The sequence below is a fragment of the Adiantum capillus-veneris genome, chromosome 30 (genome assembly GCF_014529385.1).
Source record: "Adiantum capillus-veneris isolate H3 chromosome 30, ASM1452938v2, whole genome shotgun sequence".
Taxonomy (NCBI): Eukaryota; Viridiplantae; Streptophyta; class Polypodiopsida; order Polypodiales; family Pteridaceae; genus Adiantum; species Adiantum capillus-veneris.
This window is the reverse complement of record NC_140960.1, coordinates 63412689-63484777: the sequence shown is the minus strand read 5'-3', so window position 1 is coordinate 63484777 and position 72089 is coordinate 63412689. Positions and strand designations below refer to the sequence as shown.

Here is a 72089-nt window from a genome sequence, read left to right as displayed (position 1 = left end):
AACTCTATCACACCATTGTATTCCCTTGCAACTGTTATTGTAATGTTGGATTGGAATTTAAGCCCACCCAAGTAGCATTATGGCTGTTGTCATAAAATTTCTGATCTTGTAAGAGCTCTCAAGCTTAACATGGTAATACTGACCTCGCTTGCACTTGAGATGGTGGCCATGAAGATAAAAATCCTTTAAGTTTTGTCTCTAGAAAACTTTTTCTAATCATTATGAATTGCAATGTTACAAGAGTTCCTCTAGAAGGGGGGGGAGAGAGAGAGAGAGAGAGAGAGAGAGAGAGAGAGAGAGAGAGAGAGAGAGAGAGAGAGAGAGAGAGAGAGAATCTCATTCTGTAGTAGCACTACTCAAGAGCATGCAAGAGAGAGAAAGGTTGCCAAGTGAGTCTTGGCAACCGAACAGGATAGAGGGAGTAGGAGTTTGATTTGCAAATTGGGATTGTGTGGGTGATAACGACATTCTGTGTGTGTGTGTGTGTGTGTTATGTTAGTGTGTGCGTTAGAGTTAGAGAGAGAGAAAATTGTCAAGTTGTTGCAAGAGCGCTAGTTCTATTGAGAGAGAAATAGAGAGATAGTAGGGAGTCGATAGCAAAGAGAGAAGTATTGATTGTGTGTCTTTGAATGATTGCTTGAGCTAGTGTGTATGAGAGAGAGAGAGAGAGAGAGAGAGAGAGAGAGAGAGAGAGAGAGAGAGAGAGAGAGAGAGAGGGAGAGAAGAGAATACATGCTGCAATAATAGCATGACCAAGAAGTAGAGAGAGAGAAAAATTGGTAGAGGAGAAAGAGAGCTTTAGTGTCTGTGGGTAGCATAATAATGTGTGTCTACATGAGTACAATTAAATGCTAGTGAGTGTGTGTATATATAAGTGAATAGTAATTTTCAGAGAGAGAATCGGATTTTTTTGTGTATTTAGGAGAGAAAGAAAGGAAACAGTAGATAAAGGAGGAAATAGAGGAAGAAATGTAATTTGAGAGTAAATGTGAGCAAAAAGGAGCATAATTGTGAGAGTGTACATGTTAGCCACAAAAATTAGAGAAAGAATCGTTCCACGACAAGAGCGAGAAAAATCTCAATTACTAAACGTGGTAGAAGTAAGAAAGAGGAGGAACATACAACTTATTACGGCTTTGTGAAAGACAACAAAAACATCAGTGTGTCAATGATTACTTCAGGTCTTTTTTGTGGTTAGTCAAAGTTATTTATCATCACTTATAATAAACATAAAATTGGTTTTATTAAAATCTTTCAATGAGCAAAGTAAAAACAATGTCTAGTTCTAAATTTGGTCATCAAAATCAAGCATACATATAGCAGCGGGAACTTGTGTTATTATCCACTTAGACACAAGTGTCTAATTAGCTGGAAATACTAATTGCAAAGGCAGTCCCAAGTCCTAAGGAGAACGTGAAGGAGAGGGGAATTATGGAAGGAGAGCCTAGTAAATCGGATATCATTGTGATAATTTATTAAGGGAATTCTTAGCTAGGATTTCCATATTGGAGATAGAGAGAGAACGGGGTTTGTTGTTAGAAGCGAGACATAATAGAGATTTAGAAATGTTAGCAAATAGCTTTCTCCCACAAGATGTGTTGTAGTTCAAAGAAGAAATAGAAGAAAGTTTGGGGATTCTAGATGAAGAACATACATCTCAGATCGAAAAAATAGTCGTCATGAGTGAGTGTATTAGAGCAATGAAAGACAATCTTGATAAGTATAAGCAACGTGTGTTAGGAGGCCAAGTCCTTTGCAATGAGATAGTGTATCTATTGAGAGTTCATGCTTGCAAGAAGATGGTGGAATAGAGTGGGAAGAGAATGTGGGGTAACTTTCTAAGCATAGTTATCGTCCTAAGTGTAGATTTTGTGGTGTAGTTGGGCTTATTATTAGATTATGTGAGAATAAGATAGCAAAAAATTAAGAAATGCATAAGTATAGGAGATTTAATGTTGCAATGTGCGTAGTGGATAGGGCATGGCATATGTGTAGGATATGTGTAAATTTTTATGGAAGTAGGTAACTCAAACACATATATAGGGGGTAATTGGTCTCTACCTCCATAGAGATGTGTCGACATGGAAGAGGGCTCTAGTCTAGAACGGCTCACGATTATTAGATTTAACTAATTACCGTTTTATTTACTTCTTAGTTACTATTGGCGAGGTTTGCGTTTTTGATTTGTAACTCTCTATAAATGTTTGTTAGTGAGAATATATACGCTTACTAATGTTACATTTTTTATATTACCATGTTTATAAGTGCTTATTGATTAATCATTGACTGAGTGACTTAATGAATTGTTGAAGAATAATGATGCCTTTCATGTTTTATAGCATGTTGGAATTGCAAGACTACAATGTTTTGTGTGACATGTCTTTCAGGAGACCTTGCTCACGAGAATGTTTGCATTTGAGGAGAGTAGGAAGTTATTTTTCAAAGTTGCAGTCAAATGTAGCTCCAAACCTGAGAGGGCTTGTATTATTTTACAAAGAACATGCTTGTTTATGAAACGGATGTGTTTGCTTTGTCGAGGGCAACTTTAGTTTTAAGGGAGTAAGGAATGTTAGCCCATAAATATTTTGAAAATTTGTTTTAAACTGGCTAGGGTTAACTTCGGGATATGCATGTGTACATTAGGAGCATTTGCATATAAATCATTGCACAATCATGTTTACTTAGCATGATTTTATGTCCCCTACACATGAATGATTGGATAGCATTTGAAGCATTTGTTGAAATTTACATTAAAATTTTAATAATTTGCCAGTTCTTTGAAGCCAAACTTAGGAGCTCACTAGAATTTTATGATTAGGGTTGGGCTCTTTTTTAAGCTTGGGGAGACATAGAATTCTCATTGCAAAGGAGATCTCAAGTTCAAGATTCCACCGAATTAGATCTTTGAGGTCTTGAGGGATTGTCCCTACGATGTTAAAATTTCTCTTCTTATGGGAATCACTGTGTGAATGGGACTCAAGAGACAAATAAATTCCAAAAAAATACTTATTTTGAATGCATGAAGCCGCCTGGAAGAAGATCGAAGGGGGTGCCATCTTAAGAAGGTGGTCCTAGGAAGCAAGAGAGGGAGCCGAGAAGGGCTACCCTGCATGTGCTCCCATGAGGAGTGGACTACCCTCACGCCGAAGGAGAAGAAGAGAGAGAGAGAGAGAGAGAGAGAGAGAGAGAGAGAGAGAGAGAGAGAGAGAGAGAGAGAGAGAGAGAGAGAGAGAGAGAAAGTGTAGCTTTAGAGAGAGAAGATGGATTTCTGTTGAAGGGTGATCACTAGGGAGAGAGAAAGTTTGTTGAAGAGGAGTGTATGTGTGTGCGCTTGCGACTCTATGTGTGTGTGTGTGTATGCTGAAGATATGTTGTGTGTGTGTGTGTGTGTGTGTGTGTGTGTGTGAGAGAGAGAGAGAGAGAGAGAGAGAGAGAGAGAGAGAGAGAGAGAGAGAGAGATAAATTCTTGTTCTATAGTAGCACTACTCAAGAGCACGCGCGAGAGAGAGAAAGGTTGCCAAGTGAGTCTTCGCAGAGACCAGGACAGAGGAAGTAGAAGATTGATTTCCAAATTGTGACTGTGTGTGTTTGTTATGTTAGTGTGTGTGTGTGTGTTAGAGTTATAGAGAGAAAGAAAATTGTCATGCTGCAGGAGTGCTAGTTCTATTTTGAGAGAAATAGAGAAATAGCGGGGAATCGTTAGCAAAGAGAGTAGTATTGATTGTGTGTGTCTAGATGATTGCTTGAGTTTGTGTGTGTGTGTGTGTGTGTGTGTGTGTGTGAGTGAGAGAGAGAGAGAGAGAGAGAATATTTTTTGCGGTAATAGCGTAATCAAGAAGTAGAGAGAGAGAGAGAGAGAGAGAGAGAGAGAGAGAGAGAGAGAGAGAGAGAGAGAGAGAGAGAGAGAAATTGTTAGTAGTATTGATTGTGTGTGTTTGAATGATTGCTTGAGTTAGTGTGTGTAAGAGAGAGAGAGAGAGAGAGAGAGAGAGAGAGAGAAAAGAGAATATCTGTTGTAGTAATAGTGTGATCAAGTAGAGAGAGAAAAGATTGCTAAAGAGAGAAAGAGAGTTTTAGTGTATGTGGGTAGCATAATAATGATTGTGTGCATGAGTATAATGAAATGCTAGTGACTATGTGTGTATGTAGTAGAGAGAGATAGAAGATTTTTAGAGAGAGAATCAGATTTTAGTGTGTATGTAGGAGAGAAAGAAAGGAAAGAGTAGAGAAAGGAGGAAATAGAGGAAGAAAGAGAGAGAAATGGAATCTGAGAGTAAATGTGGGCAAAAGGGAGCATAATTGTGAGAGAGTGTGTGTTAGCCACAAAAATTAGAGAGAGGATCATTCCATGACAAGAGCGAGAAATTTCAATTATTGAACGTGCTCAAAGTAAGAAAGAGGACGAAGAGAATACTTTCTGTGGCTTTGTGAATGATGACAAAAATGTCGTTGGGTCGAGATGACTTGGTGTGCTTTTTATGGTTTGTTGAAGTTATTTTTCAGCAATTATAATAAACTTAAAATCAGTTTCATTAAAATCTTTCAATGAGCAAAGTAAAAGCAATTTTTAGTTGTCAATTTGATCATCAAAATCAAGCATACATATGGTGAGTAAGCACTTGGGAAGGACTATAGAATTTTCATGACAAAATCTATATTTAAATGATCTGTGGTGTCATTGGGCAAGAGTGTGTGTGTTTGATGCTCTTCATAACTTTAAAAACATAAACATTGTTAAGACATAGTAAGTTTAATCATCTTTGTGTAGTTTATCGTTGAGTGTGAAAGATATAAAAGAGAAAGAATGTTTGTATAATATTTTGGACTTTTGAAGCTCTTCGTAACTTTAAAAACATAAACATTGTTAAGACATAGGAAGTTTAATCATCTTTATGTAGTTTATAGTAGATATAAAAGAGAACAAATGTTTGTATAATAATTTGGACATTTGAAGTATTATAAAACTGAGTTTAACAAGAAACAAAACTGTTTAAAGCTAGTTAGAAGGGTCTTGTTAGGGTTTGACCGATATATTGGACTATGTTGGCAAGACTTGGAAGGCGCATCAAGACACTAGAATATGTAATATGTGGATGATCCCAGGGATAAAAAAATTTGTTTGTTTGAGTTATGAGTTCCTATTTTGATACATGATATTTCTGACACATAATTCTAACCATTATTTTTGACAAGTATAATTTTCAAATTAATAACTTAGCAACTGAGGACAATTGCTTCATAACAGAGACATATGTAATGGAATTTGGTGCTTGGTTACTTACTACAATTGATAGATGGAAAAGGCACACTTGGTTTATGATCTTTGCAAAAGGATCAAAAGTTTCTTGATATTTTAATATTAAAAAACTCTTTAGGAGCTACAGTCACTTTATGGACAGTTCGTAATCATTTTGAGCATTCAAAACATCTATAAGTAAATACAAGCAAAACGAAAATGCTCAGCCTTGCACCGGGGAAGGTTGCACCTAGTGCTCTATGTCCTTCGCACCTCTCCTCTCTCCGTGCCTGTGTCTCTATGAGGTGCACGTGCTCTTCACCTCTCTCTTTCTCTCTTGACCTCTCAGATTGTGTATAGCTTCGATTATGTGCACATGTAATTCATCAAGTATGCAGATTCAATTTTATTGCTTGTAGAATGTTATTTTGTGTATTTCACAGGCACCTCATGCTCCGAAATCTAGCAAGAGGTAGGAAATCGTAATCGATGGGTGACTAATACACTAACATGTCACAAACCATTGATTTTTACATCCAAACAATAGGCCATTACATACCAAATTGCAAAACCTTTTGAGCGACGATTAAAGGATGTAACAAATATCCTCTTCAATTCCTTCATGTGCCTCATTAAAACTACTTACTACTTACAGGTCGATACACAATGCAAAAGCACATCCCAAAGATCTTGGTATTACAACTGGCCTTAAATTATTTCAAACCTATTCCAAAAACTGCACCATTTTGTGCTAGGCCCACAAAATGTCTGGCGATGTAGGTAGATTTAGTCTACAACCACATGCTATGTACTTAATTTGTGAATCAAAATCAAACTCTTGCAGAAGAAGCATCCACCTAGCAAGTTGACTAGTCAAGTTCTATTACCACACCAAATACAATAATGTTGCATGATCAACATGAAAATAGAACAACTGGCCCAAAAGATAGTGCCAAAATTTCTTCACTGAACTACTACACCATGTTGAGACATTTCCCTTTAGTAACAAAATACTTATTCTCTACTATTGTCAATCTATAAATAGCATAGTAAAGAGGACCAAACCATCGTATTGCGTTTTTTGCATGCACTTTGCCAATCATAATGTTGGAAGTATCAATACACATGAATATGTTTCCCCCAACCAAGTGGCAGCACCACTTTAGCCTCGTTCAAATAAATTTCCAACTCGTAGTAAGCCAAATGCAGTCTGAAGTCCATACAAAATCTTTCTTATCCAAGTGCGTCAACGAGATCAAAGGAACAACGATGCACCAAAAATTGCAAATTATGGCCATGCCGCCTCACTAGGCCCAATAGTTGCAACGTGGACTTTGACAAATTAGGAGGTGGAGCTTGCAATATGGTAGTTACTTTGGAGGGACCAATTGTAGTAACATCTTTTGGAAAGATATACCCCAACAACATCTCGCTACACCCCACAAGAATGATTTTCATTGGAGTTTTACTTAAAGGAGTCTCCCACTTCCCAAACCAGAATCGCAAATGATAAAGATGATTATGTTTTTTGATAAGAGAACTAAAACTATTCAACATAATCTGCTAAGTATGTAGCACCTCAATTACCATCTTGGTAAGACTCTTAGCATAGCTCTTTGGCCCAGAAAAACCTCAGCAAAACATACATATATGGATCCATCTGTTTTCCCTTGACCTTTGCACCTCCTTTTGCACTCGAGTGTGTACCCGTGGATCCACATACCTATGCTTTTCTCCTTTCCTAGAACCACCTCTCTTTGTGTGTACCACCATCTTCGTGATTGTGGCCACTCTTGCCTCTCTTCCGTGGTAAGAGGCCGTAAGGGCTATTTTTTTTTTTTAATTTAAAAAATGCATTTTTAAGAGGTGGCAATGTGGACACTCCTCCCCTTTCTCTGCTCATGCACCGATGACCAGTCAATGGGAAGGCCCCCCCCCCCCCCCCCGCTCTCTCTCTCTCTCTCTCTCTCTCTCCCAGCTTTGCAACCATGGTGACCCATGGAGGGGGGGGTCCACCCACACCCACCCTCTCTCCCTGTTCTCCTTCACAGTTAGCCCACCATCCCTCTCTCTACCAAAGTTGACTATGTGGAAGCGTAGAATGAGGGAGAGACTGCACAACAGAGAGAGTTTGTTTAACCAACCAACTGGGCAATGAATTTATGATCAATACAATGGGGTATCAAGTTGCACTTAGATATAAGCCAAGGGTCCTTAACTAGGCCCCTTAGAAAATTCCCTTACCTTGAATCATGTCAAATAAGTAAAATAAATACCTAAATGCAACTACTTAACTAGGCTATTCTGTCAAACAAGGACCAAAATAATCCGCATGAAATCTATCACATAAGGGCCAAACATTTGTCGCATATCCCATTGGAAAATATTCATCCATATTCAGCTCATCCATGTACACTTCCCACTGGATTCTCAGTAACAAGCTTCTTTGCATAAATAGACCACCAAGGATTGTCTAAATATTGCTTCTCAATGAATTGAACATCTACCAAACACATAGAAAAATAAATCTTGATGGGCTTGCAAAACATTCTCTTCTTCATCATCACTTACTCCTTCCATCATATTTAAACTTTCAATAATTAGAAGGCAAATTCTTTTCCGCAACAATTGTTTTCTATTGTAAGGGTACTGTAGGTTTGCACGTCCATAGTGGATGATTAACTTGTGTGCCACCCGATTATACTTTGCTTTAGCTCGACACAACTAGGGATGGCTAAACAAAAGCAGATAGTCCATTGTTGTGTATTGAAGGTCCATCATAAACAGAGACATTGTGAAAGACACCTTGGCCACTCCCAAGGTAATGGATGTAAAAATTCCTAAAGGCTGCTCTGTTAAGCCATGCAGACTAACAACTAAATTGATGTCAATTTCAACCACCCATACTTCTAACTTGTTTTTTGTAAGTTGCAAAATTGTCTCTCAATCCACAATCAACCAAAAAATTGGTGAGGGTTTGGCCATGGTACTGCACAATGATCATCAGAACCTTGTTAGGGATAATGTTGTTGAGGTTCATACTATTTATAGTTGCTGGAATTACTATGCTCCACTTGCTAGACATAATTGGATATTAGGGCGACAATAGTCAAAGATTATTGCTGATAAGGTAGCTACTGACCTTGATTATTGCCAAAAGTGTGTCAAAATTTTGTATTTGTTGTGATTATTCATGTGAAAAATATCACACCACAACTAATTTAGTGCATAGTCTTGCAATGGGAGACCCAGATGCAACATTGTGTTTGCCAGACTTTGGATAGAGGGGAGTTGGATGAGGTAGTTCCTATGATTGTAGTAGCTTCCTTGACTTTTCTTTACGGCTTTGTTGGCTTTAGGTGACTCTGCAGGCATACCTTTATCATCATCCGAATCTTCTTCATCATCCTCATTGAAATAAGCAGTGTTGTCTACATTTTTGAAACAACTAAGATTGAACAAACAAGTGATTGCAAATAAAGAGTGGACAAAGATTTTGTATGGGATCTTTCACACAATGAGGACGAATACCATAATTTGAGGAGCGATGATTTAGGAAATGATTGTAAAGACGAATTTTCAAGTGGTTATGGCATAACTCCCTTATTTGTGATAAAGGTATTGAAGGACCCTAATGAGGTTTGTTCATGTGAAAGCAAAAAAGATGAGAGAGATAGCTACATCGTGGAGCATGATGCCAAAGTGCAAACAAAGGAAGCAAAGTAACCACGAGAATATGTCATCATTGACATACCTAAAGAATCAACCAAAGTTGTTTCAAAAAAGACGACTCTAGAAAATGAAAAACTCAAAGCAGGTGAAGGAGCAAGGTTTCCAAGTTCACAAATGCTCAACAAACGCAAGAGCAAGAGAAGAATAAGGATAAGGAAGAAGATCAATTGTCTCCAACAATGATCAAATTCATCATATGTGGCAAAACAAGACTCAAGATCACATGTTCAGCTGTGATAGATCCAGCTGCGACAAACAATTTAATTTCTTATGGAACGTGGATAATGATGGGAAAGCCACCAATCAAAGAGATGGAAGAAACAGTGTACACAAGTACAAAAATACAAAGAGAGTTTCGTCCTTATAGAAAGCTGGAGGAACATCTTCTTTAAACCCCAAGTAAAAGCTTCAACAACAACATCAAAAGCCCCAGAAGAACCTCAAGCATATGTAAACAAGAAACAACCAACCCTCACGGAGAAAGATAAAGCTAAGCTAAACACTGAAATAGATTGACCTCGCAAGACAACTTTACCTTCAATGAGCCTCTACCCAACTTCCAAGGAAGCCTCTACGTCAAAATCCACGATCAACAATGCAATGGAGACCAAAGAAAAAAGTATATCAACCAAAGTTTCCATCACAAAAAAGCATCTAGAGGAAGCCGAAAAGAGTCAACCAAGTGTTAGTGTTGGAAATAGGGTTGCAAGGAAAACACACATAGCTTGGAGAAGACGAAGGAAGCTGAAGGCACACAATAGAGAGCGTGTTAATTAGCGTGCAATGGAAAGATAGATAGCCCTAGAGTGATGGGTGTATATACAATGCACGGGGGAAAAAAGCTCCTAAAGAGGGAAAAAATCCCCCGGTGGTCCTAGTGTGTTCACACACATCACTACCACATATATATGGTAACAAACCCCCCCATGGAGTGATGCGGTGAACGAGAGCTGGCACATGAGTAAAGGGAAGTGCCATGCCCTGAGGACATGATCAGTCCACAAAGGGGAGTAAGCCCAAAGCTTTGCAGAAAGCTTCGAGCTTCTCATGAGACAATGCCTTTGTGAAAAGATCTTCAAGGTTGTCGTGTGTTGGCACATAATCCATGATCTCTCCTACTGAGAGCCTCTCCCTGACATAGTGGTAATGCACCTCAATGTGCTTTGTGCGAGCATGAAAAACTGGGTTCCTCGCAACTGCCAATGCGCTCTGACTGTCAGTGTAGATAGCGTTGGTAGTGTCCTGTCCAACACCCAAATCAGCCATAAGGTGTCTGAGCCATACACACTCAACCATAGCTATGAAGACTGCCTTGTACTCAGCCTCACAACTCGAAGTGACCACAATAGGTTGCTTCTTGCTCAACCATGATATACATGAACTGCCAAGCATGAAACAAAAACCACTTGTGGACACTCTCGTGTCAAAACAACTAGCCCAATCTGAGTCTGAAAAAGCATGTAAATCTGGCGACAATGATCCCCCCTTGGGATAAAACAAGCCAAGATGTAAAGTGCCACTAAGGTAGCAAAAAATCCTCTTCACAGCCTGCCAATGCTTAGACCATGGGCTATGCATAAATCTGTTGACCTGTGAGACTGCAAACTGAATATTTGGCCTCGTGTTGCATACATAAATGAGGCATCCAACAACAGTTTGATAAAGAGTGACATCTGCAGGATCACCAACATCATGAAGACTCAATTTCCAACCTGTTTCCATGGGAGTGGCAATAGTTTTGCAATTCTCAAGTCCAAACTTACATAGCAATGCCTCTATGTAACTTTTTTGACACAAGGAAATACCACCATCACACTGCTTAAACTGTATACCCAAGTAATGATGCAACAACCCCAAATCTTTTATCTTGAAAGTAGCATTCAAATTAGCCTTAAATTCAGCAATATGTCTCTCATTTGGTCCAGTGATCAGCAAATCATCGACATAAAGAACCACAATGAGAAGTACATCACCCTCACGCTTTACATACAATGTGCTTTCCGTTGGACTGTTACAAAAAAAGCCTTGTTTGACCAAATGAGTGCAGCTTTCTCATACCAAGTAGGAGGAGATTGCTTCAACCCATACAAAGCCTTCTTACATCTGCACACTTTGTCCTCTTGTCCTTTCTTGACAAAACTGCGAGGCTGCGTTACATAAACTTCCTCAAATATGTAACCATTCAAGAAAGCAGTAACAATGTCTGATTGATGTACATTCCAACAAAAATGAGCTGCCAATGCACATAGAAAACGCACAGTAGTCATACAACAAGTGGGAGCAAAAGTCTCTTCATAATCTATGCCTTTTTGTTGTGCATAACCCTTCGCAACAAGTGGAGCCTTATGGCGATCGATCTCACCATCCGGTTTGCATTTTCAACTTGTAAACCCACTTCGTACCAATGGCCTCTTTTCCAGGAGGCAAATCACATAAAGTCCACGTGTCATTTTCTATAAGTGCATCATATTCTGATTGCATGGCAGCCATCCAATTTTTTGAATTCTGTGCTTCATCAAAAGACTGAGGCTCCTCAACATCATGTAAGTTAGACATAGCCAAAGCATAACAATCTGATGCATAAGATGCATGGCGAGAGCTTGAACGAGTACGACTAGACAAAGTTGCATCCAATTTACTATCATGCAAAGTATGCACCAGCCATTTTGGCATACCTCTAGACTGCTCATTTTCAGCCCTTTCCTCATCAAGTACATCATGTACATCTACATCTGTAATAGGCTGATTTGTAACATTTTCAGAAACCCCCATAGGATGTACATTTGCCTCATTGGAATTAAAATCCGTATTTCCACCACTGAAAAGAGGCAACAAAGTGTCATAAATGTTACCATATGCCTGTGGTAGTGATGTGTGTGAACACACTAGGACCGTCGGGGTATTTTTTCCCTCTTTAGGAGGTTTTTTCCCCCGTGCATTGTATATACGCCCATAACTCTAGGGATATCAATATTTCCATTGCACACTAAGTAATACACTCTCTATTATGTGCCTTGAGCCTCCTTCGTCTTCTCCAAGACGTGTGCGTTTCTCTGCAACCCTAATTCCAACAATTGGTATCAGAGCAGGTTGCATCCTCCCGGCTTAGTCGCCAGCTGCTCCAGTATGTGCCTGCTCACTTTCTCCGATTTCAGTGAGCTTTGGCACTAAAGGTAGTACTGCACAGGCTATTTCATCATTTTGTGCAAAATTATGTCAGTGCCTTTTTCTGCATAACAAGTGCCTTATAGTCTTCTACGGTTTGTGCTATATAGCACAGGTTGTTCCCGCTCCATTTCTCGTCTTTTCGGGCAGTTTTCAAATCAAGTGCAGCATTTACCATGGCTAACAACAACAACACAGATGTGTTCGAGATGTTTGCTGCTGAGGACAGGTTGGATGGGGACAATTACCCTATGTGGGCTTATATGATGCAACACATTCTTGTGTCAAAGGGCGTCTAGAATATTGTGCAGGGCATTGATGTACGTCCTGGTTCTGAGGATGTAGGCGATGTTGAGGATGTTGTAGGTCTTGCTGCAAGGATTGCTGCTGTTAGAGTTGTTTTGCCTACGGCAGAACAAGCTCGTTGGGATGTTAAGGATGCGCAGGCTCATGCATTGATTGCGTTGTCTGTGAAGCGCACCATTTTTCCTCACATCCGTTCAGCAAAATCTGCAAAACAGGCTTGGGATATTCTAGCAGGTCTATATGCAAGCCGCAATGAGGCTAAAATTGCTTTGCTGCATAAAGAGATGGAGTCGAAGATTATGCATGAGGAAGATGATATGGACACTTTCCTTGCTAGTGTCAAGGATATCAATGAGCAACTTATTTCTGTGGGTGAAGTCATTTCAAACAGTTCCCTTGTGCATACTATTCTTGATGCCTTACCAGATTCCTACCAGACTTTTTCTAGTACTTGGAGACAGATGACCCAAGGAAATCCTGAAGTTGTCAAGTTTGATGCATTATGCACATTGCAGTTGCAAGAGTCACTTTCTAGAAAAAACAGGACTAGGCAGCGGGTGCAGTTGAATAGACTTTTATTGCTTCTCAAAGAAAGGGTGGTAACAGTAATGCAGCCACTTCTTATGGTTCTGTTGCGAGTGGCAAAAATTATGTTCCTAATGCCTCTGCTGGCAGTAATTCGTCTGGAAATTCTGGTGATAAGGGAAAAAAGAAGATGCGTTGCCATTATTGTAAAGCTAATGATCACTTGATCAAGTCATGTCCTAAGTTGAAGGCCAAAGAGGCTAAGAAGAAAGAGGGTGGTTCCACTGCAAATGCTGGTTCCACTACAAATGCAGTCATTGTTGAGTCTTCTGTGAAAGGAGACTGTAACGCTGATGTTGATGCAGAATGGGCTTTTAGCGCAGAGTGCACTTACAATCCTGATGTCCATGATGCATGCTTGTCAGTTGCTGCAGATTCACATGTGTGGTATTTTGACAGTGGTGCTACAAAGCACATTACCTCACATCGTGAATTGTTTACCTCTCTCGAGTCTGTCCCTCATGGGAATTCAGTCACTTGTGCCAACAATGTCTCTTATCCGGTTCAAGGAGTCGGAAAGATTGTGCTTACTGCTGCAAATGGCAGCTCCTTCACACTTGTTAAAGCACTTTATGTACCTGGAATCAAGAAGAATCTCTTGTCTGTATCCGCACTTGCTAGACTTGGACTTGTAGTCAAATTTGTGGATGATAGATGTACAGTTCATGATCTCAGTTTTGGTGATGAAATTGTTGCATCTAGCCTTTTGTGCCGTGGGCTATATAAGCTCACTTTGTATGATAAGTGGGGACAAAATTTTGCAAATGATGTTGCAGATTCAAGGGCTATTTCAAATGCAAAACTTTGACATGCACGTTTTGGTCATCTGAATTTTACAAGTTTGCTGCGTTTGCAGAAATCTGATATGGTTGCTTCTTTGCCGCCTCTTGAAGCACCTGTCAAACATGTTTGTGAAGGCTGTATTTTGGGTAAAATGCAGCGTTCTAAGTTTCCAAAGGATGGTTCAGTTCGGGCCACATGCAGGTTGTAGCTTGTGCATAGTGATGTTTGTGGGCCCATGCAAACTCCGTCCTTGGGCGATTACCTGTACTTCGTGACTTTCATTGATGATTACTCCAGGCATGCATGGGTATTCCCACTTAAAGCGAAGTTCGAAGTTTTTATGTGCTTCAAACAATTTCTGGCTATGGCTGAAAATGTCTCGAAATGTACTATGGGCACCCTCCGTTCCGATCGAGGGGGGGAGTATATGTCTCATGAATTTAATGCATTTCTGGCTAGTCGTGGGATAAAACACCAATGTACAATGCCTTATACACCTCAGCAAAATGGTGTTGCTGAGAGGAAAAATAGGTCATTGACGGAAATCGCACGATGTATGGTCAAAAGTCAAGCTTTGTTGCATTCTTTTTGGCTTGAGGCCATCATGTGCGCCACTTATGTACTTACCAGGTGTCCTATAAAAGCTTTGCAGTCTATTACTCCATATGAAGCATGGCATGATAGAAAGCCTTCTATTGAGCACATGCGTGTTTTTGGTTGTTTGGCATATGCTTTGGTGCCACAAACCCAACGCAGAAAATTGGATGATAAGGCTGTCCATTGTATTTTTGTTGGTTATAGTGCTGAAAGAAAAGGTTATAGGTTGTATTATCTACAAACAAAGCGTATTCTGGTTTCACGGAATGTAGTGTTTGTGGAAGATTATGTTCAGTCCTTGCTGTCATGTACTAGAGACAATAATGTAAGCTCACATGACATTTATGACACTTTGTTGCCTCTTTTCAGTGGTGGAAATACGAATGTAATTTCCAATGAGGCAAACGTACAGCCTATGGGGTTTTCTAAAAATGTTATAGATCAGACTATTACTGATGCAAATGTACATGATGTACTTGATGAGGAAAGGGCTGAAAATGAGCAGGCTAGAGGTATGCCAAAATGGCTGGTGCACACTTTGCGTGACAGTAAATTGGATGTACCTTTGCCTAGCCGTACTCGTTCAGGCTCTCGCCATGCATCTTATGCATCAGATTGTTATGCTTTGGCTGTGTGTAGTTTACATGATGTTGAGGAGCCTCAGTCTTTTGATGAAGCACAGAATTCAGAAAATTGGATGGCTGCCATGCAATCAGAATATGATGCACTTATAGAAAATGACACATGGACTTTATGTGATTTGCCTCCTGGAAAAGAGGCCATTGGTACGAAGTGGGTTTACAAGTTGAAAACGCAAGCCGGATGGTGAGATTGATCGCCATAAGGCTCAGCTTGTTGCGAAGGGTAATGCACAACAAAAAGGCATAGATTATGAAGAGACTTTTGCTCCCACTTGTCGTATGACTACTGTGCGTTTTCTATGTGCATTGGTAGCTCATTTTGGTTGGGATGTACATCAATCAGACATTGTTACTGCTTTCTTGAATGGTGACATATGTAAGGAATTTTATGTAACGCAGCCTCGCGGTTTTGTCATAAAAGGACAAGAGGACAAAGTGTGAAAATGTAAGAAGGCTTTGTATGGGTTGAAGCAATCTCCTCGTGCTTGGTATGAGAAAGCTGACACTCATTTGGTTAAACAAGGCTTTTGTAACAGTCCAACAGAAAGCACATTGTATGTAAAGCGTGAGGGTGATGTACTTTTCATTGTGGTTCTTTATGTTGATGATTTGCTGATCACTAGACCAAATGAGAGACATATTGCTGAATTTAAGGCTGATTTGAATGCTACTTTCAAAATGAAATATTTGGGGCTGTTGCATCATTACTTGGATTTACAGTTTAAGCAGTGTGATGGTGGTATTGCCTTGTGTCAGAAAAGTTACATAGACACATTGCTATGTAAGTTTGGACTTGAGGATTGCAAACCTATTGCCACTCCCATGGAAACAGGTTTGAAGTTGAGTGGATCTTGCTGATGTCACTCTTTACCAAACTGCTGTTGGCTGCCTCATTTATGTATGCAACACAAGGCCAGATATTCAATTTGTAGTCTCACATGTCAGCAGATTCATGCATAGCCCAGGGTCTAAGCATTGACAGGCTGTGAAGAGGATTTTTCGCTACCTTAGTGGCACTTTACATCTTGGCTTGTTTTATCCCAAGGGGGGATCATTGCCGCCAGACTTACATGCTTTTTCGGACTCAGATTTGGCTGGTTGTTTTGACATGCAAGTGTCCACAAGTGGTTTTTGTTTCATGCTTGGCAGTTCATGTATATCATGGTTGATCAAGAAGCAACCTACTGTGGCCGCTTCGAGTTGTGAGGAGTACAGGGCAGTCTTCACAGCTACGATTGAGTGTGTATGGCTCAGACGCCTTATGGCTGATTTGGGTGTTGGACAGGACACTGCCAACACTATCTACACTGACAGTCAGAGCGCATTGGCGGTTGCGAGGAACCCAGTTTTTCATGCTCGCACAAAGCACATTGAGGTGCATTACCACTATGTCAGGGAGAGGCTCTCAGTAGGAGAGATCAGCTTGGCTTATGTGCCAACACAGGACAACCTTGCAGATCTTTTCACAAAGGCATTGTCTCGTGAGAAGCTTGAAGCTTTCCGCAAAGCTTTGGGCTTACTCCCCTTTGTGGACTGATCATGTCCTTAGGGCATGGCACTTCCCTTTACTCATGTGCCAGCTCTCGTTCACCGCATCACTCCAGGGGGGGATTTGTTACCATATACATGTGGTAGTGATGTGTGTGAACACACTAGGACCGTCGGGGCATTTTTTCCCTCTTTAGGAGCTTTTTTCCCCCGTGCATTGTATATACGTCCATCACTCTAGGGCTATCAATCTTTCCATTGCACACTAAGTAATACACTCTCTATTGTGTGCCTTGAGCCTCCTTCGTCTTCTCCAAGCTGTGTGCGTTTCTCTGCAACCCTAATTCCAACAATAAATGTCCTGTGAGCTTACATTACTGTCTCTAGTACATGACAGCAAGGGCTGAACAGAATCTTCCACAAACACTACATTCCGTGAAACCAGAATACGCTTTGTTTTCAGATAATACAACCTATAACCTTTTCTTTCAGCACTATAACCAACAAAAATACATTTGACAGCCTTATCGTCCAATTTTCTGCATTGTGTTTGTGGCACCAAAGCATATGCCAAACAACCAAAAACACGCATGTGCTCAATAGAAGGCTTTCTATCATGCCATGCTTCATATGGAGTAATAGACTGCAAAGCTTTCGTAGGACACATGTATAGTACATAAGTGGCACACATGATGGCCTCAAGCCAAAAAGAATGCAACAAAGCTTGACTTTTGACCATACATCGTGCCATGTTCATAAGTGACTTGTTTTTCCTCTCAGCAACACCATTTTTCTGAGGTGTATAAGGCACTGTACATTGGTGTTTTATCCCACGACTAGCCAGAAATGCATTAAATTCATGAGACATATACTCCCCCCCTCGATCGGAACGGAGGGTGCCCATAGTACATTTCGAGATATTTTCAGCCATAGCCATAAATTGTTTGAGGCACATAAAAACTTTGAACTTTGCTTTAAGCGGGAATACCCATGCATGCCTGGAGTAATCATCAATGAAAGTAAAGATGTACAGGTAATTGCCCAAGGACGAAGTTTGCATGGGCCCACAATCATCACTATGCACAAGCTGCAACCTGCATGTGGCCCTAATTGAACCATCCTTTGGAAACTTCGAACGCTGCATCTTACCCAAAATACAGCCTTCACAAACATGTTTGACAGGTGCTTCAAGAGGCGGCAAAGAAGCAACCATATCAGATTTCTGCAAACGTAGCAAACTGGAAAAATTCAGATGACCAAAACATGCATGCCAAAGTTTTGCACCTGAAATAGCCTTTGAATCCGCAACTGCATTTGAAAAATTTTGTCCACACTTGTCATACAAAGTGAGCTTATACAGCCCACGGCACAAAAGGCCAGATGCAACAATTTCATCACCAAAACTGAGATCATGGACTGTACATATGTCATCCACAAATTTGACTACAAGTCCAAGTCTAGCAAGTGCAGATATAGACAAAATATTCTTCTTGATCCCAGGTATATAAAGTGCATCAACAAGTGTGAAAGAATTGCCCATTCTGCATCAACATCAACAACACAATCTCCTTTCATAGAAGACTTAACAATGGCTGCATTTGTAGTGGAACCAGCATTTGCATTGAACCACCCTCTTTCTTCTTAGCCTCTTTGGCCTTCAACTTAGGACATTGCTTGATCAAGCGATCATTAGCTTTACAATAATGGCAACGCATGCCCTTATCACCAGAATTTTCAGACGAATTGCTGCCAACAGAAGCATTAGGAACAGAAGTTTTGCCAGTCTCGCAGCAGAACCATAAGAAGTGGCTACATTGTTGTTACCACCCTTTCTTTGAGAAGCAATAAAAGCCTATTCAATTGCACGCTGCCTAGTCCTATTTTTTCTGGAAAGTGACTCTTGCAACAACGATGTGCATAATGCATCAAACTTGACAACTTCAAGATTTCCTTGGGTCATAAGTCTAGAATCTGGTAAGGCATCAAGAACAGTCTGTACAAGGGAATTGTTTGAAATGACTTCACTTGCAGAAATAAGTTGCTCATTGATATCCCTGACACTAGCAAGGAAAGTGTACATATCATCATCCTCATGCATAATCTTCGACTCCAGCTCTTTACGCAACAAAGCAATTTTAGCCTCATTGCAACTTGCATAAAGACCTCCTAGAATATCCCAAGCCTGTTTTGCAGATTTTGCTGAATGAATGTGAGGAACAATGGTGCGCTTCACAGACAACGCAATCAATGCATGAGCCTGCGCATCCTTGACATCCCAATGAGATTGTTCTACCGTAGGCAAAACCACTCTAATAGCAACAATCCTTGCAACAAGACCTGCCACATCCTCAACATCGCTTACATCCTCAGAACCAGGACGTACATCAATGCCCTACACAATATTCCAGACGCCCTTTGACCCAAGAACATGTTGCATCATGTAAGCCCACTAGGGTAATTGTCCCCATCCAATCTGTCCTCAATAGCAAATATCTTGAACACATCTGTGTTGTTGTCAGCCATGGTAAATGCTGCACCTGATGTGAAAACTGCCCGAAAAGAGGAGAAACGAAGTGGGAACAACACGTGCTATATAGCACAAACCGTAGAAGACTATAAGGCACCTGTTATGCAGAAAATAGCACTGACACAAATTCTGCACAAAATGACAAAATAGCCTGTGCAGTACTTGCCTGTAGTGGAAACGTAGGCCGAAATGAGCCTAAATAAAAAATCTGAGCAGACGTGTAGCTCACAGAAATCAAAGAAAGTGAGCAGGCGTGTGCTGGAGCTGCCGACGACTGAGCTCGGGAGGACGCAACCTGCAGTGATACCAATTGTTGGAATTAGGGTTGCAAGGAAACGCACACAGCTTGGAGAAGACGAAGGAAGCTCAAGGCACACAATAGAGAGTGTGTTACATAGTGTGCAATGGAAAGATAGATAGCCCTAGAGTGATTGGCGTATATACAATGCACATGGGGAAAACCTCCTAAAGAGGGAAAAAATGCCACGGCGGTCCTAGATGTTCACACACATCACTACCACATGTATATGGTAATAGTTAGTGTCCAAAAAGCACATCAAAGTTAACAACCCTGTTTGGATACATCAAGCACGGATTCAACCTCAACAACAAAAGGTGACAGGTTGGGTAGCATCAAATGAGTCAATCACGGCTCAAGGCTACTTCCAAGGAAGTTGGTGTTTGGGCCAAAAAGCCTAAAGTAATAGCCTGGATCTACTTACTAGTGCTTCCAAGGAAGCACTAGTGTTTGGGCCAAAAAGCCTAAAGTAACACCCTTGATCTACTCATCTCAAGAAAGAATTTGTACAAGGAGCAAGCCGAGCCATCAATGAAAGGCCAACAACTCAAGAAAGAGTAAAAACAACTGCAAAAGGCATCAAAAGAGGCTTTCAAGGCGACAAGCAATGCGACAAGTGTGGTTATCGAAGCAAGAAGTCAACCGAGTTACCCAACAAACACAGGTGAAGCAGCGGATGATTTCAGTCAAGCTACTCGAAGCATAAGGATTTTATGAAGGTAGCACTCAAATATAGTATTCAAAAGTCTTAGCTCAACTTGGAACACCGACGATCAATCAGGGAACAAAGGGCTCCATCCAAAGGAAAAAAGTCAAAACTAAGTGCCAACAAAAGCCAGTCAAAACTGACAATGATACAACCTCTAGATGGATACCTTGTCTTCAACTACAAAAGCAACACTTCTACAATGGAAATCATAAGGTCTAGATACCAAAGCCTAGTGTCCATCCAGTTAGAGAAGAAGGTAAAATACCAAAGACGGTCACACAAGGACCAAAACAAGATGGGTTTCAAAATTGCTAGTGGGAATTCAATCACAGTGAACTCACAAACATCGACAGCCGTGTCTCATGGGAGATAAAGCAAAAGCTACATCAGTCCCTACAATAGCCGAAGAACTTGCTTCACAAAGTAGCATCAACATACGACAACCAAGTCAAGAGAACCCAAAGTATGCCAACCTACTGGAATAAATGGTGGCATCCATAGACCAACACAATGAAATAGGCCTAAATTTCTAAGAACTTAAGGAATTGAGTTTTTGGCCTTGAACAGGTACGTCCAAGTCGCCATTGAAAATACATGGCATGAGAGTCAGAGTCGGTTAGCTAAGCCACTAAATGAGCAAGGCGTTAGTCCCAAATCTTCAAGTAATACGTTCTATGGTTTAAGAGTCTTAACTATTCTAGGTACTGCTCAAGCTGGAAAGAGTTGAGCATATTAATGTTGTGTCGCTCATGCTGGTATAGATGGACATAAGAGTCGAAGTCTATGTATTTGAAGGTGGACATAAGAGTCGAATTCTATGTATTTGAAGTCTAGTGAAGTGAAGGACAAAGTCCAAAAGACACTCACGCATTGAGCACAATGAGGTACGAGTGGAGAAGCTTCTAGATCAAAAACATGGAAGCTATTGCGACATCCTTTGATGTCACATGTACTACATTTGTTCCTTGAAGCACCTATCAACTCCATCTTTCACACTGCATGGTTTTGTTTGAAAAATTTCTTATACGCATATAGAGTGTCCCATGATTGGCACTTGCATTAGACACTCTTACTTTGTTTCTCCCAAGCACTCACCTTGCATGATAGGTACTTCAAGTGGAATTTCTGAACTCCCTTCTTGAAAACATGGAAGCTATTGCGACATCCTTTGATGTCACATGTACTACATTTGTTCCTTGAAGCACCTATCAACTCCATCTTTCACATTGCATGGTTTTGTTTGAAAATTTTCTTATACGCATATAGAGTGTCCCATGATTGGCACCTGCATTAGACACTCTTACTTTGTTTCTCCCAAGCACTCACCTTGCATGATAGGTACTTCAAGTGGAATTTGTGAACTCCAATAAGAGCATATAGCAAAGGCACTTGTTTCCCACCGGCTTTTTCCCCTTTGATCATCCAGGTTTTAGACCCTAATCTAGAAACCTTCATCATCATCTTCTTGTATATTTTTCTTCTACATCAGCAATAAGGAAATGGCTACCCACATCAACCAACAATGACTTGGAGCTATAGCTACAGATCACAACATACTTATGAAGAGCATCTCTTATCTTCGAGGACGACAACAATGCTCCATGAAAAAATGGAACAACAACAAAGCTTCATCTCACATGGGCAAAACAAAGAATGTCATACAAAGACAACAAACAATGACAATGTCAGCAATAGATCTTTCAACAAACAAAGCAGAAGGAGATCAACAGTGGTGAAGCTGGTGAAGTATTGCATGCCAATGACAAAGGTAGACACATCAAAAGGTGTGTTTTCTTTTGAGATTGACAACCTCAAAGAGTCTCCGTGCCCCATTTGAGTCACTTCCATGAGTATAAATATTATGTTAGTGCCAGATAGCTATGCTACAAACGTCCGTTGCGACAACCCGCTAACCCATAACATTTTCAGAAAACCCCATAGATGATAGGATGTACATTTGCCTCATTGAAATTCAAATTTAGGTTTCCACCACTGAAAAGAGGCAACAAATTGTCATAAATGTCATGTGAGCTTACACGACTATCTCTAGTACATGACAATAAGGCCTGAACAGAATCTTTCACAAACACAACATCTTGTGACACCAAGATATGTTTTGTTTGTGGATGGTATAATGTGTAACCTTTTCTCTCGTTACTATAACAAAAAAAATTGCATTTGATAGCCTTATGATCCAATTTTTCTACATTGTGTTTGTGGCACCAAATCATAAGCCCAACAACCATTAATGGGCATGAGATCAATAGGGGGCTTCTTATCATGCCATGCTTCATAAGGAGTCATAGACTGCAAAGCTTTTGTAGGACACCTGTCAAGTATATAAGTAGCACACATGATGGCCTCAAGCCAAAACAAATGTGGCAAAGCTTGACTTTTGACCATACATCGTGCCATCTTCGTAAGTGACCTGTTTTTCTTTTTAGTAACACCATTTTGCTAAGGTGTATACAACACTCTACATTGGTGTTTTATCCCACGATTAGCCAAAAATGCATCAAACTCAAGAGACATATACTTCCCCCCTCCATCTGAACAAAGGGTGCCCATGGTACATTTAGAGACATTTTCAGCCATAGCCAAAAATTGCTTGAAGCACATAAACACTTCGGACTTAGCTTTAAGCGGATACACCCATGCATGCCTCGAGTAAATGTCAATGAAATCCACGAAGTAAAGATAATTTCCCAAGGATGGAGTTTGCATGGGCTGACAAACATCAATATGCACAGGTTGCAATCTATATGTAGCCCTAACTTAACCATCCTTTGGAAACTTTGAGCGCGCCATCTTACTCAAAATACAGCCTTCACAAACATGCTTCATAGGTGCTTCAAGAGGTGGCAAAGAAGCAACCATATTAGATTTGTGCAAACACAACAAACTAGCAAAACTCAGATGCCCAAAACGCCATGCCAAAGTCTTGCATTTGAAACAACCTTTGAATCCACAACTACATTTGCAAAAAAATTCCCACACTTGTTATACAAAGTGAGATTATATAGCCCACGACACAAAATATAGCCTTTGAATCCAAAACTGCATTTGCATAATTTTGCCCACACTTGTCATAGAAAGTGAGCTTATATAGCCCATGACACAAAAAACCAGATGCAACAATATCATCACCAAAATTGAGATCATGAACTGTACATCTATCATCCACAAATTTCACAACAAGACCAAGTCTAGCAAGTGAAAATACAGACAAAAGGTTCTTTTTTTATCCCATGTACATAAAGTGTATCAACAAGTGTGAAAGAACTGCCATTCGCAGCAGTCAACACAATGCTTCCAACTCTCTTGACCGGATAAGAGGAATTGTTAGCAGAAGTGACTGTATTCCCATGAGGAACGACGTCGAGAGAGGTAAACAAGTCATGATGAGAGGTGATGTGCTTTGTAGAACCACTATCAAAGTACCACACATGTGATTCTGCAGCAACTGACATACATGCATCATGGACAGAAGCATCATAAGTGCACTCTGCACTATATGCCCACTCTGCATCTACATCAGCATCTACATCACTATATGCCCACTCTGCACTATATGCCCACTCTGCATCTACATCAGCATCACAATCTTGTTTCATAGAAGATTCTACAATTGTTGCACTTGTAGTGGAACCAACCTCTTTCTTCTTAGTCTCTTTTGCCTTGAATTTTGGACACTGCTTGATCAAGTGATCATTAGCTTTACAATAATGGAAATGCATCTTCTTCTTGCCTTTTTTCACAAGAATTCCCCAGATGAAGTGTTGTAAGCAGAAGCATTAGGAACATGTGATTTACCACTCGCAGAAGAACCATGAGAAGTGACTATGTTGCTGTTACCACTTTTTCTTTGAGCAGCAATAAAGGCCTGTTCAAATGCACATTGTCTAGCCCTGTTTTTCCTTGAATGTAACTCTTGCAACAATAATGTTCATAATGCATCAAACTTGACAACATGAGGATTTCCTTGAGTCATAAGTCTACAAGTACTAGCAAAGTTTGGTAAGAATCTGGCAAAGCATCAAGAACAATTTGCACAATGGAACTACCAAAAACCAAAATTAGAGAAAATGAGTAGGCGTGCACTGGAGATGCTTATGACTAAGCCCGAAAAAGTCTCCTTATTTCTCTTCTCTCTCTCTCTCTCTCAGCCTTGCGTTTGTTGATCTTGTTCTATCAAATCTACTCCTTGAGCTTACCCATCCGCTCCTTGTTTTTTTTAAAATCTCCCACTGCTTTGGTTGAGTTGCCCAAAGAGGGGTTTTTGAGACTAACTTTGATTGAGGACATGTGTGCAGAAGAGGTAGCGCTAGCCTTCAAAAGCTTGTTCGATTATGCTCCTTAATATCGGCGACTACTACTATGTGAGAGTGAGCAACGAGAGGGAGAGAGTCCACGCGTGTCGAAACGCTCGAGGGAGAAAGAGAGAGAGTGAAAATGCTAGAGAGCCACAAATGCTACAAGCAATGCATTCAAACCACAATGTCTGAATACAAAACCCCAAGCACTCCTTTTATAGGATGTTGGGTTGAGGTAGGGCAAAAATGTGTGACCGCGTGAAAAGTATAAAAGCCCATAAAGTGGCTAAAATATGTGTGTGCCCAACTTGGCTCAAAAAATGACCGGCCGTACACATGCTAAAGTGCCTACTCGTGCAACCTACGTGATGTGAAATTGTTGGGAGAAGAGGGGGAGATCGACTTCTTAAGCTATTCAACACATGCTCCAAAACATCACCATCAACCTGTCCACCTCTTTTCCACACACACACACGTGTACACACACACACACAGAACATAGAATTGACATAGACATGCTTGTAAGAGAGTGTAAGAGATGTGTAAGAGATGGAGACTAGATTAGAGAGTACACAGCAAATAGAACATAGCATAAGAGAGTAGAGAAGAGAATCTACAAGAGAAAGGCCTAAATCTAGCCCCAAACTCCACGGCACCTCTCTTGTGGAGTTGGTATTTAATATATTATTTTTGACTTTAAGGTGCCAAAAATTGAGGCCCTTCTTTTTACAACCACTTCACTTTTGTAAATGAGTGAAGCTCATTAGTTCTTGCATGACCCATAAGGGGAGTTCCCACTACAACTATTTACAGAGCCATAGTGGCTTATTGAAATGATATTGTAAAATACTGTGCAAATATAAAATGGCCAAGAGTAATTGCCGGCGTCTCTTCATCAACTCCCCGTATTCCACTCTACAAAATCATCATCAATTCAATTAGAAAATAAATAGACAACACATAATTAACCATTACGCCAGCTATCCCAATTGTAGCTAACCACTACAACAGGAGGGTGCCCAGTCTCGTAACATCCCTCCCACCAGGGATGGCAACTGTCCTCAGTTGCTCAATAGAGAAATCAACTGGACCGTGAGTGATGGAAAGTGTGGAGAAGGCCGGGGAAGTTACGAAAAAACTCTTTAGACATCCATTTGGCATCCTCTCTAGGGTGGCCCTTGAAAGTCAAAAGGTGACGGTTATAAACCATGCCAGTGCGTGTAGTGGTGGTCTTGTGATCAACTATTTTGTGAGGGATGAGTTGCTCTTCTTGGTCTACAAGTGAAGGTGGGTCTTCATAAATGTGGTGTATAGGTAGGGGTCCTTTGAATGGGCGTAAAAGACTAACGTGAAAGGCATTGTGAATGTGCCATTGTGAAGGTAATTAACTATTAAAATACATTACAAGGGGAGATTTCTTGTTGAAATAAACACCATGATCCAAAATATAGTGAGTATCCAAGCATGACCTGAGGACACAGAGAATGCACAAGATCTTAAGAATCCTCATGCTGAGCATATTCTGCATTACAACCATAAAAGGTGGCACATAAGGTGGCCACAAGTGTAATTATGTGAAAAGAAAACTTTACCAAGAATTTAGTACTTGCTAGGGCTAGTAAGCCCAAAGCTACAAGATATGCAATACCATAACAACTTGTTAAACTTTACTTTTCTATCACATAAGTAAATGCTATTAGGAAGAAATTGGTGTATTTTGTTATACAGACATGTTTCTATGTAGAAATACAAACGTGTGCTTAGTGGATTCTTCCACTATCTTCTCAGTGCCATCTCTGCAACTTAGAAATAGAGAAAACTCCATGGAGAGTTAATAGTACAATGTTCATCAGATAAAACTTGTTTAAACACATGTTTCAGGAAAATTCAAGAAAATATACTAAATTTAAATTAATTTACCTGGGTGTCAAATCTAGTAGGCTTCTTTGCAAGCCCTTTTGATATTTTCTATCCACCTCGAGAGCTTTTCAACATCATCAGCATTAGCGGTATTCAATTTGTACAATGAGCTTGACAATGGTATTGGTCCTAGATAATCATCAGAACACAAGCTACTACTTCCAAGTTCTTTTAGAATGATGATGTCAATGTTGCAAATGATTTGCAAGTTAGTTATTCTGTTTGGTTGTCTAGTGAAATTGGAATTTGAAATTGGGTCCTTGCTCTTATGAATCGGGATGCATCGCCTTGGGAGGCCAACTTCACAGGCCTTGGTGGGAATAGGGCCGGCTTCTCATAAAGTAGACTATCGAAGGTCAAAATTTAAGGTCACAATGTCATTTTTAATAAAATAGTGCAAGATTATCATGGGAGAGTAGTAAGCAAGAGTTAGATGGCAAGGAATTGCATCTTAAATGACCAGGCATGCAATGGGCGGCCAAAAGTGATAAGGGCGGACAAAAATAACGAAGGTTAGGTGGTCAAAATGACCAAGAGAATTTCTAAATGGGACAACTGGTCAAGGGTGTAATAGGGTGGACATGCCCTTGAGGATTTGACCCTTGAGTACCAAGTGGCTGGTCAATAGTGTTCGAGAAAAATCATTTTTTTGTAAACATACAAAATTCCTTTTCTTGAATTTGCCAAGAGGAAATTTAGAAAATTATGTTTTATTTTTTGATTTTATACACTATTTTTGGGTGGAAATTTACCCTCAACCGACATTTTCAAAATTAAAAACGAAATGATATTAAGGTGAGACACGTTTTTCTCGAACACAAGTGGTTGACCATGAATTCGAGGCGAGTGGGGGGTGATTGCACCCCGAGGAAAGGTTGAAATTGAATGGCCAAAGTTGGCATGCAACTTGGGTGGCCAATCGAGTAGGTAACTTAATTAATTTTTACTTAAAAGTGTGTGAACACTACTGAAGTAGGAGGTTGCGAGCTGACAGGCAGAGGGCGACAGCGCGAGTCATAGAGATCAGCAGCTAGCATCTTGTATAGGCCGTTTCGGCAACTTGAGAAGAAGAGGAGGACAAGAAGTAGAAACCCCTCGGGCTCTGTACTACTTGCAAAATTGGGGTTGGTGTCTCCATGATCATCAACAAACTCTGAAGGTCATCGTAGCAACTGATAGGTTTGGGGAGCCATTATTGAAGGTACTGGTGGTGCGTGTGCATGAAGGGGCCGGCCAACCTCAAAGGGATTTGGAGGGTGTTGTAGAAAAGCGAGGATATGGGATGCGCCACCTTCTAGTAAGGAAGGGAACTAGTGAAAATCGAAGGACCTGCAGAGGGCTTGTAGGGATGAGAATCGGTTGTTGGGCTTAAGGAGTTGCTTAATACAAGCAAGGGAAGCTCCAGACGAGAGGGACACCATATGATGGGAGCACAATACTAAGGAGAAAAAGAAAAAAAAACGAGAACACTACCTTCAAGGGCTAGTTCTTAGCTGGTCGTAATAGAAAAGCAACCTAAAGGGCACGACCTTCATGTAAGGAAATCACCTTGGGGATGTAGCGAGGAGGAAGAAAGGCTCCAATTCCCAGGGCACTTAATCCGATGAAATTTCTGTAGAATTTGATGGTAGTCGACAGACTTGGTCGGGAGGATATAAGGGGGTGATCAACGGTTGCTCGGGAATTTCAGAGTTCTTGATTGTTGTGAAGTTCCTCTTAAGCCATAGGGATACCACTATTGAATCAGTAGCTACAAATATTATCCATGATACTTCTCCTCAAGTGATTGCCACTGCAATCTTTATCCCTTGCTTTTCTTCACTTTAACCTAGACCGCTTCTTTCTAACGCCTTCTAAGCTCTCCAAGGTTGAGCCCAAACCACCAATTTTATTTTTATTAATTCAATGTCTTCTCAAATCCTTCTTCAAAAACCCTCGGACTTCCTTCTCACAAGCCACATCTTTTTTTTTTTCGATTTCTTTGAATCAAGTGCTACACATACCTGGTTTTGACCTTAGATAAATAAAAATTGCTAAGTAGTTCGATTAGTTGTCGATTAATCTTTTCAACCTCGATGCCCAATCCAAAATCTCTTGCTTCTTCAATTCTTGAATGCTTCACCATCCACAAGAGTTAATCCCTTAATTGAAATTTAAAACTCGTCTTACCGACTCTTGATCTTCATTGAGCATGACTAGTTATCCACTGATTTGCGTCGTTTGGCGGATTCGACGTGGCCCGCTTTGAAAATTTTTCTTCGAACTTGAAATTAGTTGCCGATCAATTTATGGGTTGCATATTTGATGTTGCCAATTAGGAAATTTTGAAAATTGATCACCAATTTCATCGAACATGAGGCTCTGATACCACTATTGGGAGAAGAGGGGGAGATCGACTTCTTAGGCTATTCAACACATGCTCCAAAACATCACCATCAACTTGTCCACCTCTTTTCCCAATTTCCAAGCGCACGCACACACAGAACATAGAATTGCCATAGACATGCTTGTAAGAGAGTGTAAGAGATGGAGACTAGATTAGAGAGTAGACAACAAATAGAACATAGCATAAGAGAGTAAAGAAGAGAATCTGCAAGAGAAAGGCTTAAATCTAGCCCCCAACTCCAAGCACCTTTCTTGTGGAGTTGGTATTTAATAAATTATTTTTGAGTTTAAGGTGCCAAAAATTAAGGCCCCTCTTTTTACAACCACTTCACTTTTGTAAATGAGTCAAGCTTATTAGTTCTTGCATGACCCATAAGGGGAGTTCCCACTACAATGATTTACAGAGCCATAGTGGCTTATTGAAATGATATTGTAAAATACTGTGCAAATATAAAATGGCCGAGAGTAATTGCTAGCGTCTCTTCATCCACTCTCCGCATTCCACTCTACAAAATCATCATCAACTCAATTAGAAAATAAATAGACAGCACATAATTAACCACTACGCCAGCTATCCCAATTGCAACTAACCACTACAACAAGAGGGTACCCAGTCTCATAACAGCAATGGGTGGCCAGCCTGGGACAATCATTAGCCGTACAAAATGGTGAAGCAACAGTGGTGTAACTCTAACATCATTTGTTGCCACATGGCAACCTACTCCTCTCATTTTTATATGTATAAAGATATACACAAAAAACCACACACATAAGAATGTACACCTCTCTCTCTTTTTCTATAAGGCATGGTTCAACATGCCAAAAAAAAAACAAACCTTGACGAGGTTAGTGAATTGGAAAGCAAAGGTTACAAATTATTGGGAGCTAGTTGGCCCCATAAGACATATTGAGACATAGCTTTTCCAATTCGGATTTACTTTCTTTTGTAGGCAAGACCTTTAAGGCAGAGACTATGTCGTGCTTTTAATGCCCATGTTTACAAGGGGTTCTTCACTTAAAAAGTGGCATGTGAAGCCTTTGTGGAGTGCATGCGTACATCTACTATTAATTTTTTTTGCTAGTCTGGCTTGTGCCAACTAGTTTTACAGGATTGCGTCCACACACCCACACCTCATGTGTACAACTACTATTTTAAGGAGTAGTAAGCGTGTGGTCATGTGGGTGTCTACTTCTTTAGTGTGCGTTGTGGGTGACTGCTTGCAAGCTTGCGAGTGTGAAAAAATAGAAAAAGAATGTGAGCTATGTCGATGTGGGTGATTTTCTGCGTGTGTGTGTGTGTGTGTGTGTGTGAGAGAGAGAGAGAGAGAGAGAGAGAGAGAGAGAGAGAGAGAGAGATTACTTAATAAAAAAGAGTGACTTCGGACAATCTATCTATACTATTATAATGGAAAAAGGGATTCCTTCTCAATAGAAAAAGAATGTGAGCTATGTCGATGTGGGCCGTGCCCAATGAGAGAGAGAGAGAGAGAGAGAGAGAGAGAGAGATTACTTAATCAAAAGGAGTGCCTTCGAACAATCTATCTAGACTTTTATAATGGAGGAAGTGATTCCAACCCCTCCCTCGGACATGTCACAAGCATCGAGCCAGTGTGGCCTGCAATCCGATGGCTCAGGCCACCAACACGCTCTGTGTGTGTGTGTGTGAGAGAGAGAGAGAGAGAGCGCCAAAGGGTTGGCAAAGAGCCACGAGCAATGGCCCACGAGGATTTTTAACAAGTAATTTCAGAAGATTTCAGAAGAGGTAGCTGCCACGTGTAGAAAAGTGAAGAAAAGGCGAGCTTTTTCTATAGGCAAGCAAGCTCGGAAAAGGACTCGAGTCTCGCAGGGGCCAGTGATCGCAGCCCCGCTCTCTCTCTCTCTCTCTCTCTCAACAACAAACACACGCACGCGCGCGCGCGCGCGCGCACACACACACACACACACACACACACACACACACACGCAGAGCCCACTTCATCAGACATTAACAATTGGAGTAAGAGCTCTCTTTCCCTGGTTCTTTACTGTGGGTGTGCTGGAACGGCCATTCTTTGTGTTCATTGAAATGGGTTTTCGGTAACTGCTTTGATATGGGCACTTTTCCGATTATGTTAAAGGGTTTTTTATTGCTGTTTTAATTGAAATGGGTATTTTTTGTTTCCGTCTCTCCTGTTTGTTAGAGATAGTATGGATAAGCAAAGGGGAAGGAAGAAGAAGGAAGATTTACAAGCAAGAACTGCAAGAATCTGTAAATAGAGAATTCCTTCAGTGATGGATTTTTTCAGTGGCGACAAGGTCGGATTTGTTCAATAGATCAGTATTGCCAGAACTGTTTCTTTGACACAGGGACGCACTTTACACTGTGGCCACATGGCTTACTATGGTTTGTGAAATCAAAGTGGGCTTTGCTTCTTTTCCGTGGAAAGGACTGTCACTTTGTATTTATTTGTGACAATGAAGAAAATTGGACTAGGACTTGCAATTGTCTCAGCAGCTGCTGCATGCGCAGCAGCAGCATATGTGGTCAGCAGGCGCATTCGCAGCCGCAAAAATTGGAATCGAACTCTCACCATCTTACAAGAGTTCCAGAATGAGTCGTTTACATCTCTCTTTCGTCTCCGCCAGATTTTGGATGCCATGGCTGTGGAAATGCATGCTGGTCTAGCATCAGAAGGTGGCAGCAAGCTGAGAATGCTGCTTAGTTATGTCGATAATCTGCCTACCGGGTATTTGATGCATCTGATTTTATACAAGATTTATCCTTCCCTTTTATTGGTGTCTGTTGTCTTGATATTTTAAGAAAGAAATGTAGCATTTCTGTATCAATTAGTAAGCCTATGTAGGTGTAAGTGTGTCAGTCGTCTCATATGGACTAGTATTTTTCCATATAGCAAGCATAGTCTTAAACTGTTTGTTCCTGCTACTAATACATTTTAATGGAACTTTTTGATTCCAGAAATGAAGAAGGCTTGTACTATGCTCTTGATTTGGGGGGCACCAACTTTAGAGTACTAAGAGTACAGTTAGGTGGAAAAGAAGGCCGTGTTTTAAGGCAAGAGTATGAAGAGGTGCCGATTCCATCACAGCTCATGGTTGGCACTAATGAGGTAATGCAACAATGCTGTAGAATCAATGCCCATCAGTTGAGAAGAGAAGAAGATGACCTCATGGATGCTCTTAATATTCTCCTTTTTATAGTCTGGTTTTACCAGTTTCTATTACATTGCTTGCTTTTTCAGGAGCTGTTTGATTACATTGCTCTTGAATTGTCACGTTTTGTGGCGACAGAGGGTGAAGGCTATCACCCCAAGCCTGGTCGAAAGAGAGAACTCGGATTTACCTTTTCCTTTCCTGTGAAGCAATTGTCGATTGATTCAGGATCCCTTATCAAGTGGACCAAGGGTTTTGCTATCTCAGATGGGGTTAGTTGCTTGCAAACGCCCAACCAAGTTTATCTTTTTTGTTAGGATTGGAAATTTTTGACAAGCTTTTTGTGCAGATTGGAAAGGATGTGGTGCAGTCTTTGCAGGATTCCATGACGAGGCAAGGGTTGGACATGAGAGTTGCAGCTTTGGTAAAGTCTATTTTTTGTGCTTTCCCAAAAGTATTCTGTTAGAGGTCGTACTTTCACTGACGTGCCTGGCAGGTCAATGATACTGTTGGGACCTTGGCTGGAGCTCGTTATTGGAATGAAGATGTGATGATGGCTGTGATTTTGGGAACAGGGACAAATGCTTGCTATGTTGAGCGTGCAGAGGCCATAACAAAATATCAAGGGGAGTTACCAAGATCAGGCTCCATGGTATTCATGCAAATGCACATTGACTCCAGAGGTCAAAGGGCTCTTTGCTTGTAGGAATCTCAGTTGTTCTTTGAATTCTCATAGGTTATCAACATGGAATGGGGAAATTTTTGGTCATCTCATTTACCAAAAACAGTCTACGATGAGGACCTTGACGGAGAGACGTTGAATGCTGGAGAACAGGTGTGCCATCTTCGTATGTTTTGATTTTTGTTGTCAACGGCTCAATTCTCATTGGTTGTCCGTCACGTTTTCCCAGGGTTTTGAGAAGTTGATATCTGGGATGTATTTGGGCGACATTGTGCGTAGAGTTTTACTAAGAATGGCCTACGAAAGTTTCTTGTTTGGTGCAGAAGTTCCTGCCAGCTTGTTCAAACCTTTTGTCCTACGGCAAGTGTTTCTCTTTCCTGTTCTTTAAATAATAGATGCAAGATCTTCATTTTAGTGAAGCTGGAGAATCACAACATGCTGATGTTGGCATTGAGGTTTTGCAACTAAGTTGTCTCTAAGGAGTCTGTGTGGGTGTGTAGTCTTTGCATCTTGATCCTAAGTGCATCGTCTAAAAGAAATTCATCTCAACAAAATTGCAGCTCGTCATGTTTTTCGTTAGGGTTTAGCTCATCATGTTGAACTAAGGCTGCAATAGTTTAGTGCATCAAGTTTAGCTGAGAGTTCAAGCTTTTGAATTTTAGGTTTTAGGCCCCTCGGCTGGTGCTCCATAAGTTGGTAGAGGTTAGAATTAAAAACTCTAAACCCCTCCCTTTGTATTAGGCCCCTCGGTCACACTTTCTGGGTTTAGTTTGTCTGGGTTCTTGAAACCCTTGTGCGCTTGGCCAGTTCGTTCCAGTTGGGCACGCCATGTCATCGCATTGTGACATTCCCCCTCTTGAAAGAATTGTAATGGCCATTGATTATGCGTGCAAAATAGCCAAAGGACATAAACTTACTTCGATAGACAGTGACTCTATGTACCCATGCTCTAGACTCCACCAACCTAGCACTTTGACAAAGACATTAGTCACTGATCAATCACATTTTTCTCGAGGGTCTGAGATACAAATCATGATCATTGTAACCTATTTAGCAATCACATCTAGACCGTGCTGATCTTTTCATGGATGTCTTGATTTACTAAATCTTGTTGCTATCAGATTTATATCCTCTCTTTTCACATTTCAATCAAGCAAGCCATGCCCATGACCATCCCCACAAGACAATACATTCACATAGCATGCGATTTTACAAAAATCACACACCTTAGTTCACACTGAACATCGTGTTTCAATCATTCAATGTAGCCATCTCATCCTATTCGGAACTATTGGTGCACCCAGATCACTGTTCAACCATCTCATCCTTTTGGAACTCTTGATGCACTCACAACAGTATCCAGTCATCTCAGCCAGATAGAAATCTTGATGCACTAGAATCACATTCAGTTCTCATTCACTTAGCCATCACATTCGGATCTTGCTGATCTCTAAGAGATGTCTAGATACACGAAGTTCAAATTATTCATTAGACAAAATGTTGTAAACATTTTATCTTTCTCTACATATCTCTAAGAATACACACATGAAAGAGCATATGTCTTCAGTTCAATCAAGGAAATTTTCAATTCAATGTTCATAAAGTTTTTCCGCATTATACTGTCAGCCTGCCTGTCAATATCACTAAAATCTCAAAGAGAAATTAGTGACTTTATTCAATTTAGGCAATCCGTGACAAAGGTGTGGAGTGGCTCCCCTCTCGTGCAGTCCGTAAGTCCAAACTGCTGATTCATCGGTAACTTTTGGCATAGACATTGCTAATATTCCAAAAGCTTCAAGGTACAGCTCAAAACTGAAGAGAATTTGCGATTTTATCCTCCATCTACTATGCATCAAGGGTCAAAAATTGCCCTTGATCAAATTATCCGATGGACCTTACTGTCACAAACTGCTGATGTGTCAAGCCACTGAAGAACGGAGCTAACATACAGACCCCGACCGAGCAGCCTAAAACCTAGAAGAAGTAGCAGAAGAAGCAGAAGCATCAAAAGTTCTACCAACTTGCAAAGCCTTGCCGAGTGGCCTATTTTGAAGAAGAAGTCTTACCAATTTATGGGTAGAAGATGATGACGTGGCAGTTGTATGGATGCCTATGATTTGCGCTAGCATTGCCACGTGACGTGGCAGCCTGAATGGATTTCCGCAATTTGTGTTGACATGTTGACGTGGCAGGTGTACGGATTTCCGTGATTTACGTTGGGCAGCTTTGGGCGGCATCTTTTGGGACCAAATGCTTTTGAGTTTGAAGCTTTTATGTGAACTGTTTTTCATAGGCCAAGGGCCTTTAAATATGTGCAAAGGGCTCAGTCTTTGGATGCTTTTACGTGAAGGTGCACAGCTTGGAGTATCGGCATTGTATTGAGTTCAAGCAATATAAAGAAATACCGAAAGGGGCGCCAAGGTTTGGGGCGAGTGCTCGGGGTGGAACTCCGCCACTCTCGTCTCATGTCCTGCATCTCTTTCAGTTCAGTTGTTATTTGAAGTGCTTAAAGTTTCTCAGTTTATTCTTTTCCTTTGGCACGTGGTGCCCGTCTCTGTGACAGTGGTATCGGAGCTTCAGGCGTGTGCTTTTCTGAAAGCATATTGGTCCTACCAAAGAGCAGACGGAGCAAGAATCTTTGTGCTCGCAATTTTATTAAAGAACCTTTGTGTCCCGACCCCGGGCTTATTAGCCGCTCCCACCCTTACTTCATCGTGCACCGGGCGGGCTCCCGTCTTCATCGCTCTTTCTTACAGGACATAGGTCATAAAGATCACTTGCAAGAGAAGGATCAAAGATTTTTCAAGCCACTGTTTTTCTCAGAGACAATGCCATGCACTGGTGGAAGTCTATAGCTACCAAGCCGCACACTCCAAGGACTTGGCAAGCTTTCAAGAAAATTTTTGCCTGAAGTTATATGCCTTTCATACATTTTTCTTCGAAGTGTAGCTTCTGGCAAAGCGGGGTATTCTGAAATGCTTGCCACAGAAATCCTAGCAGATTACAACTTGAAATTTCTTGACATCTTTTGGCAGGTGTCTCTTCTCAAACCGATAACCTCGGAGGTCGAGTGTGATTGCACCATCACCTCCAATAGGAACACTGCCGATTGGTGTTGGCAGACGACACGAGGTCCTTGATTTTACATCAGATAGTTTTGGGTGCGGATTTCAAGATGGAAAGTCAGATGACTTTTCGAGCTCGACTGATCTTGAGATTGCTTTTTAAGTTTCTTGTATTGGTGCCGATTTGAATTGCTTGACTATGGTTTAATATTGTTTTCAATGATTGGTGATTTACTCCCGGGTGGAGTAGTGAGAAATGTTGTTTGGTATTGTTTGAACATCGGAAGGACACAGACGGTATGTCAGGGGAGCGTTTCGTTGTATGCTGGAAAACCTTTGAACGATGCAGACTGGATATCTGGGGAGCGTTTGGTTGTATGCTTGAACCTCCAAACGATGCAGGTTGCGGACTGGGGGAGGTTTGGTTGTAAAAGGCCTTTATATCTCTCGGCCTGAATCTTGTTAAGTTATGCGGGAGGAGTTATGAGGGAGTCATTGTCACAAATTGCAGACGTGTCAAGCTTGCCACTGAAGAACGGAGCTAACCTGTAGATCCCGGCTGAGAGGCCTAAACCCTAGAAGCAGCAGAAGCCGCACAAGAAGTTTTACCAACTTGCAAAGTCTTTCTGAGTGGCCTATCTTTAATGAAGAGTTCCTACCAACTTATGGGACCTCGTCTGATGGGGCTCAAGTGACTTAAATAGATTAAACAAAGCAGGACCCACTTGCGAAGAGCTGATGACGTGGTATGCCACTTTGTTTGTGATCATATGCACTCTCTCACTAAAGGAACGGAAGGCTCTCCCTTCTGTAAGTAAAAGGAACCCTTGAGCACATTTCCGAGCACTGATCTTGAGCAAAGTTCAACATTCACTTCCGCTGCACCTTACATTGGTATCAGAGCTTTGGTAGTGTTGTGTATCACTCAAGGAAAGAACCACATAAGTTTTTTTGCTTGTTGCGGTCGCACGTAACCCAAGATCACTTGGGCGTGTTGATTTCTAATTGTGTTTTTGAAGAGTGACAGGAAACCCAAGAAAGAAGGGCTGGACCTTCTTCTCACTCATTGAGAGCGGACCGTGCACTTAGCGGCCGGCCAATCGACGTGAGGTGAGAAAAAGCAACCTTGGTGTGAGCGCAAGGCCGCCAAGGGGTGCGCCCGTAGGGAAGAGTATAGCTCGGGTAAGAGAAGATCCTTCTCTAACACAGATTGCAAGCTAAAGAAGAACCTCAAGAATTGAAGAACTCAAGGACTCAAGAACCTCAAGAACTCAAGAACCACAAGAACCCAAGTTCCTCGTGAACTTAAGAACTCAAGATCTCAGTGTATGGTCATCACCCGAAGCGGAATGGATCCTTCGCATGGAGGTGATGAGCATGGAAGTGGCGAAGAAGAATTTTCTCCACCAGGAGGTTTTTCCGACTCTCCCCCTTCCCCAGCTACGCCAAGGATTGCACCAAATCCTATGGAGGCTTTGGTCAAGATGATGATGGACATGATGTTACAACAAGAAGCGCAACGCGCCACCTTAGAGGGCACGTGCGAAGAAAGAAAGGCATAATTGGATCGCGAGCACAAAGAAAGAAAGGCAGAATTGGAACGCGAGCGCGACGAAAGACTGTTAGCCTTGGAGCGTGAGCGCTTGGTAGTCGAAGACAGAAGGGTAGCCTTGGAGCGTGAGCGTGAGCAAGCGCGCTTGGCGGCCGAAGATAGACGAGTGGCCTTGGAGTTAGAGCGTGAGGCGCAGAGAGACCAACGCATGCAAGAGTTGGTCCTACCGATACTTACCTCGAAGCCCGAGCCGGTCAAAGATGTTGGTAGTTCATCACGTAGAGATTCGGACTCCAACAACCCCGTCACATAGAAGTTGACTTTTAGTAAGCATGACGGTAAGATGGATGCTAATGCTATTCATTCTTGGTTGCATCAATTTAATGCTTATTTTGCGACAAATAGTCGGTGATGCCATTAACTGGTATCAAGCGTGGCAAGAGGAGCAATTTGCCGCGCACCTAGAGGCAGCCGGGGAAGACGTGCCCCTTTCTTTTAGTTGGGCCGACTTCCAAGACAAGCATGGTTAAAAGAAGATTGGCGCAATCTCAAGAAAAATGATACCTCAGTCATAACTTTTTCTAACCGTGTTTTGCAGCTTGGCACCCAATTACGCGAATTGGATGCGAAGCGCAAAGAGGCTTTCATTTTCGGGTTGGACGACTATATTAGGTTTGATGTGGAAGTCTTCGATCTTGTTGATCTCAACAAGGCGGTAGCGATTTCTCTCGCACAAGAGATGAAGCACAATAAAGGAAAACAAGACTTCTCAAAGTACCAGTCAGACTTCTCAAAACCCTCAGAACGGTGAGAATGGTAAGAACAATAAGAATGGTAACTCTTCTAACCAATCTTCCTATAGTCTCTCGGAAAAGAACTCACACAATGAATCTAAGGGTAAAGCTACCACAATTGCTAAACCTAAGCTCACTCCAGATGAAAAAGAAGCACAAGGAATTTTAGGAGGATACATCACGTCAGAAGAACAAAGCATTTATTCTAAGGAAGGTCGATGTTATCATTGTCACATCAAGGGTCACATAAAAAGAACATGTCTTAAGATTGAATCTAACAAATTTAAAGAACCCATAGAACCCACATCCTCTGTTAATGCCATAAATGAGAACGCGAGTGTGATCAAAGTTTCTCATGATCCTCCCATTGATGAGTCTCTCATTAAGTGTTATGGTCATGTGAAGGGTCAGTGTTTTGTCATATTGTTTGATCGAGGCAGTATGCATGATGTGATAAGTGACTCTCTTGTCGAAAGAGCCTGCCTAGAGGTTAGCAAGACATCTCCTTTTGAGGTGTTGGGCTTCGCTCCCGATATGGACTCTCTCATCACACAAGAGTGCCTTGATGTGTTGTTCACTGTTCAACAAGCGACCTTTCGTAGAAAATTTGTAGTTAGTATCTCCTCTCTCAAGATGTGATATGCTTTTAGGCATTCGATGGTTTCGTGAGCATAACCCTCTCATTGATTAGGCAGCTAATACTTTCACTTTCAATGCCAAAAGTGACTCTCCCATTGTCATTCGTGGGGAGGAAGTTGTGCATTCTTCATCTCTCATTTCTAATGTGCAGGAGAAGATTGAAAAGAATCAGGAGAAGGAGACTCTCTCAGTCTTGTCTTCTCCAAAGCAACGACACACATGATTTGCATGATCAAAGATGTGATTATTCAAAAGCATGATGAAGATGTGATTGTTCACAAGGATGATGGTTTAGTTGATGCTTGTTCCAGTGAAGCTAACCTCATTGCAGATACGATCAATCACGAAGAACCGACCTTGGCTCTTGAGTCGAGATCTAAGGAACCTCACAGGAAGTATTGTGTATGCGCATGATTCGTCAGTACGCATTGTTCGAGTATTTCATTCGTGACGGTTTCCTGTATTTTAGTCATCGTCTTTATGTGTTTTCTTTTCATAGGCATGCCATATTGTACGATGAACATGATTCACTCATGAATGAGCACGGATGTATGCGGATTACTCATGAAAAGATGAAATGTTTGCATTCAAGGAATTCACATTCCATGTCTCTTCCTTGGCATGACACATTATCCGAAAGAGCACAACAAGGATTGAGCATCAAGCATTGGCATTTCCATTGTGATTTGCCACAATTGATAGATTTAGATCAGAAAGACAAGTTTTGATTCCAATTTTTGCGTGTGTTTGATGAACAGTTTGGCACTCCGTCTCTTTGTTCACCTACATTGCATGCATAATCTTTAAAGAAGACTAGAATTTTTCCAGTCACTTTACATGGAATGGGTATGTTCATGTTTTTGTGTTGGAAGTGGTTTCATGAATTTTACCCTCGGAGATTCTTGAAGAAGGTAGATCCACGACTATAGCCGAAGTTGGAGCTTTGACGCAGCCACAAATGATTTCGTGTCGCTTTCGGTGTGGCCCAAAGAAGCAAGCGTTGCAGACCTTTATGACGTTCAAGTATCGCACGACCCACACATCAGAGTGGGCCGGCGAAGAGTCCTTCCCAGGATTCATCCAGACGCTGTTGGCGATCTCCCTCGACACCATACAGTTTGGTACCAGTACCTCACTTTAAAAAGGAGGGGATGTCACGTGCACATCTAACCCTATGTGCATGTGGACAAGCTACTTCATGACAAGGGTTTAGTTAGCTTAGGAAGTATTCTGGCACCTTTGTGAGTCTGTTCGCAGACCGTGCATATCCAGACAGTTAGAGTAGTTGCATTTCCTCTAGTTGCACACAATATGAGCATCAGATTACAGTCAGTACCCCATCAAGAGCATTTTACAGTGCATAGAACCCATTTTCCCTATTTTAGCCATTTTTCACTTGTTATTATTAAGTGACTTTGTTGGGAAACTGGGTAGGGCAAATTTCGTAAGTTAATATATAAGAAACCTAGTGCTAGCACTTTCTGGCAGTGCACCTTCTCAGCAAGACCGGCAGGAGGACTTAGCGTTTTTCAGCCATCAAGATCAGCCTAGCGTTTTCAACAATTGCAAATCAACCTGGCGTTAGCAGGTTCCAGCCGATTGCCTTGCCGTTTTTGCAGATTGTAGCCCAAGCTAGCGTTTTGGAGATTCCCGGCGATAGATCAACCTTCCTGCAACAGATCCTCGCCACACGGTCAGATCAGCCAGACTTTGCAAATTTAGCCCGCTATTCGCAGATTTCAGCATCTGCGTCGTCGTCATCGCCGTCGTCATTGACATAGAGTCAGAATTCAGCAGATACAAGATTTGCAGATTTCAGCCCGTCTCGTCGTTGTCATCATCGTCGTCGACATGTCGGCAAGACCATTGTAGAGATTTGTGCAATCAATAGTAGACCTCTCTCGCTATAGAGAGTGGGGCCCTTGGAGGAGGTTTTCTGGTGTCGTATTCTTCTCTCTCTATCTCTCGGTCTCAGCACCTTCATTCACAGTGTTTATCCACTTCATTTGTGATCATATGCACTCTCTCACTAAAGGAACGGAAGGCTCTCCCTTTCGTAAGTAAAAGGAACCCTTGAGCACAGTTCGGAGCACTCATCTTGAGCAAAGTTAACATTCACTTTTGCTGCACCTTACAGAAAGGGGTGCCAAGATTTGGGGCCAGTGCTCTCTTGGGGTGGAATCCCGCCACTCCCCGTCTTGTGTGTCGTGTATCTCTTTCAATTCAGTTGTTATTTGAAGTGCTTAAAGTTGTTCAGTCTGTTCTTTTCTGTTGGCATGTGGTGCCGATCTTGTGACAATGGTATCAGAGCTTCGGGCGTGTGCTTTTCTGAAAGCATACCGGTCCTACCAAAGAGCAGAGAGAGCAAGATGGGGCTTCTATGTTTTTCAAGGAATTTTATTTGAAGTATCTTCGTGTCCCGATCGCGGAGCTATTAGCCACTCCCCATCGCGCATCGGGCGTGCACCTGTCTTCATCGCTCTGTCTTACAGGGCACAAGCCATAAAGATCAGTTGCAAGAGAAGGATCAAGGATTTTTTTTCAAGCCGTTGTTTTTCTCAATAGCAGTGCCATGCAGTGATGGATGTTTATAGCTACCAAGCCGCACACTCCAAGGACTTAGCAAGCTTTCAAGAAATTTTTTTCCTGAAGTTACATGCCTTTAGACATCTTTCTTTGGAGTGCAGCTTCTGGCAGAGTGGGGTATCTCGGAATGCTTGCCACAAAAACCTAACAGATGACAACTTGCAGTCTTGGGACATCTTTCAACAGGTGTCTCTTCCCGAGCTGATAACCTTAGAGGTTTGATGTGATTGCTATGTCTTGGGACTATTATCACCGCCTCAGGAACATTGTTTGTCCAAAAGCTTACGGATTATACTACGGTTGGCTTACAACCTTATGGAAGAAATTTGACCCTAATTTTGGTGCAAGTTTTGGGGTGAAAAACGAGTCGTCTTTTCAAGCTCGACTGATGTCGAGATAGCTTTTTAAGTTTGAACTTGGTTTGAGAAATTGTTTGATGCTCCTATTTGGAATTTTGTTTAAAATGGATAATATCTGTTTTAAACCTGGCTTGGTGCCGATTTGAATTGTTGACTCTAGTTTTCATACTGGTTTTGGTGATTTACTCTCGGGTGGGGTAGTGAGAAATGAATGTTTGAGAATGCTTGCTCATACTCGTGGCCCAGACCCTCGTGGTTATTTACGGGGGAGTATCGAATGTTTGAAAAATTGTTGTTTATACTGATGGCCCGGACCCATGTGGTTATTTGTGGGGGGAGTGATGGTTATTTAGAGGGGGAGTATTAACAAGTCAAAGTAGTGGTTACTCTCAGCATCTCCAAATGACGCAAGCCACGGTCTGGGGAGGCGTTTGGTTGTAAAAGGCCTCTATATCTCATCGTCCGGACCTTTTTAGGTTATTTGCGGGAGGAGTGATGAGGGAGTTGTTGAAAAGCTCATGGCCCGGACCAAGATGGTTATTTGTGGGGTGAGTGTTAATCGGCAACTTTATGTTTCTATGTCTTGTAACATGCATATGTGAGCATGTGTGTTACATTGTGAAGCCAATGACCCAAGATATCAAGAGCTCCAATTTGGTATGAGAAATCTGATTGTCCTTTGGATTGTCCCTCGGAATGACCCTCGGAAATTTTTGAGCTAACTTGAGTTGTTTTGCAGATACGTTGTAATCGCGGACGATTACTTTTTTCTCAAGAAGGGAGGATATCACAAACTGCTGATGTGTCAAGCCACTGAAGAACGGAGCCAACATACAGATTCTGATCGAGGAGCCTAAACCCTAGAAGAAGCAGCATAAGAAGCAGAAGCAGCAAAAGAAGTTCTACCAACTTACAAAGTTTTGTTGAGTGGCTTATTTTAAAGAAGAAGTCTTACAAACTTATCGGACCCCGTCCGATGGGGCCCAAGGGACCTAAAGAGATTAAAATAAAGCAGGACGACACCACACTCTTTTGCGTAGAAGATGATGACGTAGCAGCTATACGGATGCCCGTGGTTTGCGCTGATAGCCGGCCGCTCTAGCTCTACCTATGCCCTCCACAGCTCACGACCAAGGCGGGCGACCAAGGCAAACTCGACCGGCAACTCTATGGCACTGAGGCTCCGTTGGCTGCGCGCATAGGAAGGCCCTCTAAACCCTTGCATGAAGGAGAGTTGAACCCACCCCATGAGGGTAAGAGGCCAACACTCTTACCATCCAAGCTATTGAGCCTTGTTGTGTATAATAAGGAAAGATAACATACTTGTGTTGATAAGAAAGCTAGAAGGAAAAGGAAAGCTTCAAACTTCAAGGAAGTAGTTTTACCCTTCCTTTTTACTTCTTGGAGGAAGGTAAGTTTTCCTCCAAAATTCCTTTTTCTTCAAGCAGGAAGCTTCACACGTGAAGAAAAGCCTTCACAAAAACGACGAGTTTTTGTGAAGAATCAACGAAAGTATTCTTACAACGAACGCGACGTGAAGCACTACAATTTTCCCAAGGCGAGGTTCGCATGCAACGTAAATCGCCGAGCATAAACGGGGTTTTAATAGGGGTCTTGACAAAGACTATCGTCTTCATGTCAAGACCTAACATCCAAAATCTTTGGAAGAAGTCATTGGTCATGCCCAAAGATATGATGATGACCAAGAGAGGAAGAGAAATGTTCCCTAATAATTTTGCTAAGAGCAATGTGACTAAGAGCCAATGGCGAGGTAGATCTCTCACATTCCAAGAGGAATAAGAGACAATCTACCTCTCCACGCCCACAAGAGGCTAAGAAGCCTAAACAATCACGAGATACTCTACGTGGGTCTCTCAGCACTGCTGATTTCAAGCGTGCAAGGAAACACAATTTGTGTTTCAAATGTCTTTCGGACCAACATAACAAGAAGGATTGTCCTCTTTTGCAAGGCAAAGAAAAGGCCATGCACATGGTGCAACGCCTCACATTAGATTCATCTCCTAAATATTGTGTCGTAGAGGTTCTTCATATGGAAGAAAAGCACAAGTGTTGTGTGTCTGCTTCAATGTGGCAGCCCACCTTTGGCCCCCATGATTTGATTCGCATGCATGGCACTATTAACAGACAACGTGTTCATATTTTAGTGGATGATGGTGTAACTCATAACTTCCTGAACTATAAGCTAGTCAAGAAATTGAAGCTTACACAGACTCCCTGCTCCCACATGTAGTAGAGTAGATGTCTGGGAATGATAAACAAGTATGGGACACGATAGTTCAAGGAGTTGAGCTTATTGTTCAAGATCATACGATGACCCTTGACGTTCAAGTTATGAACGTGGACCGTGCTAATGTAGTTTTAGGACGGGAGTGGTTGCATGGTTTAGGAAACACATTGCACACTAGTTATGAATACAACTCCTTATCCTTTATGGCCAATGGTAAACATGTGCTTTTGCTTGGTGAGAAAAATATATCATCTGCACCTCTTATATGTACAACCGAGCTTTCTATTTTATAGAAAGCAGATTTAATAGATGAAATCTTTTTGTGTTACCGCTTATCTCCAAGTCTTGTGAATTCTCAAGAGCAAAGTGCTGTGAATTCTAGTAATGGTATGCAAAGTGCAATGAATTCTAATGATAAGCAAAGTGTTAACAATTCTAAAGAGCAAAGTGCTCTCAATTTTAATTCTATTGAGCAACGTGCAACTATTGTAAAACAAACATTACAGGAATTACAAGATTGCTAAAGAAGCCAAGGAAGTTGAGAGTCAGTTGGCTGACTACCTCGCCTGTGGTTTCATTAGACCTAGCACTTCGCCTTGGGCATCACCAATTCTATTGGCAAAAAAGAAAGATGGTACTATGTGCATGTGCGTCGATTATCACGGATTAAACGCCATAACCATCAAGAACAGTATCCTCTGTCTCGAGTAGATGAGTTGTTTGATCAACTCTATGGGGCAAGATACTATACAAAGATAGATCTTCGTTTAGGATACCATCATGTGCATATCCTTTTGCAAGGTATCTCTAAAACTGCCTTTAGAACACGGTTCGGGCATTTTGAATTTTTGGTTATACCTTTTGGATTAACCAATGCTCCAGCTACATTTATGACACTCATGGATAGTGTCTTACGTCCCTATCTTGGAAAATTTATTGTGGTTTTCCTTGATGACATTCTCATTTACAGTAAGACTGAAGATGAACACATAGAACACTTACGATTAGTGTTTGAACAGCTACGAATTCACGCTCTGTATGCTAAGCAAAGCAAGTGTGATTTCTTTAAAACAGAGATACATCACTCGGTAATGTGATCTCTTATTCTGGCATCAAGATGGACACTGACAAGGTCGCTTTCATTCTTCGGGCAGCCTTTGTGGATTTGGGCAATTCGTGCTGACATGTTGACATGGCAGGTGTACAAATTTTTGTGATTTACGCTAGGCAGCTTTGGGCGGCATCTTTTGGGACCAGATGCTTTTAAGTTTGGAGCTTTTCGTGTGACCTGTTTTTCATAGGCCAAGGGCCTTTAAATATGTGCAAAGGGCTCAGTCTCTGGCACGCTTCTACATGAAGGTGCAGAGCTTGGAGTACTGGAATTGTATTGAGTCCAAGCAATATAAAGAAATACTGAAAGGGACGCCAAGGTTTGGGGCGAGTGCTCTCTCGGGGTGGAACTTCGCCACTCCCCGTCTCGTGTCGTGCATCTCTTTCAGTTCAGTTGTTATTTGAAGTGCTTAAAGTTGCTCAGTCTGTTCTTTTCCGTTGGCACGTGGTGCCCGTCCCTGTGACACTTACTTACCTTTTTGTTCTTTCTTAGGCCTTATGACCTGTTGGTACCTCTCCTGTCACGAGCACCTCAATCTGAATCGTCGGAATTTTGTAATGAACCATTAGTTGATTCCCTTGCTTCCTCAAATGCACTTTCAACCGATTCCCTTACTTCTTCAGAATCCTCTGATGGACTTTCATCGGGTGACCTTGGTTCTTTCTCTTCCTTGGGAATACTCTTCCAGGGGTGAGGTGGACATTGGCTTGCCCGTAGGATAGGTCAATGAATCAGCATGCGTACGAAAATCTTGCTTGGCATAAGTCTTTGAATGAAGTCGGACTTCTGTTGCGAAAAATACCGTCGAATCTCTTTTGGCAATCCACAGCAAAACCGCCCAATTTGGTCATTCTTTGAAATGAGGACACTTGTAGATAGGTATCGCAAAACCTTTGGCAATAGTCATCCATAGTGTCTTTCTTAGTCGTTCTCAGATGATGCCAAGCCATGATGACATCTTCTTCATATTATTCCGTTATCGAGGTAGAAGTGAAATTTTTCTTGAATTTTATCTACTTGGTTGAAAAACAGACAGAGAAACATGTAAAGTGTTTGAGGTTGGATGGACGGGGAGAATACCTTTTAAATGAGTCCAATAGTTTTGTGAAAAAACATGAAATTCAAAGGTTGTTTTTATGTAGGTATATTTCGTAGCAAAAGGGTGTTGCAAAGCAAAAGAACAAGCACAAAGTAGAAGTCAATAGATGTTTGTGGCAGTATTTCCCAGACAGGTGCTGACGTGGCAGCATGATGACGTGGCAGCATGCTGTATGGACATGCCCGAAATGTGCACCGATGGGCTGACGTGGTAGACAATACAGATTTCTGTGATCTGCACTGACATCATGATGACGTGGCCAACTGTTTGGAATTCCATAGTTTGCGTTGAGTGCTTTTTTCTGGAAGGTTTTGAAACCAGATGCTCTTTGGCCAGTGAGAGCAAAAGTCCGAGTCTATACAACAATTGATGGGACATGCTAAGCGCGATTTACTATGCATTCGGGTAACTTGACTTATCCACCAGATGAACCTTCAACAATTCAAAACACAAGCAGACGACAGAGAGTGACACGATCTCGACTGACAGAAGAACTGAAACACGAATATTTTAAAGCGGGAAAATGTTTCGAATGTTTCGAATGTGGAGAACAAGGACATATCTGTGCACGGTGCCCCCAAAAGGCACAAGAATGAAAATGGCTGACAGATTGAAAATAGAACGAGGCGAGGAGATACTCGTTCCAAAATAGATATTACATAGAAAATTATGGATGAACTAGCATTATTTTGCTTTATAAATAAAATAGGTCTTTTTGAAGATGATTTTGATTTATGTATGAAACTAATGCTTTATGAAAGAACCTGCTATTTGTGAATAGATAACAAGATAGAGAATGAGATGATGATGAATTTGGAGCAATGACAACTTCATAATGAACCTAATAACGAAAAGAATCATGAATTTTAAATCATAAGGAATGATTCAATGGAACTGTTGTGAGCCCATCAAGAGTTCCCGTGGGATGAGATGGCCACACAACTAGAATTGAATGATTGAAACACTGTGTTCAGTATGAACTCAGTGTGTCTGATTGATGGATTGGGATCCCTGGAAATGATTACTCGCACATGACCGTGCTTGAGTGCAGATGGAATGATTGACAAAATGACTGCAGCATTTCGGTTTAAATCTATGGACATGATCGCAATATGGGATTAGTTAATTTGACAGTAGTGAGGTTCGGGATGGAGTTAGATGCGATTACTAAATACGTTGCTAGGAATCATGGTCCTAGATCATTAAAAAATCTATGGACATGATCGCAATATGGGATTAGTTAATCCGACATCAATGAGATCCGTTGTGGATCTAGATGCGATTGCCAAATACGTTGCTAGGAATCATGGTCCTAGATTCCATGTGATGTGATTTGAATGTGATGTGATGTAACTGTCGTCTTTGTACAAGTGCTGGATTTGTGTTGTCTAGTGTGTCGATACTTAAGAGTGTCTACTGAACTGGTTTATGGCTTATGTCCGATTTTGCAGGCGTAATCAAGGGCGATTACAATTCTTCAAGAGGGGGGTATGTCACAAACTGATGACGTGCTGATGTGGCAGCAGGCTGTACGGACATGCCCAAAATCCGTGCTGACGGGTTGACGTGGTAGACAGTACGGATTTTCACAATCTGCGTTGATAGCATGATGACGTGTCCAGCTGTACAGAATTCTGTAATTTGCGTTGAGTGCTTTTTTCTGGCAGATTTTGGTACCGGATGCTTTTAAGTCGGAAGCTTTTTCATGTAACATGTACCTTCAAAAAGAATCCAAGGCCCCTCACTCTTCGGAGCATCTGGATGTAGAGTCTGAGAGCAGAGGTCCCCTTGGGAGTTGTACTTTTGCTCAAGCATTAATACAGAAAAAAATACCGAAAGGGCCGCGAGTCTTTGGGGCCAATACCTCTTGGCACGGAACTACGTCGAGCCGTGTCGAGTAAATTGAATTGTGATTTAAAGTTGTGAAGTGTTTTAAGGGATTCTCTCGTGTGTCGTGTCAAATTCCCGGCTTGGGGTGCCTAAGTTTGTGACACTAGAGCTATGATGAATGAGAAGTATATGCCTCGTTGTTACTAGACTGAGGCTGTTGCTACAAGTGCTTACATTATGAGCAGGACCCCTACTGTTGCAGTGCATGATATGACACTTCTTGCAAAGAAGGGAAGTGGTGAAAAACACGATGTGTCCAATTTAAAGTGTTTGGTTGTATTGCTTATGTGCATGTATCAGTGAGTTGAGATGCAAGCTTGACCCAAAGGTTGAAAAATGTGTGCTCATTGGTTATCGTGTCACAAATGATGATGTGGCATGGTCTAAAGGACAAGAACCCGAGCAATTATGAAGCCCATACTACCTTGCATTCAGTTGCCTACTAGGCATTGTGGCGAGCTATGATCAACTAGAACTTGTAAATGCCCCACGTTTTACTCCTCAAAAGATCAACCTGTGGTTCAAGGCAACACGATACCGAATTTATCAGTCCGTTTCACGTATGTTATTTTCAAGGGGTTTCAATCAGGGTCTCAATCAAGTAGCGATTCTCTTCAACACCGCCCGAGGTGAGGATGTAATGAGTGTGTTTTTGTGGCCATAGAGATGGTATACTCAAGCTCGTCACCAACAATTATATTATTGTAAAAGATCTATTGATGCCCTTTGACACCGATCTCGCTTTTAAGAGCAATAAACTGTTTTCTGCATTGAGCGTCCGCTTCTGAACTTCTTCGAGTCTCGTGCTTTGAGCAGTAATGAGCAAAAAAACAACTCTAAAGATCCATCGATTTTGGGCCTTCAATAAACACTTTCAGCATGCAAGGGGCACAACAGCCATCCATCAGAAAGTAGTATCTCTAGTCAAGAGATGCAACTTGAAGGCTGTCAAGGTGCGATCCCTCCAAAAGATGCAGAAGCCAGTGCTTACAACAGAGGTACTAGTAGTTCTGTTAATGATGCAATTGAGGTGGCGGCATGAAGCCTACGAGAAATCTAGCACTTTTTTGCATACAACTAGATTCCATATGTTCAGTCCAATCGAGGTCGCCGCCACGACCCCATGCGGCCAACTCTCCTTCTCAAGCCCTAGCGGGCCTCCAATCCGCAGCACCCCAGCTAACCCCTCTGTCCAGACAACCCTCCTCAAATTTCTACCGATGTAATGGATCTTATATGCGAAGCCAGTAAGAGATGCAAAGAAAGCTGACTCATCTCTACAAGAAAACCGAGATAAGATGCAGCATCATGAGGAATGTATTTGCACAAGAGGGCGCTTGGCACCCAACATATATGATATATTGAGTGTATAACTAAATAAAATAATTTCTGAATCTTGAGGTTGCAAAATGCATTTGACAGTAGACAAACTTTTTACAATCCTATTGACACTGAAATTGGTTCCGCACTCTGACAATAGTAAATGCTGAACAAATTGTGGAGGCAACATGAGATGCAACAATCTCTGATGCAAATGCTTGAATTCTCTTCTTAGCATCTTTTTGGCATCGTGTAAATTCAACAATGTTTGCAATACTTAGAGCCAGGCAAACGCCCACCACCAAGAGATAATCAAAATTAAGCTTGATGATAGCAACCACTCCAAGAACGACCCATGCAGCTGCATTCGATAAGAGTGTCCACAAAAAAAGCCACGACTCCTTGTTATTGGCCCTTGAAGAGAACGTGGAAGAGGTAAGCAAGAGGGTTGAGGTATTTGTCATCTTCGGCCATGCCTGTTGCTACTAGCGTCATAGCCTACTCTCTCTCTCTCTCTCTCTCTCTCTCTCTCTCTCTCTCTCTCTCTCTCTCTCTCTCTCTCTCTCACCCAAGTGTGGTAGATTGGTTATGCCATTTCCTTCTTGAATAACAGGTCTTGAGTTAAACTCTCGTTGGATAGATCTTTGAGGTCTCTTGGGATAGTTTTCTACGATGTTAAAATCCTCTGGCATTGTAACTTTTTGGTCTCATAGGTCACTTTGGCCTTTTGAAGACGTTAATATAACATTTCATTTCATTTCATCTCTCTCTCTCTCTCTCTCTCTCTCTCTCTCTCTCTCTCTCTCTCTCTCTCTCGCAAAGAGTGGCCAGAGACAAACTTGCAGACAAAGCTCCCAATTGCTTCTAGGGAACCTGCGAACTGCTTGTGGAGAAGATCGAATTTCTTCTGAGAGAATTTGAGCAGCGCAAAGTGCTTTTTTTATTTTATTTGCTCGGTAGCTTTTCATGGCGGAGTTCCTTTTAGAGCTTTTCATGGCGGAGTTCCTTTTAGAGCTTTTCATGGCAGCGATGTTTAAAAAAAATAAAATTAAATCTAATGCCACGTGGTAGCTATTCGTTCAGATACTGCAAAAAGAGCCTTTGGCTCACCAAGTAAACAGAGCCCCAAAAGCATTTGCTCCCAAAAGCTTGCACCAGAAACTCCAAAATCTACCAACGTAAATTGCGGAAATCCGTACAGTGTGCCACATCAGCATCCGCACGTCTTGCCACGTCAGCATGTTAGTGCCATTTACGGAAATCAGCCTGAGAGTTCCAACTTTCGGGGTTCAGGATTTTAGGCCCCTCGGCTAGTGCTCCACAAGTTGGGTGGGAACTAGGATTTAAAATCCTTTATTCCTTTTAGTTTTAGGGCCTATACCTGTTGTATGACAGCCGGGTGCAAGGCATCCAAGGGGTGGCCGTCTCTGATTCGGACGATGGAAGGCCTCGCACAAAACAGTCCCCCGCAGAGTGCTACCCGCGATCACGTGGGTTCATCACCCCCCACCTATCTTGGTCATATTGTTCAATATATTAATGGAGGTATCTCTTGTATGATTTCATACCTTCAGTCAATAACCTAGCTCTTTGGGTTACTCAGCTCTTTGTGACAGTGTGATGGTTAATTTTGCTACGCCAGAATTTCAAGAGCTCCGATATGGAGTGAGAAATTTGAATGACCCTCTGGATTGACACTTCGAATGACCCTTGGATATTTTTTATCTAACTTGAGTTGTTTTGCAGATTTAATCGCGGATTACTCTTCTTTCAAGAGGGGGGGAGGGGTGTCACAAACTGCTGACATGCCAACAATTGAAGACCGAGGGGGTTAGAACTCCTTGAGCCTAACTCTATCCAACCTACAGATTTCGGCTAAGGGGCATGAAGCATCAGTAGAAGAAGAAAAGACCAACTTAATGAAGATGGCCGAGGGGCGTAAAAGACAAAAGGGGTTAGGATACCAACTTTTAGATCATTCACCGAGGGGCCTAAACCCTAAAATAAAGCAAGGTGCTTGCTTTTGGACCAGATGTTTTTAGAACTAACGCTTTTCATGTGAGATGCTTTTGGATAGGCCAAAGGCGTCTATATATGCTTTTGGTAGATCTATAGAGTGCGCGTGGCTCCCCTTATTGTTCCCTTACAAGCTTTCACAATTATTTGTTCTTTCACATCTCTCTGTGCTTACTGGAGGTTTCCCCCTCGTCATGTATTATGGCTACGGCCAAACGTTCTTTGTATATTTTTTGAAGTGATACCAATGGGACAAGCCCAACTTATTATGCGCAGAGAGAGAGAGAGAGAGAGAGAGAGAGAGAGAGATGATATATTAACATCTTCAAATGGCCAAAATGACATATGAGACTGAAAGTTTACAATAGTTGGTGATGTCACAAGGCGGGCACCACGTGCCAATAGAAAAGAACAGGCTGAACAAACTTTTAGCACTTCAATTACAGCTGAACTGAAAGAGAGAGACGACACGCGACACGGAGTGGCGGAAATCCACCCCAGAGAGTATTGGCCCCAAACCTTGGCGCCCCTTTCGGTATTTCTTTATATTGAATCAACACAGTACAAGCAGGTACTCCAGACTCTGCACCTTCTCCAGGAAGCATGCCAAAGAATGAGCCCTAACCTCATATTTAAAGGCCCTTGGCCTAAAAAGCAATTACAGTGAAAAGCCTTCAAACTTAAAAGCATTTGGTCCAAAAGCAAAGCCAAAAAGCTGCCAACGTAAATCACGGAAACCTCCCTGCTGCCCTTAGGGTTAGGGTTAGGGTTTTTGCAGTTTTAGGGTTAGGGTTTCTAGAATTAGGGTTTGCAGGTTTTAGTGTTAGGGTTTTCAGAATTAGGGTTTTTGTAGGTTTTAGGGTTAGGGCTTCCAGAGTTAGGATTTGCAGGTTTTAGGGTTAGGGATTCAGCAGTTAGGGTTTGTGGTAGAAATTAGGGTTAGGTTTTCTGCTCTCGGGCAACCACGTCATCACTTTGTGGCACTTCTTCTGTTACTTGTTCTTCTTAGGGTTTAGGCCCCTCGGCCGGTAGCTCCATTCTTCAATAGGTCGACACGTCAGCAATTTGTTACATCTCCCCTTCTTGAAAGAGAGTAATCGTCCTCGATTACAGCATATCTGCAAAACAACTCAAGTTAGCTCAAAAAATTTTGAGGGACATTTCGAGGGACAATCAGTTTGCTCTTTTTATTAAGAAGTTAGCTTCTCCTTTCTGCTGTTTTGATCAAGGAGTTAGCTTCTCCTTTTTGCTTTTTTGATCAAGGAGTTAGCTTCTCCTTTTTGCTTTTTTGATCAAGAGTTAGCTTCTCCTTTTTGCTTTTTTGATCAAGGAGTTAGCTTCTCCTTTGCTCTTTTGATCAAGGAGTTAGCTTCTCCTTTCGTCCAGATCGGAACTCTTAATATTCCGGCGTAGTAAAATTAGCCATCACACCCAGACCGTACTGATCTTCCACGGATGTCTTGATGCACTAAAATTACATACCCAAGCAATCTCATCCAATTAGGAATATTCGTTACTTGACACATCACAATGCAACACAAATGCTTACATATGCATGTTACAAGACATAGAAACATAAAGCCGCCGATGAACACTCCTCCCGCATAACCTAACAAGGTCCGGGCCGGGAGATATTCAACGACTCCCTCATCACTCCTCCCGCATAACCTAAAAAGGTCCGGGCTTGGAGATATAGAAGCCTTTTACAACCAAACGCCCCCCAGACCGCAGCCTGCAGACCGTAGCCTGCGTTGTTTGGAGGTGCTGAGAGTAACCACTGCTCAAACTTCTTAATGCTCCTCCCGCATAACCATCCAGGTCTGGGCTAGGAGTCACAACAACAATTATTTTACAAGCATACAACCAAACCGCTCCCCAAGCATCGGCTTGCGTCGTTGGGAGGTTTTCAAACATACGACGAAATGCTCCCCAGGCATCGGCCTGCGTCGTTCCGAACTTCAAACCAAAATAGTATTTCTCACTTCTCCACCCGGGAGTAAAATCACCAATCATTGAAACCAGTAATAAAACGAGAGTCAAACATTTCAAATCAGCACCAAAACAGGTTCAAAACAGATACATCCATTTCAAACAAATTCCAAACAGGATCACCAAACAAGTTCTCAAACAGATTTCAAACTTAAAAAGCAATCTCGACATCAATCAAGCTCGAAAAGTTGAATGACTTTCCATCTTGAAACCTGCACCAAAAATTAGGGTTAGGTTCCTTCCATGAGGTCGTAGCCGAGCATAGTATTGTCCATCAGGACAGACAGTGTTTCAACTTTCTTTGGCGGCGATGGTAGTCTCAAGAGATAGCAATCACACCGAACCTCCAAGGTTATCTACTCGTGAAGAGACATCTACTGAGAGATGTCGAGAAATTTCAAGTTATAATCTGCTAGGGGTTCCATGGCAAGCATTTCAGGATACCCCACTCTGCCAGAAGTTGCACTCCGAAGGAAGATGTTAGAAACCATATAACTTCGGATTTTTTTTTTTCTAGAAAGCTTGCCAAGTACTTGGAGTGTGCGGCTTGGTAGCTATAGACATCAACATCTGCATGGCACTGCTTTTGAGAAAAACAGTGACTCGAAACAAATATCGGATCCTTCTTTGCAAGTGATCTTAATGGCTTATGCCCTGTAAGACGAGCGGTGAAAACGGGAGCGCGCCCGATGCGCGATGAAGTAAGGATGGGAGTGGCTAATAAGTCAAGGTTGGAGGGCGAAGATCCCTCGAATAAAATTCCAATAGCTCTGTCTCCTCTTTTGTAGGACCGGTATGCTTTCAGAAAAGCACACGCCTAATGCTCTGATACCACTGTCACAAGGCGGGCACTACGTGCCAATAGAAAAGAACAGACTGAACAAACTTTTACAGCTGAACTGAAAGAGAGAGACGACACGCAACACGGAGTGGCGGAATTCCACCCCAGAGAGTATTGGCCCCAAACCTTGGCGCCCCTTTCCCTAAAATAAAATTCCAATAGCTCTGTCTCCTCTCTTGTAGGACCGATATGCTTCGAGAAAAGCACACACCTAATGCTCTGATACCACTGTCACAAGGCGGGCACCACGTGCCAATAGAAAAGAACAGACTGAACAAACTTTTAGCACTTCAATTACAGCTGAACTGAAAGAGAGAGACGACACGCGACACGGAGTGGCGGAATTCCACCCCAGAGAGTATTGGCCCCAAACCTTGGCGCCCCTTTCGGTATTTCTTTATATTGCATCAACACAGTACAAGCCGATACTCCAGACTCTGCACCTTCTCCAGGAAGCATGCCAGAGAATGAGCCCTAACCTCATATTTAAAGACCCTTGGCCTAAAAAGCAATTACAGTGAAAAGCCTTCAAACGTAAAAGCATATGGTCCAAAAGCGAAGCCAAAAAGCTGCCAGCGTAAATCACGGAAATCTCCCTGCTGCCCTTAGGGTTAGGGTTAGGGTTTTTGCAGTGTTAGGGTTAGGGTTTGCAGGTTTTAGGGTTTTCAGAATTAGGGTTTGCAGGTTTTAGGGTTAGGGTTTCCAGAATTAGGGTTTGCAGGTTTTAGGGTTAGGGTTTCTAGAATTAGGGTTTCAGCAGTTAGGGTTTTTGGCAGAAATTAGGGTTAGGGTTTCTGCTCTCGGGCAACCACGTCATCACTTTGTGACACTTCTTCTGTTACTTGTTCTTCTTAGGGTTTAGGCCCCTCGGCCGGTAGCTCCGTTCTTCAGTAGGTCGACACGTCAGCAGTTTGTTACAAGTGACCTGATACAATGTCTGTGAAAGCTGAAAAAACAACTTAACATTCAAGTAAAATGTGGGGGGGGCGAGGGAGTAGCCTATGGCAGGGAAGAGAGGGTTACATATAAGGGCCTCTCTGGCGGTAGAGGTTGGCATCATATACATCGGCTCCCATGTCGTTCTAGTATCGTAGTCTATGTAGAGAGAGAGAGAGAGAGAGAGAGAGAGAGAGAGAGAGAGAGAGAGAGAGGAAAAGGTTGACACTTCATTGGGGACCAAAAGACGGGCTGGTTCCCCCCCATAAAGAAATTATCTTTATTACTAAGGGAGAATCTTTACAAGCACGGGAACAGGGCAATAGCCCGTCCTCTATTCTTTCTTTTTGCTTCTGACTAAGAGAGTGCGAAAGCTACTCTCTGAATACTGAGAGGATTTTCCCTCTGCTATGAGATTTTGGGAAGCTCTCGAAAACGAGAGTCTATCTTCCACAAAACTCAACGGAAGCTCTCAAAAATGAGTGTCTTACCTTCCGCTAGCTGTGTCCCTTTATGCTTAATCATTCCTGCAACAAAAGCAAGGGAGAAACACGCAAAATGCACGCACACATGCTTGCTGTAATTTTCTGCACATAACCTGAAAGTGTTACCTGAGCACCTTCCAAAGCCGAAATAGAGACCTTTTTCGTGATGGAATCGCACCAAACTTTGTGTACGCGTAGTGTAGGTAGAGAAGAACTAGATTCTACGTGTATTTTGTTGACATTCATCCTAAAAGAGATGATTAGGAGCTGAAAACAGAGAATTTACAGCCACCACACTCTACAAAGAGAGTGTCTGCTGCAACTTCTCGAGATGAAACTACACCAAAAGCTGGCTATGGCTATGAGAACCCTTGTTCTAGACAATGGGAGCACGAGGCCACCACATATGTCTCAAGGGGCTGCTCTCAAGCTTCCATGGAGGGCTCCAATGCGTAGAGCATACTCACAATAGGGCGGTAAGGAGCACTGCCAACCTGAGAAGAGAGGGAGGGGGGGCTCTTATCAAGCCAGCACGAAGAGGGGGCACTAGGAAGAGAGAGAGGGTGAGAGTGACTGTGAGAGGGTTACTTTACATTGGGGCACACTTACTTAATAACTTAAAACCCCTTTAACTTTCACTTTTAAAAGTTCACAAACTATTAATGAAATGTGCAAATTGAACCACAATTGCACACATAGATGCAACCAATGAAAATGTTAGCTGCTCCCCATCGCAATGCCGTACCGACACTGCTCTGGCCTTACCTGTTCGCACTTGTCCGGCCATTTGGTCAAGCGCAAATCATTTAAAATAATTTAATTGACTTATCCTAAGGCCGTAAAAATAATTCAGGCCTTAGGGTTACTGTTGTTCTAAGGACCCCATCTCATTCTTGTGCTTGCACTGACGCGCGTAATTGTCTGAGCCTGAAATCTGAGGCTACTATCTACCCCTTCATTGAAGACCCGATTTCCCAATCACTAGGGCTTCATGGTATTTTCTGTTAGGGTCTCCCTGAGGTGCCCTAGCCCAAACTTGGACGCACCTGAGGCCCCAAAACTGTTAGATCTATTCTGATGTGCACACAAGTAATTAGATAATTCTTTTTTTGTAAATAAATTAATTATTTACAAAGTCTGACACACAGAGAGAGAGAGAGAGAGAGAGAGAGAGAGAGAGAGAGAGAGAGAGAGAGAGAGAGAGAGAGAGATGAAATGAAATGAAATGTTATATTAACGTCTTCAAAAGGCCAGAATGACCTATGAGACCAAACTGATACAAAAGTGGTGAATCTGTTACAATGTCTGGGTATCTTAGTACTAAAGTACCAAGTGTGAAAAGTGTGAAAGTGTGAAAATAAATGTGAAAGACTAAATACAAAGTATTAAATAAACTTCTTAGGAGCATTCTGGGTGTTTGGCTAGAATGCTTCTAATCCTTTGTTGTAGTCTCCTCTGGTGAAGTGTGCTTCTGCATCTCGGTCGTGGTTGTCTCGATTTCCTAAGCTCAATCGCCCTGTCAATGAGGGTGCCTTTGGTATGAATGTGGGTACTCCTTTGTGCTGGCTGCTGGCCTCTTGCTTCTCCTTCCACTCCTGCTTCTCTCGATCCGAAGAAATCTGTGATCTGCCTCTGAGGCGGTAGTGCTCTTTGTCTTCTCATTAGATTATCCTTGAGCCGATGTAGTTCCAGTAGGTACAAGCCTAAGCATCTTTGATCTTGGTATTGCATGACTCTATCTAGAGGTCCAAAGCCTTCTTTAAATAGGCAATGGAAACGCCCATGTATCTCATAGTTTACGGTGCAATGGCATATGTAGTGTAATTCTGTCTCTGGCTCCATTCCGCATAACTTGCAAATTCTGCTCTCAGGTGGGATTCCCCTAAATCTGCCAAATTCAATTTCCAACTGGTGTGAGGATGTACGAATCTGACCAATAGCACATCTCAAACCATGAGACAGGTGGGTATCCATGTAGCTCGGGCGAATCACAAATCCATCTTCAAATAGCTGTAGGAAGTTTTCTTTGTAGTCGGCCATCTTCGTGCCCAATTCTTGTGTAGGGTCTACCCATGTCCTCTTAGTATCCAATTGTATAAGATCCTGACGGATGATTTTATTAATCTCCGTTCATGTAATTGCTAGTGAAATGGAGCCTCAAGAGAGTATTGGAAGGGGGGTAATCTTTCCATACTGAACCCGTGTGTCACCAGTGTGTGACTACTATCTATCCTTTTTGTTGATTTCTTTCTTATTATCTATTTACTTTCACTTTTTGGAAACACCCCTCGGGAAATCTAACTGCCCTGCATTGCATAGCTAGTGTGGAACTGTCCAGAGGGAGTCCAGGCCTTAGGACAAGAGAGCACTAAAGTTGGACAAGGACTATGGTTAGCCAAGTGGGGTCATTGACTAGCCAAACTGGAATCCTTTGTTACAGAGGCTACATTTCAGTTCTGGGTGTGGCTGCAGTGTACAAAGAGGGTCGGATGACCTAGAAAGATACAATGGCAGCATCTCCTAAAATTTAGGGAACTGCTATTTTGGGACCTGAAAATGTGTTTGCGTCATTACCTCCGGAATGACAAGGGGAACATTTTCTTACTCTGCCGTGAAGTCAATTGGGCAACCGGTTGGGAGATTTTTAGGCGGCAACCCCGAAACGGGAAAATGCTTGTAAATGTGCCAAGTGGCACCTTCTGGTCCACTTTCCTCATGCAACAAGAAGTGGCGCTGAATTTTAAGCTGGGAGAGGATCATTTTCAGTTTTGTCACAGGTTAAGAGCTATGGAGTGCTTGCTTTCCCTCCTATGTACAGTGTGGTGCTGGGAGTGATGCCCTGCACGCTACACACTACCCTCTCTCTCCCCTATGGCAGTATGTTATACCCCTCTAGTGGGCTTTTCATTTGACCAATGTACAGTTGTGTGGGTTCATGCGCGATTGCTGAGGCAAGAGCCTCTTGCACAGGTACTGGATTAGCTAGCGGCTAATCCCCCGCAGGTACAGGTGAATTCGGAGAGGTTTCACGCCAAAAATCTCGTCCGATTCAAAGGGCAAGTAGCCCTATAGGTGCGGGAGCTCGAGGACTTGCTACGGATGCAACCGGCACGCGAAATGGAGCCCGAAACAGTAAATTACAGCCTGCTGTGTATTTTTGCAGGTTTAGGGTTTTGGCCCTGAACAGTCCCTAATACCCCCAGGAGGTTCGGGGACGCGAGGGGACCGCTGTACAGGTGATCTGGCGCATTTTCGGGGCTGAAAACAGAGAATTCAGCGTGCTGCAGATTCTCGCCAGGTTTTGCAAAGTGCCCGTATGCGTCGGGAAAGTCAGTCAATGCATGGGAATACTGACTGTGAAGGGTCCTAGTACAGTTATGTTGCCGAAATCGGGCCGGAACAGTTGAAATTCAGCCAAGTTTGTGCGGGGCAGCTTGTAGGGAACCACAACGTTTATTCCCTCTTTTAAGCAATAAAGAAATACCGAAAGGGACGCCTAAGTTAGGGGCCAATCTGGTGTCGGTCTACTCATACAGGTGCAATCTAGCAGCCTGTATCCCGCTCCCCTTTGTTGTGTCTTGAAAGTACAGGTAGAATAGACGACTAATAATGGGTGAAAGCTAAATCAAGGTTTGAAGTAAAGTCTACCGCCCTTTTTGGATTGAATAGGCCGGTTTCACCGTGTCTCTGAAACCACGAGGACAGTTGCACATACCAGCATGATGTATCCCCTTTCATTGCTAATTGTCGAGAGGATTCGATAGCCAGTCTAGTATATCGGCAATTATTTGTATCCCACAAACCATGTATAAAGGACACTGATCTGGTAAGAGCTTCAATTTCTATCGGAGGGGCAGCTAGTTCCGCTCGGGTAATCGCGTGTGGTACGGAGGCCTTGGCTCTAATCATTCGGGAAATCATAGATACCAAAGGTCTCTCCATTGACTTCCAATTATCTTGATCCACAGATGGTCCCCAAATCTAGACCCCATAAAGCATAGCCGAAGCCACCACAGTATCAAAGAGCCAAAGTTTTGTTCGTGGTTCCTGAAACTGCACTTGTGAACACATCCTCTCCAACCCTCCCAAGGCCGCAGAGAGATGAAATGAAATGAAATGTTATATTAACGTCTTCAAAAAGCCAAAATGACCTATGAGACCAAACTGTTACAAAATTGTGAATTTGATACCATGTCTGGGTACAAAAGATTAGAACAAAAATACTACTACTAGAATCCATCGTCATCTACACTCTGGATGTCGAGAGAGTATGGCTCGAATCCCCTGCTGTAGTCTCCATCGATGCTGTGTAGCCCGTCTCCTCAATCGTGGCCGTCTGGATCTCCGAAGCTCCAGTGCTCGGTCGATGAGAGTGCCGGTAGTGGTCGAATGAGTGTGGGTGGAGCTTTGCAGTGATGGCTACTCCTTTGGCAGTCCCATATCTTGTAATCTGTCTCTGGGATTGTCTCTCTCTAGCTCTCCCCAGTAAAGTGTCTCTATATCTGTGTAAGTCAAGTAGATATAGTTCAAGACATCTCTGATCCTCATAACTCATGACCCTAGAGAAAGGACCGAAACCCTCTCTGAATAAGCGGTGGAAACGGCCCCGAATCTCATAGTACACTGTGCAATGAGAAATGTAATGTAGCTTTGTCTCTAGGTCTAGCTGGCATAAACGGCATATCCTGTTGTCTGCTGGTATCCCTCTGAATCTACCAATCTCAATCTCCAGCTGATGTGAGGATGTGCGTATCTGACCAATGGCACACCGCAAACCATGAGACATATGTGTATCCATGTAGTTGGGTCGAATCACAAACCCATCTCGTGTGAGGTGGAGAAGATGCTCTCTATAGAAAGCCATCTTCGTGCCCAACTCCTGTGGCGGCTCTATCCATGTCCTCCTGGTATCCAACTGGATCAGGTCCTGACGAATGAGTCTAGTAATCTCCACTTGTGTAAGAGACATCGAGGGTGTCTGAAGAGAGTACTGGGAACGGGGTAGCCTGTCCATGGTGAAACCATGCATCTGAAACCATGATGTCATCTGTGCATACCAGCATGAAGTGTCCCCCTGAAGAGCTAACTGTCTGGAAGACTCAAGGGCCAGTCTAGCATATCTGTCTCTAGTAGTGTCCCACAAGCTGTGCACAAAGGAGACTGATATGGTAAGCGCCTCAATCTCCATAGGAGGGGCAGCTAGCTCTGCTCGAATGATAGTGTGGGGTACGGAGACCTTGGCTCTGATCAGTCGAGAGATCATAGATACCAAGGGCCTCTCCATACATCTCCAACCATCTTGGCCTACAAAATGTCCCCATATCTGTACTGCATACAACATAGCTGAGGCTACTAAAGTATCAAAGAGCCATAACTTTGTTTGAGGTTCCTGGAACTGAACCTCCATCTTCCATACTCCGTTTTTTGCTGTTTTGAAACCCTAAAGAACAGCAAAAAAAGTGACGAAACCCTAAAAAACAGTCAAAAAACAGTTTCGAAACCCTAAAAACAACAAAAAAGAGGTGAGGAAACCGTAAAAACAATGAGAGAGTCCGAGAGAGAGAGAGAGAGAGAGAGAGAGAGAGAGAGAGAGAGAGAGAGAGAGAGAGAGAGAAGATTTAAGCTTCTGAGGTTCTCTTTGTGGAAAACAAACACTGGAAGAGAGAGAGAGAGAGAGAGCAAAGTATGCCCCCCCCCCCAGCCCCCAACACACATCGGGAAGTAGCAATATTGCTTCACACATATCTCAATAACCCGTGTCAAATAAATGGGAATATGAAGGGATCAAAAACATGAAAGTAGGGTGCCCAACAAAAAGGCCACAAGTGGCACACTGATTTTTTTAAGAAAAATCCACCATGATGCCTAGAGTCTAGAAAAGCCTCACAAGGCTCAAACAAAGATGCACACCCATGTGACTAGGACACACGGGTGGAGACTTTTGACTTCGCAATCTCTACAGCCCTATTTACTCAGGTCAACAATGTTGGGCGCTTTAAATAAGCAGCCAACTGAATTAGAACTCTGAAGCATTTGCCGAAGTAAGCTATCAATTTGTGTGAAATTTATTTGCAAAGAACAAGACAAATCTTACAAAGTGGAGAGAGGGTTGTGGTGCATTATTGCTGGAAACTAAGCGACCATGATCACATCAAACACACATGCTGTGTAAAGATATTGTATACAAGATCACACAACACTTGCAAGAGAAATGATATTTCAACAGTTGGTATCATCACTTTGATTGTATGGCCGTTTAGCTTATTTGTGTCAACTATTTTGGGAACCCCTAAAGGTGAGCAGAAGTGTAGCTTGAGAGTTTATTTGATCCAGCTAGAGTAAGAGAAAGTCACTTTATCAAATTTTGTTGCCTTAAGGACGTTCCTTTCAGCCTAATATTTTCCTGTTAATAGCATACCAAAATGTTCCTCTGTGTCATAGGATCTCAGTGAGTCACTATGTTCATGGTTTTTAAAAATTACTCGGTCTTAAAGACGATCTGATAGAATGAGGCACTAAGGCACTATTGTGGCTGCTCAAGCCACTGAAATGGCTCTCACACACCTTGTGTTATACTCTAGGGGTTGACACCGGTGTCACTCACTTGACCCCTCCTGTTCTCTGTGATATTTTTACATGAATTCCAGTGCTTTTCTAGCCTCGGTGTGGATTTGCAGCACCAACAGTTTCAGACTTTTAGTTTTACATTTAACAACGCTGGCCTTTTCCTAGCCATAGAATTTAAGCCCCGCTTGATTTGGGGCACACTTCCATTTATTATATCTTAATTGTCCAATTGCTGTCTTCACACTTGCTGCTGTGACCGATGCTGGTTACCATGATGACTTATCAGAGTTTTAGAGAATGTTGGACAGAGAGCAATGCCACTTGTTACATCAACTGTAGGACACAATAAGAGGAAAGCTGAAAATGTCACAAATGCTTCTAATAATTCAGCAGGGAAGTTCAAATCTACCTGTTTGACAGGACATCTGATTGCATCACTAGAAATCTACCGAATCCAGATCATATTCAGAAATTTCCAGAATTCTCAAGTGGACGGTGGCTAGATGCAGCGTAGAGACTGAAAGCATGTGCCTGATACCCACGCGTAATAAAAGTCAATATAAAACAACACCTTGATTAGTGCTTGAGAAAAATGATCAGGCATGCTTGTTTTGTACACTTGAGAAGCTTTCTATATAAGAAATAAGTATGTTTTAGTGGGGACTCGGCCATTGTTGTCTTGATGCTCACTTTAATGCTTTTTGTTTGTCACAGGACCCCTGATCTCTCCAAAATGCATCAAGATGAATCATCCGATTTGCGAGACGTTGGAAAAATCCTTAAAGTTACTTTTGGGGTACGTGCTGGAACTTTTTAAAGTCACATGCTGTCTTTTGCACCCGATTACGTTATCTGCAATAGTAAGAGTGAGAAGGACTTTGTGTTGATTACAATGCATGTATACCTTTGTTGCTAAATATGCTTGTAAATGCATGCGCGTACTCTCTCTCTCTCTCTCTCTCTCTCTCTCTCTCTCTCTCGGTCAACCGCTCTATCGGCCACTATTTCCCACACTGCCCATGGGGCCCCCTCTTGCACACGCCCCAATAGCGCAACCCCCACAGGATTTGCGGCCATCGGGAACCTAAATCCCAATTTGTATTGATTACTCCATATGAACTTATTCTCTATGTAATTTTTGGTACTTAGTTCCACACCCACTCGCCTATGTGCCGAAAGAAGTTAACCTTGTAGGTCTATTCACCCAAGCATTGCCTTATGAGAATAGTGTGTATTGATGATGTCCATAAGGTATGGCACTCCCCCATATGTGCTAGGTCTCCACGGCCTCACTCCAAAGGGGAATTTTCTACCATTGTTAGGGGTAATTCATACACACACACACTATTGTACTCCTATGACCTGTAATGCGCACGTGAAAGGAAAAGAAAGTGAAAACAAGTGATTAGATCACAAGGCTTGCCTAGTAAAGGAAGTTCAAAGTCTTTGTATTCAACCTTAGTCTTATTGAAGGTATCTTATATTGTTAACAAACCTCCACAGTGTATTGAAGGGATAAATCATAAGAATCATCACACTTGCTGAGGTCAGAGAGAGGACAAAAAACAAAAACAATAACTCTTGAAGGATTATATGGTGTTATCAGCAAAAACAAGTGATAAGATCACACGGCCTGCCCAGTGAAAGAAGTTAAATAACCTTTGTATTCAACCTCAGTCCTATTAAAGGTATCTTACATTTGTTAAAAAACAACCTCAGTGTGTTGAAGTGATAAATCATAAGAATCATCACAATTGCTAAGCTCAATATGGTCTTAATAATGACACTTTAATTTCTCTACCAATAGTAGACTTTCTTGGAATGGCATTGAAATTGAATACTTCTAGTTAAGCCAAAATGGCTAAGAAACACTTTGGCCTTGTCCTTTGCACAAGCCAAAAAGAATGGGGTTTTAATATGCACATTGACAACCACTTGCTGTATTGCATGTGTAATCTTGCGAAATGCGGCCGAGCTGACACGTATTGTTGTATTTCAGATCACAAGTACCCCCCTTAAGGTGAGAAAGATTGTTGTTGAGCTGTGCGATGTGGTATGTGAGCGTGGAGCTCGATTATGTGCAGCTGGCATTGTGGGTGTCCTTAAAAAGATCGGAAGAGATGGCAGTACTGTGGCTTCCAGGATAAAGAACGAGTCTGGTCGAGGAAAGAGAACTGTGGTTGCTATGGATGGAGGACTATATGAGCATTATCCCAAGTTTAGAAAATATTTGACTGAGACAGTTGCAGAATTATTGGGAGAGGAAGTCTCTATGAATGTCTCAGTAGAGCTTTCCAAGGACGGGTCGGGAATAGGTGCTGCTCTCCTTGGCGCATCTCATTCCAAGTACTTGGACTAGTCAAAGGCGGGTATGAAGTACATTCTATGATGCAGCAAAATGCACGCGTCATTGTATTGAGTTCTCCATCTGTTCATTTGTTGTCATTGCAAACATTTGGTGAATGTGCTCTCTCTCTCTCTCTCTCTCTCGTCCTCTCTCGTCCAGAGTGGCCATTTTTGGAGACTATATGGAGTAGGGAATGGTCATGCAGTGACCATTCCCTGTAAAACAGGCGACCACATGGCGACCAGTAGAGGCCAGAAGCCATGATGGGAGTACATTTTATGGGAATGGTTACTGCACAACCATTCTTGACCGTCACAGTCGGGGAGAGGGGGCCCATGACTGAGCAGATTACACGTGCTAACACGGTGGCTGCATGTTGCATGCAAATTTTTTAATCACCACTGTGACGTGGCCGAACTGAGGTGGTGGGCTGCTGATGGCCAGCCACTATCGGGTGTCGTATTTCCTGACGGCAGTTTTGTCCTACATCCATCGACTAAAACTCCTTCCACTCAAGAATGCTAGAAGATTTGAGGGCCGATAGTTTCCACCCCTCGACTTCTGACTGTGACGGTACACAAGAAGATTTAGAAATTTTCTCATGTAGGAAAATGGAGTTCATACAATGCATAACATCATGAGCTTCTGCTCGGGAGGCACCACATACCTAGCTAGGTACGATTGGGGGCAGGGGACCACCGGCCCCCCCACCGGGCTGGCGGTCCCCTGCCCCCAGTCGTACCTAGCTAGGTATGCTGTGCCTCCCTCACAGAAGCTCATGATGTTGAGGTAAGTCACAATGTGAGAATTATTGTGAGAATCTGCCCAAAACTTCTTGTGGTAGAGGTTTATCTAGGCCAACTTCAACCAGAATCTGCGGATGCCATGGAGGATTAAAGTCTCCAGCAGGGCAAGTACTCTATAGTCTCTTCATAGGACGGAAACTACCAATACTCTCGTAAGGAAGCTATGATCTTCAAGATTTTACAGTATTGGAATTGTAGATGGCAATCTACACAAGGTAGAAGCTGGATTACTCCCTTTCAAGAGTTTGATCTATTCCATCTAAAAAGACATATAAGTGAATCTTGGATCGTCCACTCCGTGGCGGCCCCAATGGCATGAGCCACTATGGATTCTTTCTTTAGAAAGGATGAAGTCAAAGTTTTTTTGGGGGAACTAGATGTGGTCTACTAGTGCCCACCATCCTTTGATAATCCTTCTTGAGGGAAGTACCAGTGGGGTTCTATTTTGGAAAGCTGCATACGTTTGGGTGCCAGGAGCAGGAGAATGGTGCATGACCGTGATGTGACATGACACACATCTAACGTTGCACCATAGCTAGAGCTTTGTTCTTCCCTTCACTTTCAAAGTACTCAATTTAAGATGAATACTCGAAGTTTTGGAAATGCGGTGTAGAGGTCTTAACGTTTATAATTAGTCAAGACTGCTGATGTATGCAGGGACTGAGGGCATCCATTTTTTTCTTCGGTAGCCACATTTTTTATTAGTCTAAACCAGACCACTATCATAAAGGGACAACAGTAGGGTAGCTTCATGCAGAGGCTTAGTACTATATGTAGTTGATTTAACCCACCTTGAGCAAGCATTGTTGACAGTAACAGCGCAAGCTAAGAAAGTAGCAGATGTATTTTCCACTGCAATCTATGTAAGCACATAAAGTGCTCAACGAGCCTCTTGCTTGAAGTCGGATGTTTTCTGTATAGCTCACTTTTGTATGTGGGATGTGCAGCCAGCCCTTGGCTAGTCATGTATCACATTTATATGTTATAGCTATTGCTAAGATCTCGGTGCCGATTGAGACCACTTATCAAATAATTTAGTCTCAAATGTATGCAATTGTGCACGCCTTATGAATAGTCATCATGTTTATGGCAAGATGGGCCATGTCTTGCCTCTTGATATGTTTGTGATGCTTGTTTATGGCGAGTTCGAGCTTGTATGTACTCTCGAGTAATGAGATTGATGTTGAGTTGAGATCATGCTAGTGTTGATGTTAGTTTGTCGTGTATATTGCTATGCAAGTTTTGTGCCACTTTATGTGGATTGCCTGCTTCTGAATTGCTCAGTCAATGCCCTCAGTGAGTGGATAGAGTACCTTCATGCTAAGCCGATTTTTGTAGCCATGTTGCTTAACGATAGAACTTTGTGCTCATTGTCTATTACCGCGCTTTGTAGTGTTTTTCCATGTGAAACCTTTTGTGTCACAATTTGGCACATGTTTGAGCTCATATATGCTACTGATAGCAATTTTTTAGTCTCTTAGGGTTTTTCAAATGAACATACAAGAGAGGAACTTTGCAGAAGTTTTTATCATATGAAGAAATGAATGTGCACAAGGCATCCCTGGGCTAATGTGATTGAACCAACATAACATCACTTTGATATGAAAGAGCATAGCCGATAGGTGACAAGGAACTGCCAGTTGATGGGCATATTTGTTTAACATGGAAAGAGCAAATACAAGATGTTTTTCTCTAAAAGGAGCTAACACCTTTGAAAGGTTTACCGGTTAAGCCTACTACAATTTCTAATGAGGATTGGTTAAGAGTTAAATGGATTGACTAAATTTATAAGAACATTGCACTTGGTTGAGTTAGTCCACTTTTATCATTAATGAAAAGACCATAGATTCTCTTTGGCACAAATATGTGAAAGAGATAGCTTCTAACAAACTTTACCTTATGAAGAATTTGCCAATCAAAGATGCTCCAGATTTGAATGGATTTAATGTGATTTTGAAGCTTAGAAGGTGAAGTTTAGATAAGGAAGAATTAGGGCCATATGCATGTTATGCTATCTACCTACCTTGTGCGACACATTTGTTACTACGATAGATAGTTTTACAACAAAAGGTGCTACCTTGAACTTGATGATTTGGCAGAAGCTTATTGTTAAAGGAATACAAAAATTTTGTGGATCAAAGCAAGGAGAATATTGCCTATTGGTTGACAGAGGTAGAAAACAATCCAATGGGAAGTCGCATGAAAGAAGTAAGTCTTGTGGCAATTGCGATGAGTCGTAAGACAAGATATTGAGTGCTACCATTGTAAGAAGAAGAGGCACATAAAAAAGAACTATTACAAGTGAAAAGGGAACATAAAGAAGGTAAGGTGGACGATGGCAAGATAAAAGACAAGGGTAAAGTAAAGGTTAAAGAGGTTAATCATATCACAAGTGATGATGAATATATTTTTGTTTATCTCTTCCTTACTTGCATGTTTCTTGACAAACAAGGATGGCTCACCTATGCAAGAATAAATTATGGCACATGCTTTACGTTATTCCTCATAGGGTATGCTTCTCTACTACTGCTTGTGAGATAGTTGGTGGAGGAGAGATACATTTAAGGTTTATCAATGGTTCTCCATTTGTTCTCATCAATGTGAAAAATATTCCAAATCTCGTAAGGACTAATTCTATTGAGTAATTAGATAATTGTGGCTTTCGAGCATGCTTTGGCAATAGCTCTTGGAAGATTCAAAAGGAGTTTTGGCTAGAGGAGATAAGTGTGGAACCCTTCACCATTATATGTATATTGAGTTCAAGTTAATGTTGTAAATATAATCGAGCAACCAAATACTTCCTTGTGGACTAACCAGTATTGAGTTCAAGTTAATGTTGTAAATATAATCGAGCAACCAAATAATTCCTTGTGGCATAACTGGTTAGTCCATTTGAGTTAAAATGGAATAAGAACTCTATTCAGTTTGGGGTGTGTATCTATCTTCACTTTTGTAGAGTTCGAACTATGTAAACATTGTGTTTATGGCAAGCATGCTAAATTAGACCATATCAATTTGTTAGAAGAAAGAATCTTAATACTTTAGCTCTAGCACATTCAGATGTGTGGGTAGATGCTTATCAAGTCACTTGGTGGTGCTACGCACTTTATCACTTTCATAGATAATGAAACTCATAAGGGTTGGGCATACATTTTGAAGCATAATGATAATGCATTTTGTATCACTCAAAAGTGCTTGAGGGATAAAAATACTGGAGAATATGTCTCCTGTGAACTCCAACTCTTCTATGATACACATAATATTATGGTAGAGCTTATCAAGAAAGTTTACACTATGATATCTCATGTCAAGTTGTCAAATAGGGCCTTGGTTGAAGGTATAAAAAATGAAGTACATGTTATTAGTATATTATCAATGAAGGCATTAGTTTGTGGTGTTCAAGAAGAAGCATGGAGTGGTCATAACCTTCATAAGATCATTTAAGTGATTTTGGTTGTGAAGCCAGCGTGCATGTGGCAAAGCAACTTAGGAAAAAGCTTGAATTAAAGGTGTATAAATGCATTTTTCTTGGATTTGTATAAGATAGTGAGATTACATATAAATTGTATAATCTAGTGTCTCATCATACAATGTGTAGAAGTGATGTCATATCCAATGAGAAGAAAATGCACAAGATCCCTTTCAAAGAGATTTAGATCAAGAAAGTTACTTTTCAGGATGTTACATCATCTATTCGAAGTGTGGACAGTGATGCTCCTAGTAGCTCCAATAATTCACAAAGTAGTGGAAATTCACTAAGTAGTGTCAATCACACACAATAAATACTACTCTCTTTGCCATTGATTCCCTACTATCTCTCTATTTTTCTCTCAACGAAACTAGCACTCCTGCAACATGATGATTTTCTTTCTCTAAAACTCTAACACACATACTAACATAACACACGCACATATAGTGTCATTATCACACACACACACACACAGTCACAATTTGCAAATCAGTCTCCTACTCCCTCTCTCCTGTTCTCTACCAAGACTCACTGGGCAACCTTTCGTGCTCTTGAGTGTAGCACTACTACAAAACATTACTTTTTCTCTCTAACTCTTATACAAACACACACACACACTTAACTTCAACACATTTTCTCTCTCCCTAGTTCGCTTTCTCTCGATCACCCTTCAAGAGGCATTTGTCTTCTCTCTCTAAAGATACACTTTATCTCTCTCCCTCTCTCTCTCTCTCTCTCTCTCTCTCTCTCTCTCTCTCTCTCTCTCTCTTCTTCTTCTTTTTTTGGTATGAGGGTAGTCCACTCCTCATGGAACACATCTAGGGCAGCCCGTATTGGCTCCTCGGGGGGTTCACTATGTGTAAAACTACCATATCACGTGCGTTCAAGACATGTTTGTAAAACCCCTTATCTGCGAATTTTTTCAAGAATATAATGTACCCTTTTCTTTTAAAATCTGTAAGTTTTTTTCAAATTTGAAAAAATAATGCTCTTATGTATATATATTTCTGTAAGTTTCAAGAACTTTAAATACCCTTCTGTTGAACTCACGTGATAGGTTACATTTTTATTAGGTGACCTCCCCAGGATTGGCTCCCTCTCTTGCCTCCTAGCACCACCTTTGGTATGAGGGTAGTCCACTCCTCATAGAACACATATAGGGCAGCCCGCCGATCTTGGCTCCCTCTCTTGCCTCCTAGCACCACCTTCTTGAGATGATGCCCCCTTCAATATAATCATGGGTTAGATGAAGCGGAAGCGTACTCCCTAATCACCAATGATTAGCATTAGGCTATGGAGAGTGAAGCTTTAGCTCAACCATAACGTTAGGGTTAGGGTTAGAGAGATGGCGATGAGGGTTAGGTTATGCCAAAAGCAAGAGTATAGAGAGAGAGAGAGAGAGAGAGAGAGAGAGAGAGAGAGAGAGAGAGAGTATAGACACAATGATAAGACTCAAAGTGCAATTGATTGATTAGAAAGTAGCCTCTATATAGGCTTAGTGATTTACAATCATTGGCTAGAGAGGTTGCACCCTCTTGCTATTGGGCCATCTCATCAATTATTTCTACCTAGGTGGCTAGAGGGCTTTCCCACATGGTGCCACAATTTGGGCTTACCCTTACAATCGCTCCCTTAAGCCAAACTTGGGGTTGTACAAAAACTTTATGTGTTTTTAGCTCACATGGATGACACACAGGTTCCACATAGGTAAGGGTATTGTTGCACATAACGCAAAAGGTATTGCACTCACACAAACTCTCTCCCCTCACAAAAACGAGGATATGAAGTTACACATATTTTCCTCCTCTATCATAATGGGTGTAGGCACACAAACTTCTCCTCACTCATCAAGGTGTAGATCTTGTGGTGCAACAAACATCGCACCGTAACAAGCCTCCCCTGGCACAAAATGGTAAGCACACAAGTCTCGCAAACACAAGGGTACACACAAAAAGCTTCCCTATCACAAATGAGGGTCACACACAACTAAGTGTACACAAATTCACATGGTTGTTTGTAGTTTGAGGGAATTTCTCCCCCACAAAAAACTACAACAGGTTTTCATAATCTTCATCTTAATGTTGTTGTCTTTGTTTGATGTTTTCGTCATCATGTTCATGTCTTGATGTTCATGTTGATGTTGATCTTCATTGGTCCTATTTGTTGAGGGTGCAACCTTCATGGCTGATGGTGTAAAACACACATACATAAAAAGTGTAGTACTTGTGTGTATGCTCATGATTATGGGTGGTCTTATCATATACATGATGTATAGGTAGTCTCTAAAACCCAAGCTTGTATGCGTATAAGTGCCACCATGCACGAGTGTGTCGTACATTTTATAAAGAGATTTATGCATTTAAGTCCTCAAGGAATCTACAAATGTTTCTAATCAAGTTGGAAGGCACTCTTCTTATTGAGAAGCACCTCTTTATAGCTATTGAAGTCTTGAAGCTTGAGATTCCCCTTCAAAGGTTTTTGAGGATGATGGTTTTTATCTTCTTCTCGGCTTTCTGTAAGCAGTGGGAACAACTTCTTAACAAGGCTATTGTTGAAACTTGGAGCTCTATACTTATGGGAACAGGGGCGTGTGCCTTTGAGGCTATCGATGACGACGATGTTGTTTTGCATGTGACGGCTTCAACAATAGGTAGTATTATGCCGGCCTTTGCAGTGGGAGCAAACACACAAATCCCCCCCCACACACACACACACACGCCTAATTTTGGTGGTGATTAGGGGGCCTTGATTAAATCCAAATGCAGGGATTAGGCAGGCTTCAAAAGTGAAAACACAAGAGTTTTGCATACACAATTAAGCGGCCCAATCTTGATATAATTTTGCAAATAGAGGCTCTATAGATAGGCGTTAGAAAGAGTTTCTCACACACACAAATTGCACAAAGTGATAATGATTATGATGAGGATTATGCTAACGCAAAATAGGTTGGAAATGAACACAAAATGCATGCACACAATGCAATGATGCAAATTCTGTCTCACCTAATCACCAAAGGGTAGTGGACCATGCTTGTGCCCAAGTGGATTGGGCTTATTAAGCGAATGCAAATAGAGATTAGTGAAGTGATAGACCTAGGTACAAAATCGTCAGCTCTGATACCACTTGATGGGTTGGTTGATGTGGAATCATACTCTCTAATCACCAATGATTAGCATTAGGCTATGAAGGTTGAATCCTTAGCACAACCATGTTGTTAGGGTTAGGGTTAGAGAGATTGTAATTAGGGTTTGGCTATGCTAAAAGCAAGAGAAGAGAGAGAGAGAGAGAGAGAGAGAGAGAGAGAGAGACAATGATAGGACTCAAAGTGAAATTGATTGATTAGAAAGTAGCCTCTATATAGGCTTAATGCTTTAAAATCATTGGCTAGAGAGGTTGCACCCTCTTGCTATTGGACTATCTCATCGCTTGTCTCTTCCTAGGTGACCTAGAGGG

At 41.9% G+C, this 72089-nt stretch overlaps 1 protein-coding gene across 2 annotated transcripts; it reads left to right on the top strand.

The window, feature by feature from the left end:
• The first annotated feature begins 30513 nt into the window (after positions 1–30513).
• On the top strand, positions 30514–64477 carry LOC147418079 (hexokinase-1-like). Of its 2 annotated transcripts, none has more exons than XM_086507252.1 (10): positions 30514–30761; positions 30866–31411; positions 31642–31792; positions 31925–32107; positions 32185–32259; positions 32332–32487; positions 32572–32670; positions 32747–32877; positions 62729–62810; positions 64014–64477. In XM_086507252.1, exons 2-10 carry the CDS (start codon positions 31140–31142, stop codon positions 64371–64373), a joined length of 1509 nt encoding a protein of 502 aa, XP_086363378.1. In that variant the 5' UTR covers positions 30514–30761; positions 30866–31139; the 3' UTR covers positions 64374–64477. The 2 variants fall into 2 exon arrangements, with proteins under 2 accessions (XP_086363378.1, XP_086363379.1); XM_086507253.1 differs by having other exon boundaries at positions 30515–30681.
• The last annotated feature ends 7612 nt before the right edge of the window (positions 64478–72089 follow it).

Bases quoted from the DNA above. Each gene is read 5' to 3' on its own strand.
- LOC147418079 (XM_086507252.1), top strand. From the start codon at position 31,140: ATGAAGAAAATTGGACTAGGACTTGCAATTGTCTCAGCAGCTGCTGCA. The intron at 31,412-31,641 runs GTATTTGATGCA...TTTTGATTCCAG, and splicing joins GTCGATAATCTGCCTACCGG to AAATGAAGAAGGCTTGTACT. The intron at 31,793-31,924 runs GTAATGCAACAA...TTGCTTTTTCAG, and splicing joins TCATGGTTGGCACTAATGAG to GAGCTGTTTGATTACATTGC.